This window comes from Strongylocentrotus purpuratus, unplaced genomic scaffold, assembly GCF_000002235.5.
Source record: "Strongylocentrotus purpuratus isolate Spur 01 unplaced genomic scaffold, Spur_5.0 spur5_scaffold_20, whole genome shotgun sequence".
NCBI lineage: Eukaryota > Metazoa > Echinodermata > Echinoidea > Camarodonta > Strongylocentrotidae > Strongylocentrotus > Strongylocentrotus purpuratus.
Genome location: NW_022145606.1, coordinates 45707998 through 45780086, shown reverse-complemented (window position 1 = coordinate 45780086; position 72089 = coordinate 45707998). Strand labels below are relative to the sequence as shown.

The 72089-nt window shown below is 38.3% G+C and overlaps 3 protein-coding genes across 3 annotated transcripts; all 3 read right to left on the bottom strand.

Moving 5' to 3' along the window:
- Nucleotides 1–456: 456 nt before the first annotated feature.
- On the bottom strand, nt 457–8793 carry LOC115927488 (monocarboxylate transporter 13-like). Its single transcript, XM_030993487.1, has 4 exons — nt 7981–8793; nt 3617–3757; nt 1430–2266; nt 457–949 (listed from the first exon to the last, which is right to left on the bottom strand). The coding sequence occupies exons 1-4, from the start codon at nt 8177–8179 to the stop codon at nt 669–671; spliced, it is 1458 nt and encodes a 485-aa protein (XP_030849347.1). The 5' UTR covers nt 8180–8793; the 3' UTR covers nt 457–668.
- A 24173-nt stretch (nt 8794–32966) lies between these two features.
- Nucleotides 32967–48280, bottom strand: LOC115927486 (V-type proton ATPase subunit C-like). The gene is made up of 12 exons (XM_030993486.1): nt 48075–48280; nt 44648–44847; nt 43981–44066; nt 42236–42330; nt 41364–41455; nt 40373–40471; nt 39665–39733; nt 39117–39209; nt 38637–38730; nt 37725–37822; nt 36574–36715; nt 32967–35652 (listed from the first exon to the last, which is right to left on the bottom strand). The coding sequence occupies exons 2-12, from the start codon at nt 44845–44847 to the stop codon at nt 35569–35571; spliced, it is 1152 nt and encodes a 383-aa protein (XP_030849346.1). The 5' UTR covers nt 48075–48280; the 3' UTR covers nt 32967–35568.
- A 1803-nt stretch (nt 48281–50083) lies between these two features.
- LOC593114 (MOB kinase activator 3B) lies at nt 50084–70729 on the bottom strand. Its single transcript, XM_030993484.1, has 7 exons — nt 70570–70729; nt 60594–60744; nt 59701–59794; nt 58262–58395; nt 57734–57849; nt 56715–56801; nt 50084–55923 (listed from the first exon to the last, which is right to left on the bottom strand). The coding sequence occupies exons 1-7, from the start codon at nt 70597–70599 to the stop codon at nt 55894–55896; spliced, it is 642 nt and encodes a 213-aa protein (XP_030849344.1). The 5' UTR covers nt 70600–70729; the 3' UTR covers nt 50084–55893.
- Between the last annotated feature and the right edge of the window lie 1360 nt (nt 70730–72089).

Sequence of the window (72089 nt, the reverse complement as noted above, 5' to 3'; positions counted from 1 at the left end):
TTTGTGTCTGATTTCAGCGACACTCAAATCATCAACATATTTCCATCTCAGAGGAGTAGAGGTTGCAACATCATTTATCATGATTAGGAAAAGAATGGGACCGAGCCTCGTACCTTGCGGTACTCCACATGTAACAGGCAGGGGCCCACTAAAGGTAGATCCTAAACGTACACAGTGAGATCTGTTCTCCAAGTAGCTACACAAGAGAAGGATAGTATTTGGATCAGTACCTAAATCAAACAACTTAATTACACAGAGATCAGTGATATTCATAAACATATGTAATTCTATATAAGTAAAGTTATTATCTGTTTTTGGGTGAATGTTAACTTTTCTGTTGGCAGCGTGATTACAAATTATGAGCAAGACAAGATCAATGTGTGAAACACTTATCATTATTTAAAACCGAGATATTCTGAGTAATTTTTTCCCCAAAATCGATAACAATATTGATGATTACAACACTGCACAATGATCAATTTAATACTGTCAATATTGGTCCTTTAACCAAGTGAAAAGTTATGAAAATATATTTCAGAGAATATATATATATATATATAAATATATTTGCCAGTCTTTCAAAATCATGTAGTCCTGTGTTAGTACATGTATACTGCATTTACATGTACTACAACATACTAAAAGAGCTCCTTTTGATACTATGTGCTCTACACTGCGGATTCCCAATTATCCGATCCTTCCTGTATATCTCCAGGAACTTGATGATAACCTGTACCGGTCGTGGCCTTCGAGGTGTCTTTAGGGATATCATCAAAGTCAGTCTGTGTTGCAGCTACGTCCGGAATGGCTTCGGCTATATCATGCTGATTGCCGTCTTTGAATCGTTTACACTTGGTGATCAACGCCATTGCTATGGCCGACAACCAATAGAAAGAACCACACACGTAAAACGGAACTGCATAAGAACCCGTGGCATCAGACAATTGTCCTGTAATTGTAAGAGAAATGGGGCAAGAACATAATCGTACTATGCTTCGCTAAGAGGATGCTTAACTATTTTTGTACTACACTTTTCATTGATTTGTTTTCTTGTGGGTGGATTCTTTACCTTCTTTAGGCTCAAAAGGAAGATATTTGTTCCAGTAATGTTAATATGGATCCACCCTTTACACTTAAGCATGCTTATTTTCCTTAAGAAACTGTGAAATTGACAATCATGTTACCAATTGGAACACGACGTCATCGATTAGTGATGATGTCTGGTTGGTTCCTTTGGGATAAATCACCAAGTGGGCTGTAGGAAACTTGTTCCTGCGACAAGTGCTCCGTGTCAAGTTATTATCTAAATATCATAATTGAGAGACCAATGGTGACAACAACCAGTTGTATGAAAGGCCTGCCATACTTGAGTCCAACTTAAATTCGACCTTAGTCTTTGTGAAAGACACACTAGGAGCATGATACGTACCCATTAACTGTGTGCCAAGAATATTTCCTACTCCTCCTACTGTAATGAGCAGTCCAATGGCACTGGAAACAATGTTAATCGCAACGTACTTTCTACAGACTAGCATCGTCATGGGTATCATCATTCCGGCACCGATACCGTAGACGACTATCAACGCAAACTGTCCCGCAGTCGAGGTGACCAGAGGGTTGAACAATGGTTGGATTCCTGCTATGAGCAGCGATAGAATGTACAGGTTGGTGGTGCTGATCCATTTAAAATCAAGAAGAAACCCGTGGAGAACTCTCGCAAGAAGACTGGAGATCCCGTATACCGACATCACCAGACTGGCCGTGGTCTTTGAGAGACCAAGGTCCCCGACCAGCTTCGGCGCTGTATAGATTAGCACGGATATATGACTGGCGAAAGATAGGATTGACACCAGACATAAGGTAATGAAATATGCATTCTTGACCAGATGAGAGATGGCAAAGGTCTCGTCGATATTTCGTAAGATCCTTTTGCACAATGACTCGGCCCTTGACAAGTCATTGGCATCCGAGACTTGATGACTGGCTGTTAACGGCTTTGATCTGTATGCAGTCATGATCGTCTGTTCCATGTTAGTCCGTCGTAAGATCATTCCAAGGGCAATGAAATTTGCATTGATAGCAGACTGAATCATCAGTGCACCTTTCCATCCATACTCCGAGCAAAGTGTCTCTAGCAAGGGAGACATCACAAAGAAACCAGCTCCCACACCAGCATATGTTATCCCATTAGCAAATCCAAGCCGTTTCTTGAAATAAAAACGTATCACGATTGCACTGGGAAAGTATGCGGCGCCGTAAAACACACCTATATAAAAGATCCAAGAACAAAATGAAGAAATTATTAAGGCTAATTGTCTTTATCTCAGACGTGATATACAATATAGAGGGAAAAATTCATTCAAATGGATACGTTCAGTAAACAAATTTTTTAACTGACCCCCAAAACGACAACTTTTCTCTAAAAATTGACTTCTGTTTGGCAAGAAATAACGATTCTTGTCAAATTCGCTCCTATATAGAGCTCTACGATAAAGATCCATTTCTCGGGACCTTAATTGCTTCTCGTTGTTTTAGTAAGTTTATTTGATGATCATGGCTTAACTTGCCTTCTCCTCTTGCTGAGACGGTGACATCTCGTCTACTTGTCCCTTCGTCCCGAGACCAATAGCGATATTCCGACCCCCCCCCCTCCCAATAGCGGTTTGTCGCTATAGGTGTTCGCATTGTCCCTACGCTCCACCAGGAAGGTGAGAGAAAGGAGTGTTATCAAGCCGCTTTCCTTTTGAATTGAATTGAATTTATTTATTCACCACCATTGAAAACATTGAAACAAAAGATAAATGTACAATGACAATGTCAATATAACATAAATGCTTGACATGAATTATAAAAAATACATGTTCTACAGCGATATACATGTACATTATCACAAATATAAAGTAAACTTTTCTTCAAGAGTAAAACAATAAATTACTATTTACAATGATTTTGTGATCGATGGTAAAATAGAGTCAAAAATAGCACATGTGCTAGTCGAGTCTGACTCTCGCCCGGCCCCCCCGCCCCCCCCCCCCCCCCCACTCAGTATTATTTAGGGTACGCATATGCGTGTTCCAATCGACCCCCCCCCCCCTTTTCAGCAAAAGTCCGGTGTGTAAAGTCAATACGGGTCGACCTTTTTCTTTTGTTATACGAGCCTTTTTCAGCACCTCCCCCCCCCCCCCCCTTTCAACAAAAGTCCGGTGTGTAAAGTCAATACGGGTCGACCTTTTTCTTTTGTTACGAAAGGACATTTTGGTAACACGCATGCGGTCCGTCCGTTCTCGGAGTGGGGGGGGGGGACTCTCGTTATCTAAAGCCTAAAATAAAGTTAATTTAAAAATACATGATGGGTTTCCAAATCTTATAAATAAGATTTGTGTATAATATTAAAATGAGACTGGTTACTATGTACAACTATATAGTTACGAGGATATGATTCGTGGTTTTCACTTAAGAGTAATTTTGTAAGTTTTTTACGAAAAGAGGTTCTTGATCTCTCAATTCTTAGATCAGTAGGAAGCATATTCCAAAAATTACTTCCAACAAACGAAACCGCAGTGGAAGCGCGGCTCGGAGCATGGAATTCTAAAAACGAAATTTGTAGATTATTTACCTGCGAGTGTGCTATAAATGTGGAGATGCCAGAGTTGTGTTGAGAATGAAGCAAAGAAAGTAGAAATCATACCAATAACACCACCAAAAATCATCACAAGACGGCATCCAAAGCGTTGACATAACGCCCCTGCGAGGAAACCTGGCAAAGAAACAGAATTGTGTATTCATAGTACAAAATGCGATAATGGCAGTTCATCTTTGGGAAACAGTGTGTGATTGTGATGCCCTCTTGTAAATCATTCACTACCACTAAAAGCAGGTATTCCGCTAGTCTTACGATGTAATACCAAGGTTCCGTCTCTTAATTCCCACATCCCACAGGTCTTACGATCTATTGGGTCTGTATCCAATTCTTCTGATGAAAACTAAACCTAATTCTAACCCTAAATTTAACCCCTAACCTAAATCCTAACATTCAAACACACTAACCCTAAACATAAAGGGTCATATTAAGAGTTGGTTTAGCCACAGACTACGAATACACTGTGCAGCCAAAATTTCCTTCTTTTTCTTCACTTCACTCAATTTGTTCTTTCTTTGTCAATTATTGTGTACCTTTACCAGGGCTCAAATTAAATTTTTGTCCACGGGGGCTCTTCCAAAAAAAATAGCCCCCGTGAACCTTCTCACGGGGGCTCTTTTAGTGCTGACGGGGGCTCTTATTTTAATACAAATTTCCTTTGGATTGGTACCCATGAAACTCCTAAATTCCTTGGTATTTTATCATTATCATTTATTTATGTCGGCATTCTCCCTCTTAGAAATTTACTTGTTACATAGCCCTCCCCCCCCCCCCCCCCCTGAGAAAAAAGAAGGGGAAAAAAGGGGGAATTTTCTTCTTTCTTTTTTTTTTGAAAAAAGAAGTGTTCCTTTCCCACTTGTATCACAGAGAAACAACAGTTTAAGTTAAGTCTAACGTTAACGTTAATTTGTTATTAAAATGTGGAGTACAGCCCTTGGCCTTAGGCCTAATTTAGGTCGTAACTGTTACTGTTTGAAAATCTAAAGTAAAATTAGACTGTTTTCATGGTTAGACCAAGTAATTGAGAAAAAAAAGTTTACCCGTCACTGAGACCAGGTCAATCAATCTTCTAGATCCATTATTAGGGTCTAACGTTAGTAGATATAAGGTAGATGCAGGCGCGGATCCAGCGGGGGTGAGCGGGACTTGCCCCCCCCCCCCCCCCCCCCCCGCAAAAGAGAGAGAGAAAGAGAGAGGGAAGGAAAAGAGAGAAAGGAAAAGAGGAGAGAAAGGGAAAGAAAGAAGAGGAAGAAGAAAAGAAAAGGGGAAGGAGATCGGGGGCGAAAGGGCCTTGCCTCCCAGGCTGTTGCCTCCCCCCCCCCCCCAATAAAACAAAATAACAGAGAAGGAAGGAAGGAAATGGAAAGAAAAAAGGAAAAGAGGAGATAAAGGGAAGGAAAAAAGAGGAAGAAGAAAAAAAAAGGTGAAAAGAATTTCGATGCGGTGTTCGAGTAGAATTCTGTGAGATGATGATATACTTTCTCGTAGCTTGATGTGACGAAGTGTCTCTATCCAGATATCTGTTGATAGTATTATAAAATATAGAAGCCTGATATGACCTTCTGCTCGTAACCGACAAGTCACCGCATTAAAATTAAATTGCAAATATTGTTCAACAACACGATGGTGGATAAAACTTTCTAATATTCGAAGATATATGACCCTCAGACCATATTGTTTCATTATTTTTTATTCAATCAATCAACGTCAAAGAATTGATTTATCATCGCTCTTCAATTTATTATTTCACCTTTTAATGTACTTTCATTCTTATGCATCACGAAAGAACACTGAATTGGATTCTTCAATGTTTGTTTTGATTAATTTCCTCCCCTTTCCTTCTCCCTGTTTAATACTGATAAAATTTTCAATTTTTCTTAATCAAGGCAAAATATTATTTTCATATTTTCTTTATGCAAGACAGGGAGAGAGAGAGAGAGAGAATATGTTAAGTGAGAATTATCGAGTACAACTATGAATTGCATCCTTTTCAATATTATTCAATTTGCTGAAAATATTCAGAATATGAATATGATAAATCCACATAATACACCAACGCTGTTCAACGCATCCAACGCTCCAACCATAGCCCATATGCCAATGCACCATATTTATCAAATATGAAAAGATTTTTAAATGAAATTTGAAGAAAAATCAAATTTACAATGCACTGACAGGCATCAGTTGAAATCATGATTTCTCTGTGACTGGATTAGCACTAGTTTCTGAGGGACCAGTCACTGAAGAGGAGATAAAGGGAAGGAAAATTAAGGAAGAAGTAAAGAAAAGAAGGAGGATATCAGTTGCAATTTTCCCGGCCCCCCCCCCCCCCTTGGAAAAAAAGGGGGAAGGGGAAAGATTTATTTTTTTTGGAAAAAAAAGTGTTCCTTTCCCACTTGTATCACAGAGAAACAACAGTTTAAGTTAAGTCTAACGTTAACGTTAATTTGTTATTAAAATGTAGAGTACAGCCCTTGGCCTTAGGCCTAATTTAGGTCGTAACTGTTACTGTTTGAAAATCTAAAGTAAAATTAGACGGTTTTCATGGTTAGACCAAGTAATTGAGAAAAAAAAGTTTACCCGTCACTGAGACCTGCAATCAATCTTCTAGATCCATTATTAGGGTCTAACGTTAGTAGATATAAGGTAGATGCAGGCGCGGATCCAGCGGGGGTGAGCGGGCCTTGCCCCCCCCCCCCCCCCCCCACCCCTCCCTCCCTTCCCCAAAAGAGAGAGAGAGAGAGAAGGAAAAGAGGGAAAGGGAAAGAGGAGAGAAAGGGAAAGAAAGAAGAGGAAGAAGAAAAGAAAAGGGGGAAGAAGGAGATCGGGGGTGGGGCAAAAGGCCTTTGCCTCCCCCCGCCCCCGTTAAAAAAAAAGAGAGAGAGAACGAAGGCAAAGGAAAAAGGAGAGCTAAAAGGGACCAAAAAAGAAGAAGAAAAAAGGGTGAAAATAATTTCGATGCGGTGTTCGAGTAGAATTCTGTCAGATGATGATATACTTTCTCGTAGCTTGATGTGACGAAGTGTCTCTATCCAGATATCTGTTGATAGTATTATAAAATATAGAAGCCTGATATGACCTTCTGCTCGTAACCGACACGTCACCGCATTAAAATTAAATTGCAAATAGTGTTCAACAACACGATGGTGGATGAAACTTTCAAATATTCGAAGATATATGACCCTCAGACCATATTGTTTCATTTTTTTTTATTCAATCAATCAACGTCAAAGAAATGATTCATCATTGCTCTTCAATTTATTATTTCACCTTTCAATGTACTTTCATTCTTATGCATCACGAAAGAACACTGAATTGGATTCTTCAATGTTTGTTTTGATTAATGTATATGGCTCATGAAAGTGAGAGTGATAAAGCGAAGGAGTAGAGAGAGAGAGGATGAGAGAAAAGGGGAGGTACAAAGAGAGAAAGGAAGAGAGAGAGAGAGAGAGAGAGCAGGGAATGAAATGATCATAATTAAATAAACATATTATTCCTAATTTCACATAATACATTAATGAAAATTAAGAGAGTCAGATTTCGGCGAGACAACAATAATCATCATACAAGTACATGCTAGACGAGACAAAAGGGAAGGTTAAAAGAAAAAAAGAAGGAGAGAAGTTTGAAGAGAGAGAAATGGGGGTTGTTTGTTGTGAATGTAGAGTGTACCGAGGACAATCAATGACCCTATGTTGGTTGGTTAAATGTCCATATACAGAAATATTTTGGGCCACATTGTTTTAGAATCGTCTCAAAATTACAGTAAGTTCATTGGCTGCATATAACTCTTTCAAATCCCATTTTCATTCAAATTGTATTTAAAATGTCTTGATTTGGAACTGTCCGTTATTACCCGCATATGAAGGTTATGAGAGACTTTTAATTAATGCTGACGTCATTAATCATTGTTATCTTATTAATCAGTTACATCATGCCCACAATTTTGTTACCAAATAAAGAGAAGTTACTGAAGAGAATACAAAACTTTCTGTATGTGTAACATTTTTCATGTTTAAACAAATTATGTAAATGTGCTTAAGGGTCACTAATTCCCTGTACCTACCCTTTAATATAGTATCTAATTCCAAAAGCCAAACTTCGATTAATTACTAAAATGGTAGAAAGCTAGTGCAAGTCAAATACATTTCTATTGGCACTATCCATTTGTTATCTTAATAATGCAGTTCATAGCGTGGTGAGTTAGTTCTGAAAGAAGCGTTTACGTTAATTCACTAAGATCTTGTTTCAAGTACATGAACACATCTTTAAATAAATAAGTTCCAATTTTTCATGAACATATTAATACTCATTGAGAAAAGAGGACTAATAATAATTACCAATAGCAGGTAAACCCAAGGTAAGTTCAGTGGCAATGAAAGATAAAGACCCTGCTCCAACTCCAAAATATTCCTGCCATTCAACCAAGTATATCCCAACTAAAGGGACAGCCCCAGCATAGAGTAGCTGATTTGTGAAAGTTGCAAGAAGAACACACCAGGCCCAGCCTCCATCCACCGAGTCGGACTTGTTCTTCATTGCTTTTTCATCAGTAACGTCAATGTTAGAGATGCTACAAACTTCTCCACGATGAATTAAAGCTTACAAGTTACATGTATGCTCCTGTAGATAACAAGCCGGTGCGTATTTACTATTAGTATTGTAATAGTAATGTCCATTTTATCTCAATAAAACGTTGCATCATTCCACTCACAATTCTCTGCTGCGACTACTGCATTTCAACTCGAGAATATGACATGTCATTCCTTTCATTACACCCCTATATGCACAGTTTGGGCCGTCAGTTCATAGACCTTTTGGTTTAATATCATGTGATTGTATATGTGCAATCGTGTGAATCGCACAGCGACGTGAAAAACATGCTACACCATCCAGCCTAAGGGTACAATGACTAAGTACATGCTATACACGAAACGTGCATTGATGGCAGAAGCGCGGAGTTGACATCCAATGCTACACGTACATGCAGTACTTTATCACATGTACCTTCCCCGGGTACCTTCTGGCTAGCAGCGAGACGAGGGCACGGCTGACACAAACAATTAAAGGCCAAATATTTTTTTGAACTTTCGCGATTCTCCTAAATATTCGCTCTCCTGTGTGTGAGCTAGACCTGCGTGATCTTGTTGCTTCGATACGCAGCCAAAGAGTAATTATCGTGGTAAAGAAATCAGGGCTATAGTCTTTATCAAGACATTTAATTAGGTGGTCTGTCGATGACAGATCACCTATTGATTTCGTTAGAATTTTCTTTCTTTATTCTTTATTCTTTATTAGGTGGTCTGTCGATGACAGATCACCTATTGAGTTCGTTAGAATTTTCTTTCTTTATTCTTTATTCTTTATTTATTTTTATTTATTCCGTACACTTTTTTTGTGTATACGTTTACTCGAACTCGACCTGGTCAATTTCCTTCAAATTTCTGCTAGTCATCAGGCCCTATGATATGAAGTTCCCGAAACCTTTTTCAAGTTCATGGGGTCATCGTGACGTCATCCAGGCGCCATTTTGTAAAAATCAGGTCAGTATCATATCTCGATAACGAGTCATCAAAAATCAACCATATTTGGTATACATCAACTTCAGGTCAAAGGTCAACGAAAAATGTCAAAAAAATTTGCGCGCGCACCTCGACGCGCACGTACGCGCGCATTAAAATTTTAAAATGGTCAAATTCGTTCCAAATTAATTTTGCATACGTTTCAGGCCATTTTAAGCATTTTGCAAAAAAACGCGCGCACGGACATGCGCGCGCGTTTTCGCGCATAATTGCATCTTCCAACATAGAATCGCCAAATTTTTTCTGTCATCATATTTGGCACATTTTTTCAAGCATTTTGATACCTTGTTCAACTTTTTCTGCCCATTAATAACGGAATGAGCGTCCGTTTAAGATAATTACCGTGCGTGCGAGCTCTTGTAATACATAACATACATGTGCAAAAACATGCCTATACAAAATTCATTGTAACTCTTCAGGATGGATAGATACCCCCCAATTTCTTTCATATTTAAATAGATTATGAGTTGGAGATATGATTTCATGTTTCATTTGACCCTCAATTAACTCATGACGTCATCATAATGGCCTCCGAACTCAAAATTTCAATTTTCATATTATGACGTCAGCAGATTTTTGGAAAATTGATTGTATCTCTGCAAATATTGATCAATTTTCTTTCAAATTTTGATATGTTCTACCTTAGAATATTCTCTACAAATGCAGTCACCACGATATTTCATTTTGACAAAGGCATCATGGCGTATTTTTGCGATTAAAGGAGGCATGTCAATTTTTCACATTTTGCGTGTATTCTCTATGGGACATGACTTTTTCTCAAAACTGGTTTCTACATTCTCGTCTTTCGCGAGCAATATCTCCGTCGTTTTATCTTTGTTTACGCTGAGCTTTGAGTATGTTGTAGCTGAGACAATAAGCTATCACAAGTGTGCCTTTTATTTTTCGATCAGATGCCGGGATCATGCTCATATTTCACTTACAAAGTGGGATTTGAGAATTACATTTTCCGTTTACGTGTAATCTCTATAGGAAATGTTTTGGTATATCGGCAACGCACTTGACTTCCGACCTCGAGGTCCCTGGTTCGAGTCCGGGCGTCTCCAACAATTTTTTTTCTTCACTTTTTTTTCTTTTTGACCTTTCACTGTACCATCTCCTTTGAATATTAAAACACATACAATCGCAAATAATGTAATAAACAACCATATTTACTTTATTATTACCCTATTATCACTTGATCCATTACTTTTTGCGTGTAATCCTTATGGGAGATGACTTTTTCTCAAATCTGGATTCTACATTCTTGTCTTTTGCGAGCAATATCGCCGTTATTTCGGCTTGATTTTTGTTGATTTTTGAGTATGTTGTAGCTGAGACTATATACTATCTCAATGTTCTCTCATTTTTTTCAGTCTGATGTCATCATGGTCTGTTGATGATAATCATCAACATCATCATGATCATCATCATCATCATATTCGTCATCACAATTACTATCAAGATCATCATCATCATGATCATCATGATGATCATCATTGTTTACATGTCTATATAACTTGAAGGCAGACCACCTTATTCGTCCTCGTGACGAATTAAATTCTAGTTTATTTTTATTTCTTCCGTACACTTTTTTTGTGTATACGTTTACTCGAACTCGACCTGGTCAATTTCCTTCAAATTTCTGCTAGTCATCAGGCCCTATGATATGAAGTTCCCGAAACCTTTTTCAAGTTCATGGGGTCATCGTGACGTCATCCAGGCGCCATTTTGTAAAAATCAAGTCATTATCATATCTCGATAACGAGTCTTCAAAAATAAACCATATTTGGTATACATCAACTTCAGGTCAAAGTTCAACTAAAAATGTCAACAAAATTTGCGCGCGCACCTCGACGCGCACGTACGCGCGCATTAAAATTTTAAAATGCTCAAATTCGTTCCAAATTTTTTTTGCACACGTTTCAGGCAATTGTAAGCATTTTCAAGATTTTGCGCGAGAGCACTTTTTTGCGCGCGTTTCCGCGCGTAAGTGCGCGTACTGACATTTTACAACATGGAAACGCCAAATTTTCTCTATCATATCAACCACATTTTTCCAAGCATTTTGATACCTTGTTCACCTTTTTCTGACCAGTGATAACGCAATGAGCGTCCGTCAAAGTTTACAGCACACGCGGATCTGCATTATCCCTATCCACATTACATGTGCAAAAACAAGCCTATACAAAATTCATTTTAACTCTTCAGAATGGATAGATACCCCCAATTTTTTTCATATTTAGATAGATCATGAGTCGGAGATATGATTTCATGTCTCATTTGACCCTCAATTAACTCATGACGTCATCATAATGGCCTCCGAACTTAAAATTTCAATTTGCATATTATGACGTTAGCAGATTTTTGGAAAATTGATTGTATCTCTGTAAATGTTGATCAATTTTCTTTCAAATTTTGATATGTTTTAGCTGAGAATATTTTCTACGAATGTATTTCACACGATATTTCATTTGAACAATGGCATCATGGCGTATTTTTGCGATTAAAGGAGGCATGTCAATTTTTCACATTTTGCGTGTATTCTCTATGGGACATGACTTTTTCTCAAAACTGGTTTCTACATTCTTGTCTTTCGCGAGCAATATCTCCGTCGTTTTATCTTAGTTTACGCTGAGCTTTGAGTATGTTGTAGCTGAGTCAATATGCTATCGTAAGTGTGCCCTTTAATTTTCGATCAGATGCCGGGATCATGCTCATATTTCACTTACAAAGTGGGATTTGATAATTCCATTTTCCGTTTACGTGTAATCTCTATGGGAAATATTTTGGTACATCGGTAACGCACTTGACTTCCGACCTCGAAGTCCCTGGTTCGAGTCCGGGCGTCTCCAACAATTTTTTTCTTCACTTTTTTTTTCTTTTTGACCTTTCACTGTACCTTTTCCTTTGCTTATTAAAACATGTAGAATCACAAATAATGTTATAAACAACCATGTTTACTTTATTATTCCCCTATTATCACTTGATCCATTACTTTTTGAGTGTAGTCCCTATGGGAGATGACTTTTTCTCAAATCTGGATTCTACATTCCTGTCTTTTGCGAGCAATATCGCCGTTATTTCCGTTTGGTTTTTGTTGATTTTGGAGTATGTTGTAGCTGAGACTATATGCTATCTAAATGTTCCCTCATTTTTTTCAATCAGATGTCATCATGGTCTGTTGATGATCATCATCAACATCATCATGATGATCATCATCATCATCAACATCGTCATCACCATTACTATCAGGATCATCATCATCATGATCATCATGATGATCATCATTGTTTACATGTCTATATAACTTCTCCCTTTCTCAATATAGTAAGTATTATAATCTATCATAAGACTTGAAGACAGACCACCTTAATCGTCCTCGTGACGATTTAAATTCTAGTTTTTTTCTTCTTTCTATTCGTTGTTTTGTTACGATGAATAGAATAATCGTGATATATACTTCTTCATAATAATAAACTTGGTCCAAGTTCCAGTACCGGAACAAAATCTGCATCACCACCAAGTTAGCATAATGCAAGGTCGACGGAGCGTCTTCCAAAATAGAGCGGGGGGGGGGGGGAGGTATTGGGTCTTCAAACACTGCCCCCCCCCCCCACCCCCTGGCAAAAAGGGGGTGTTTTTATAGAAGACACACTTTATCTTTGTTTCAGGTGTTTACAAATGGGGGAAAACAGGGGGCTTTGCTCAAGAGGGGGTGCATGGGGGCGAATGTTGGGGGAAAAAAGTTTTCACCCCCCCCCCTCTCCTTTGAGCCAAAAAGTGCTCCTAACCCCACCCCCCCCCCCCCCCCCGCTTATTTGCCGGCTGCTGATTCGCCGCCTAATATTATATCACGAATGGGGCTACAACAATAAAAAAGTGCTCCTTACCCCCCCCCCCCCAAGCCTGCTTATTCACCGCCCGGCTAATTTGCCTTTAAATATTTTCTCACAGTTCGGGGAAAAAACAACCCGCCCCCCCCCCCTAAAAAAAAAACCTGGATACGCCCTTGGTTGTTGAGTTTAGCGTTATATGACAATCAGCCAAATTTAATATTTTGTTTAATTTTTTATGAACTTTAAAGGTAAAGACCAGTATTGGAAACGCCCCAATTTCAAAAAATGAAATGGAAGCTCTCATTACCAATCATGTGAAAGAATATGTTTTGACTAATACATGATGATAAAAAATTTGCCGGGAAACCGCCTACTAATTCATATATTTGGTAAATTTGTTTCTCTCATGGTCTGTGAGAGATATAGGGTAGTCCCATATACATCTTTCTGTGTATAGTGCTTGTAACTTTACGAAGAATGTGCCAAATTTCTTATCATTTTGATGATTCCAGAACCTTGCAGATGCTACAGTAGATGCTAGATGATCAACCTTTTCTGATCGATTTCACAACGTTTCTTTCACAATGCAATCGCATGACCATAACTGGTCTTTACCTTTAATAACCAAGAAAGCTCTATTTTATCATAATTTTTATTGTATCCTTTATTTTTCCAAGGTTTAACAAACATGTAATTATTATTATCCCGTCCTTTCTTATTCGGCACCATCCTGACAAACCCGCTCGTCTAATCACGAGGGTTTCGCTCAGGTGCGGAACAGGGTGGCTCCCTCTGGGATATCAAAAGAAAAGAATTTAGATGTGAACTGAAAGTAGATCCTTCACTGCCATATAGATATTTATCCAAAATTACGAAAATTGCATGTATATCGAGAAATGATAAGCAAAACATAATGGCTTTTAAAGAAGAACTAACCCCAAAGAATAAGTGTAAGTATTTTTTTTTAAAGAGATGAATTCCTGCCTTTTGATATACAGAAAAAAAATCTTCTGTGTGCCATGCCTTGAGCCATAATGCATGGCCGTACAGAGGATTTTTTATATATATTAGAAATATATCATTGTCAAAATAATTCCATCAATTGGGGTAAACAAAAAGAAATTTTAACTTTATGAGCAACAGTGTACAATAAATCTTACGAAAGTGTACAAGAGATTTATAAATGAAGATTTATTGGCATGATGTAATGCCTTTTAGCATGACATGGGCGCAGCCATTTTCTTGAAAATGTGACGTACCAGGCGGAGTTGTACATGTATCATGCCCCAGGCTTAATTGAAAAGACTTTTTTAATTCAATAACAAAACCTTTACTTTTCAATGAGGGGAAATCATAGTCGAGAAGGTAAAAATTACATTTGGTGAAAAATATGTTATGGGGTAAAATTGTAACTCATTTATTAAAAAGTATGTGTATAATGTACTAAAATATAGCGGTTGAAAATCTATTTCATTTACTAGTATGCGAAACCTTCACAGTGGCGGATCCAGGGGGGGCCCCGGGGGCCCGGGCCCCCCCCCCCCCTTGAGAAAAAAATCATGTAAAATCACGTGATTTTTACCTTTTTGGGGGGTTGGGCCCCCCCCCCCCCCTGGCGCTCAAGGGGGGGGGGGGGGGTGCAAATTGAATTTTTTTTGAGGATCAAAAAAAAAAAAATGTGCTCACAACCCCCCCCCCCCCCCCCCCCCCCCCCCCCCCCCCCCCCCCCCCCACTGAGCGAATTTTTGGCCGGCGCGTTTTTCAAATTTTCGGGAGCCAAAAAAAAAAAAAAAAAAAAAAAAAATGTGCTCTGTACCCCCCCCCCCCCCCCCCCCCCCCCCCCCCCCCCCCCCCCCCCCCCCCCCCCACTGAGCGACTTTTCGGCCGGCGCGATTTTAAAATTTTCGGGAGCAAAAAAAAAAAAAAGTTGGGCCCCCTCCCCTAAGAAATCCTGGATCCGCGCCTGCCTTCACACCAGAACAGCACCAACTTATGGGTAGTTTACATTTCCCTCGGGCCCCGTATTATAAATTGGTCTACGATTTGTTGCGCATCGTCGGAGGTTACGGGCTACGATGTTTATGTACAAGCATCGTGCCAGTTCTTGTAAATTTTGAATTTTTGAAAAAACGGACCCATTTTAAAGGGTATTTTTGTTAAAAATGGGACCCATGTTTAGGGATATTTTGTGAAAAAGTTAGCCATTAGGGAGGCCATCTCCGTATGTCTTAATTATGTGAGTACCCCCCCCCCCGGATCTCACTGAGCGGCGAATGCTTACGAACGTTGCGAATTTAGATTCGCCAACTTTTCTGACGAATGTTGGCAAAAATTAGGATTCGCCTTTGCGACACTTAGCGATGTTTAGCGACAATTACCAACATTTGAGGGAATGTTTGCGAAAGTGTTTGCGAAAGGCAGTTGGCAACTATTAGCAACTGTACACACATGTTAGCGGCAGTTTTGCGAAGATTACCACCTATTTGTCAATCCTGTGCCACTATTTGTGAATGTTAGAGACTTGTTGTTAACTCCTGGGGGGTGTTTCACAAAGATCCTAAGTAGAACTTAACTCTAAGTTGGACTTAAAAATTATGGACAGCCATTGGAGTCTTTAAATGAAATAATATTCAAAAGCAGAAATTCAAGTATTTTAGACTTTTTATTAATTCCACATCCAGAACATGAAATCTCCTTGATGATAGAAAATATGAATGATTTCAATAAACAATGAATGCCTTTCAAAATAACTTTTACAAAATATTTTCAAAGATGCTAATGGCTTTCCATATTTTTTAAGTCCAATTTAGAGATAAGTTCAACTTAGGATCTTTGTGAAACACCCCCCTGGTACTCAATGGGACGATTTTATATTGGTGCCATATAGTCACGTTGTCGCTAGCATTGGCGAATCAAAATGGATTTCAGCAACACCAACTTACAACCATTTGCAAACGCTTGCAACTCTTTGCGGAAAAATAAATTCTCAAAGAAATAGTGAACATGTTCAGAATTTCTTTTCGACAAGAGAAACTGTTGGGGACAATGAAAGGGTTTGCGATCTTTCTTGCAACCATTTACGAAACTTTTGCAACCTTTAACAAACCCTGGCGAAACCAAAATTCGCTACGTTCGCAAGCATTCGCCGCTCAGTGAGATACCCCCTTTTAATACTCAAATTATAATATAAATCGGACACTATGACGTAAAGACATAATAATCTGTTTTTCAATTAACCCTATTCAATTGCCTCATAAAATATAAACGTTACTAAGATCGTGCCTCAATATCTGATTGGAACTGTTTCTGCTGCAAAAGTGTCACAAGTTGCGCGATGTATTTGGCTTTCGTTCTATTTTTACTATTTTATCTTTAGCCAATTATAATATGTACGGGATCATCGTCTTTAACCCAAAATCAGCTGCAACAGTATATTGTTGCTGCGGGTCCTCCACTGGGCCAATAAAACACAAGATAAAAAAGGGTACAAAAGATACAAAAATAAATCATTAAAAGTAAACAAATCAACAAAACATATATATAATTATATATAATTTCACATTGCAACTACTACTGCATGAAAAAGAAGAGAAAAAGCCTTCAGGTCAAAAAAAGTAATACAGAAATTTTGTTTAGGTTAGTACCGTATAGTACTGACGAACAGTTATCTTTTAAAAGATGTTTTTCTTTCTCAAAATAACACGATAAAAGTAGTGCCATAGTAGTACTATTTTGACCCAGCCACTCAAAATATACCATAATACTACTAATAATACTACTTCTACTACTACTGATAATAATATTGTTAACCAAGGAAGGCCTCATCAGCTGTAATGTTGTTCTTCCTGAGGGCCATGGAATTATTCATTTCACAACGCCATACAAGTTAGCCTATGGACGTTTTTTTGTTAAATCGTTAAAAGTTCATTTTTTGTCTAAACGAAAAGGACATCCACCCGACGTACGTTATCACTAGCTCTTTCATTGGAGCCCTCATGTCTCATTGACTTTTGAAAGTTCACCCACCGTAATTTTTCAAAATAGGTTGCAAGCTCGCCATTGCCTATAATACACATGTGAAACAAATCGAACTTTGGACTCAGTCTGCCAAGTGATTGTAAGATTATAGGTCAAGCACACGAATGATAAGAAGCATGAACTATCAATTATCACTTCTGCTGTGTTCATTATGTCCATTTCATCAACCCCCCCCCCCCCCCACCGTAATTTTTCCATTTAGTAAAAGCAAACATTTTGCCGAGTTTAGCAAAAACATGAATATTCATGAACGGTCAGACAATACAGCCTTTTAGTACGTAACGTAGTGTGAATTGGAATCGGCGATGATCCGTCCAGGAGGTAGAGGTCAGTGTTTTGTGCTGGCAATGTTCACGCGAGCGAAAATGAGACAATCGGAGCAATATGATTACCCATGTGATTACAAAGTACCCATCTACACCTGGGTGGAGGATGGCAAACGTGGATGAACATCTAGCGAAAGGACGTTAGTGCCGGGCTGTGATTCGAACCCTCAACCCACGGATTGAGAATCAAGTGAATGAACCACGATACCACCAATGGGTTTTAATGTACTTTCAGCGAGCTTGCACATATAAATTTTATTTTATTATAATATGTAATTCGCTCAAGATTTTGATCAAAGTTCGATCATCATTCATCTTGAGGTTTCGTGGTCTAGTGGATATGTCACCGGACTGTGGATCACAATGGTTCGCGGTTCGAGTCTCACCGCGGCCAGAATGTCCTTTGGTGAGACGTTAATCTTTATTTGCCACTCTCCATCCAGGTGAAGTAAATGGGTCCACAGCAGGAAAGGATTCATTGAATGCTTTTGCGCCTTTTCATAGCGGCTCAGCTACAGCCGGAGTAATAATAAGATATTTTGTATGAAAGCCCCATTGCACTACTTAAAGCTACTTGCGCCCTCTATATAGCAAACAATGCCTAATCGGTGACCATTGGTCCCCAATGATCCTCTTTTTCTTATGTTAATTGAGGGTTGATTTGATGAGATAACCACCTGTCAGTGACCTTGCAGGGTGGAATAATCCCTCCTGTAAATTAGTAGAGATTGGCTTAAAGAGCAGTAGAGTATATTCATACAGTAGCGGCGCTAAAAATGGACCTATTATTATTATCATTATTATTATTATTATCTCAGTTTTTGACGGCATTGGCGGATAGCTTTCAAACACATCCCTCTCGCTTCTGGGTTAGTGAGCAGATAGATGATTGGCTGTACCCAGGAGTTGAATCCTACTACCCTATCTATAATAAGCCCCTGCTTCAATGTAACAGGTATCACAAAATATACAACGTAAGGTGTCCATATGATGTAAAAGGAGCCTGTTTGGAGGATCACCGTGACCAATCCTCTCAATCCCTTCCTACGTGGACGATTACGAATAACGCCGTGGTCGCGAACAACATCATTGGCGGGTGGCTCTTCATGACCACGGTCATCAGAGCGATTCGGGCGCCTATCGATGTCGATATGATTGACGTAGACGCGGCGAGGATATCCAGGAACGGCGCCAACGTTTTTCAGTTGGCGCACAATGAAGAGTATGCGCGCAAGGATAGCTGTTGTAACAAGCATAGTTGCGCCAACGGGAAGTAGCGCAAGTGTTGTGTGGACTATGGATAGCCATTGAGAGCTGACGACTAAATTTTGGGAAGTACAACGGTAAGTCAAAAGATTTATGAAGGGCGAAGCTGGGATGGGCAGATATACGCCATAGACCAGCATGATCGTGATGGCACTGGCACGGAGAACGATGCGAAACCGGTTTCGTGTTACAATCGTGTAATATCGTAGAGGGCTCGTGACAAGGACGTAGAGGTTAACGCTGATTCCGTAGAGACAACAGGTTTCGGTCAACAAAGAGCTGTAGAAAACAAATGGAAACGCCATGCTGATGATGGTGCAAATCGTGTTGTCTCCCCTTGCGTTTGTATACATATGTTCCAAAAGCTCCAACTAATACCCAAGACGGCGTTAGTTACAGAAAGAATTTGGTAAAGAACTCGCATCACTTCTTGGAGATCTTTTTGCCGTCGGACTACGAACAAGACGATGGTGTTTGTGATCACACACATGAAAAGTGTCAGAGTGTTCAAAGCATAATGCTCAACGTCCATGCCAGCATTCGTATTTCTGGTTATGTTGATCGTTTCTCCGGTTTCAGCCATTTTCAAGAAATATACTAGTAATTCAAATTCAAACGAACTGCCAGAAATTGTAATAATTCAAGATTGGATGAAAGTCGTATACGTATGTTTTCCGCCGTATATTACAGACAATTCTGGTTCAAATCGATTAATTTACCGCCCGGATCGGCGGTGTGTTCCTTGCATCTTCAACGCGATTGCTAAATAGGATTGTCTGTCAAAAATCTGACAAATTAGCTATTTAGTAATACTAATATTGTAGTCATACAACACAAACATTCCCCGTTCCAGTGGCAGTAATTGACACGATATATATTTTGCTACTCCTCCATCCAGCAGGTCTAAGCCTAAATGTTCATAAAAGGCATCGTGGTAATGTTGACCGACATCATTACTATATGATCCCATCTCTTTACGTCTTGATATACAGGAGCCATCCGGTCCTCGTCGGTAATTGCCAATCAATACGGGGTGTGAGCTGCATGCACTGTGTATACGGTAGTAGTGACTTATTAACAATACCAAGTTTGACAAGAATATTGATGTTGGCATGTTTATTATGTTTATTATCCAAAGAGGGATGAATAGATTTTGATTGACAACCTAACTACTGTAACTTCCATCATCTAGAACGTATCCTGTGCATCGTTTCACAAAACCGTCGTGAGCATAAATTCGCCGATATTGCTGATTTTAATACACGCGTTTGAATTAGATATTGCAGATCGTACTTACGATGGTTTTGTGAAAAGCTGCCCATGACCTCATAACCGAAGGATAATTGCATTATTGCATTATTATAAAGTAAATTTAATGATCTTGATGCGCTAAGGAAGTCGTGGTAATAAATGATGTTTGGTTTGGTTTACTGACTGCTCAAGAAACATGTGTATGATTGTAAGTAAAGCAACCAGGGGACCGACGGCCTCTGTGTGAGCCGATGAATCTGTCATTATACAGTGCGTCCAAGAAAAAACGAAACCGAGAATTATCGATGTTTTATCATAACTTAATCACAATTATAATTGACAAATGACACATATTTGTAAAGGTCAGATCCTCCTCTTTCATTTGAAGCATCTCGTATGATGCATATTTCATGCATGAGGGATTAAAAACAACTTGAAGAGAGGAAACCAAAAAGTCATTTGGCGGGCCGTATCTAAATTTCAAGGGAAAGAATCACATTTCTAAAAAGTCCAATTTCTGCTCTTTCATATGACACCTCAATCAGGAAAAATGAGCCAGGAATAACGAAGTTCTATTTGTTTAAAGTAATGCTTGCATTTCCATAATTTCATTAAACGAGTTCGTTTTCACTAGCTGCCTGCCGTAACAACAAACGGAATTGACAATAGACTTAACTCCGTTTCGTTGACGAACAGCCAAAGACGAAAGACTTCATGCATGGCTGATTGTTAACGAAAATGAGTTAAGTCTTTTGTCAATTCTGCTTGATGCTACGGCAGGCAGCCAGTGAAAACGAACTTTTTAAATCAAATTATGGAAATGCAAGCATCACTTGAAACAAACAGAACTATGTTATTCCTTGCTCATTTTTCCTGATCGAGGTGTCATATGAACGGACAAACACTGAACTTTCTGGAAAAATGATTATCCCTTTGGAATTCAGATACCGCCCGCCAAATGTCTTTTTGGATTCCTCTCTTCAAATTGTTGTTAATCACTCATGCGTGAAATATGCATCATACGAGTTGCATCAAATGAAAGAGGTGGATCTAAGCTTTACAAATATTTGTAATTTATTAATTATAATTGTGATTACATTACGATAAAACATCGATAATTCTTGGTTTCGGTTTTTCTGGGACGCACTGTATTAATCATGCAACTAGTCTTCGCTTTAATAGGAGGGCATGAGCAGCTTTTCACAAAACCATCGTAAGTACAATCTGCAAATTAACATCCAATTGAAACGCGTGCATTAAAATCAGCAATGTCGGCGAACTTATATTTACTACGGTTTTGTGAAACGATGCACATGATACGTTTTATATGATGGCAGTTACATTACCGAATAATTAAGTTGTCACTCAAAATCTATTCATCCCTCTTTGGATAATAAACATTGATGCCAAAATCAATATACTTGTCAAACTTGATATTGTTACGAAGTCACTACTACACCACGTTGCAAGAAAACACCTTAATTAACTGGCAATTACCGACGTGAATATAATGGCTTCTGTATGAGAACTAAAGAGATGATAGACATTAGTAATGTGATGTCTGACCACGGTGCCTGTTAGTAAAATATAAGCTGAGATCTGCTGAATGCACGGAGCAGCAAATATATCTTGTGTCCTGCGATAGAAAACACTCAGTGTGGGAAATTTAGTCAGGAACTGTCGCAGGAGCGGAAAAAGATTGTGTCGTATGACTGCAATTGTATTATTACTCAATAGCTAGTTTGGCAGATTTCTGAGAGGCTATCCTATTTAGCAATCGTGTTGAAGATGCCAGGAACACATCGCCGTTTCGGGTGGTAAATAAATCCCTTTGAAACCAAGATTGCCTGTAATATACGGCGGAAAACATACGTATACGACTTTGATCTAATCTTGATTTATTACGATTTTGGGGAGTTCGTTTCAATTGGAACTACTAGTATATTTCTTGGAAATGGCTGTACCCGGAGAAACGATCAACATAACCAGGAACACGAATGCTGGCATGGACGTTGAGCCTGATGCTCTAAACACTTTGACAATTTTCCTATGTGTGATCACGAACACCGTCGTCCTGTTCGTAGTCCGACGGCAAAACGATCTCCAAGAAGTCATGCGAGTTCTTTACCAGATTCTTTCTGTAGCTAACGCCGTCTTGGGTATTAGTTGGAGCCTTTGGAACATGATCCTAACTAACGCAAGAGGAGACCAAACGATTTGCACCATCATCAGCATGACGTTTCCATTCGTCTACCACACGTCTTTGTTGATTAAAACATGTTGTCTCTGCGGGATCAGCGTTAACCTCTACGTCCTTGTCACGAGTCCTCTACGATATTACACGATTGTAACACGAACCCGGTTTTACATCGTACTTGGATCCAGTGCTATCACGATCATGCTGGTCTATGGTGTATATCTGCCTATCCCAGATTCGCCCTTCATAAGTCTTATCACGCACCATTGTACTTTTCATAATACAGCGGTCTGCTCTCAATGGTTATCTATATTTTACACAACGTTATCGCTACTTCCTGTTGGCGCAACTATGCTAGTAACAACAGCTATCCATGCGCGCATACTCTTCATTGTGCGCCAACTGAAAAACGTTGGCGCCGTTCCTGGATATCCTCGCCGCGTCTACGTCAATCATATCGACATCGTTGGGAGCCCGAATCGCTTTGATGACCGTGATCGGGAAGAGCCACCAGCCAATGCTGTCGTTCGTGACCACGGCGTGATTCGTCATCGTCCACGTAGGAAGGGATTGAGAGGATTGGTCACGGTGATCCTTCAAACAGGCTCCTTTTACATCCTATGGACGCCGTACGTTGTAAATTTTGTGATACCTGTACCATGGAAGCAGATGCTTATTATAGATAGGGTAGTAGGATTCAACTCCTGGGTACAGCCAATCATCTATCTGCTCACTAACCCAGAAGCAAGAGGGCTGTGTTTGAAAGCTATCCGCCAATGCCGTCAAAAACGGATATAATAATAATAATAATAATAATAATAATAACAATAATAATAATAATAACAATGATAATAATGATAATAACAATGGGTCTATTTATAGCGCCGCTACTTTATGAATATACTCCACTGCGCTTAATTCGAAGCATCATTATTACCCCGGCTGTATCTAAGCCGCCATGATGAGGCGCTAAAGCATTCAATAAATCTTTTCCTACCGTTGACCCATTTCCTTCACTTGGATGGAGAGTGGTAAATGTAGATTAATGTCTTCCCAAAGGACATTATTGGCGCGGTGAGACTTGAACCGCGGACCATTGCGATCCTCAGTCCGGTGACATATCCACTAGACCACGAAACCTCAAGATGAATGATAATCGAACCTTGATCAAATCTTGAGCAAATTAAATACAATAATCAAATCAGATTTAGATGTGCAAGCTCACTAATACTACATTAAAACCAATTGGTGGTGTCGTGGTTCATTCACTTGATTCTCAATCCATGGGTTGAGGGTTCGAATCTCAGCCCGGCACTAACGTCCTTTGGCAAGATGTTAATCCACATTTGACACTCTCCACCCAGGTGTAGATGGGTACCTTGCAATCGCATGGGGTAATAATTGCAGGGCTCTCAGGAAGAACAGCATTGAAGCTGATGAGGCTTCCCTGGGTCAACAATATAATTATTAGTAGTAGTAGAAGTGGTATTAGTAGTATTATTATGGTATATTTTGAGTGGCTGGGTCAAAATGCTATTACTATGGTACTGCTTTTAGCGTCGTATTTTGAGAAAGAGAAACATCTCCCAAAAGCTGGCTATTCGTTAGTTATTATACCGGACTATAGCCTAAACAAAATTCACATTATTTGTCAAGTAAATTTGTATTCCTTTTTCGACCTGTAGATTTTTTCTCTTCTATTTCATACAGAAGTACATGTAGGTGTCAATGTGAAATTATATATAATTATATATATGTTTGGTGATTTGTTTATTTCTAATGATTTATTTTGGCATCTTTTGTACCTATGTGAATCTTTTGTTTGTTGCAACAACATACTGCTGCTGCTGATTTCGGGTTACCAGCCGTATTTAAACTCTCTTGTATTTTATTTCGTTTTCTTTTAAATTGCAAATGTTTGTCTTTGTGTTTTGTTTTTAAATATGCAAGAATTCAAACAAACAGAAAAGCAAACATTAGTGCCTCATTAAAATGTCAATCAAAAAAGTATGGTATTTTAATTTAATTTCTTGTTATTTCATTCCTCGCCGCGTCTACGTCAATCATATCGACTTTGTTTGGGGCCCGAATCGCTTTGATGACCGTGGTCGTGAAGAGCCACCAGCCACTGATGTCGTTAGCGACCACGGCGTGATTCATAATCGTCCACGTAAGAAGGGGTCGAGAGGATTGGCCACGGTGATCCTCCAAGCAGGCTCCTTTTACATCATTATGGACGCATTACGTTGTATCTTATGTGATACCATTGAAGCAGATGATTATTCTAGATAGGGTAGCAGGATTCAACTCCTGGGTATAGCCGACTATCTATCTGCTCACAAACCCAGAAGCGAGAGGGCTATGTTTGAAAGCTTTCCGCCAATGCCGTCAAAAACTGACATACCAATGATAATAAGGTTTATGCGGCTAATTTCACACCTTTTTCATTCAAGTTCATATTCTGAGCATTCGTATTTTGCTCAAATCGCACTCGTAGCGTTGATACAGCTTTCAAATCCAAAATCCGTTCAATTTCAATTCACTATCCGTGCAATCAAATGATAAATCGGGTTAAATGTAATACAAAGTTTTGGAAAATTCTGAAAAATGGGTGGATAGTGATTCTTTATAATTTTGATATATTTGGATGCCCCTGTGGATGTATTAAAAGCACTAGAAATTTTAGCCCCTAAAACACTTCTGCTTTCGAGAAAAATTGAATAAAAAGATTTACCGGTGCTCCCGGTAAATTTGAAAAATTTCAAATAGTTCCTACGGCCGTACAATGGTAGCTGCGACCATGAAAATATCAGAATATGTAGTTGTGGTATATAATTTCCGAACGGGAATAGCTAATCGGTCGATTTTAGTTAAGAAACATTGCTTTACAGCTTAATCAATATCTTGAGCTTGAGAGTGAGCTATACAACATAAAGTGTTTATTATTTACAATTTCATAACTTTAGAGTCGATTTCGACCGCGACAACAATTAGTAAATATTGTAGGATCGCATATGCTTCCAATATGTTTATTTGAACCAAATTCACGACCCAATACCAAAACTTTGTATTACCTTTAATCAAATGTTCACTGAGAGCGTACGTTTCGTGCAAAGAGCCTTTAAATTATGGCGGCTACGGTACTCGCTCAAATTCGTGAACGAGCAAGCACGTTTGAAATAAGTGCATTAATTTCTTTTTTTTTTAATATTGCGTTTAGTTTCTCTGGGGTCTTTGAGAAGATTTTTTGCTCAGTTTGTGACTAATGTAGGCTTCATTATCATGACATTTGCATTATCTTTGTTCATTCTCATTTGTAAACCCTCTCGGCTAAAATGGCAGCCCAGCTAGCGCGTACGCTACACACTCATTTCAAACGAAGATAGGGGTAGGTTGATTGACACCTTCGAGAACGAAAAGTTTGACTACGTACATCGAAATGGTGGTTACCCAAGGGCGTCGCTAAAGGGGGGGGGGGGGTGGGTGTGGGGAAGGATAATAGGGACATTTAGATTTGCACAACGGAGAACATGGAATGCCCTTTTTAGGCAATGTGACGTCCTTTTAAGGCACTGGCAGTGACATCACATTGCCTTAAAAGGGCAGTCCACGTTCTCCGTCGTGCAAATCTAAAAGTCCCTATTGTCGTTAAAATTGCGCTGCCGTCGGGAAAATGAGAAAAGGGGGAGGGAAAAAATAAGAGGGAAAGGAACAAAAAGGAAAAAGAAAGGAAATAGAAGAAAAGAAAGAAAGAGAAAAAAGAATAAAAGGAAGGTGAGGAAAGAAAATAAAACAAAGAAAAGGAAAAAAGGGAGAAAAAAGAACAAAGAGAAAAAGGAAACACAAGAAACGGGGGTGAATAAGAGGAGAGAGAGGGGGTAAGAGCCTGAAAGAGGAGGGGTGGGAGTAAAAGAGAGAGGGGTGTTATTGGGTGGAGTAGTCTCGTCGAGGGAGCAATAAAGATACGAATATATAGATCATGTTGCTGTGTCGGGTCAGCTTTTATCTGTATCGTTGCTCGATCCTCGTGTATACTATTATTCGGTGGTAAGCGTTTCTAAAAGCACCGTTTTTATTATTATATCATTGTCATAATGATTACGAAAAAAGTGATGAAGGGACACCATTGAAAGCATGGATAGCTGTTCGCCATCTCACTCATCATTATGTATGCAGTGACAGAAATTCTCATGTTTTTTCATGAAGCCCATTTTAACCTGAGAAATTCCCAGCTATGGTACCAGCAGAAATGTGCGACGAAACCACAAGATAATTTTAATTCTCTAATCACACGATGCAAAAAAGCAATATGCACATCACATGGGACTTTGTATAAAATTATAATCAAACCTGCCTATTAAGGTCTCCCAAGGGAAACATATAAACATATAGTCACTGTAGACAGGTGGCCTTTCTAGCCAGGCACGCACTTCCCTCTCGAGAAAGACAGCGTGCATTTCCACTATATACATGATGGCCTTTATAGGAAGGTGGCCACTAAGACACTAAGACAATACTCATCTAAAGTGAGGCCAGGTAGCTATGCAAGAGTTTGTAATAGGCCTAAATATGTTTGTTTACTGCCAAGATGACATTAATCTAGATATTTCCCTCTCGACCCTGGTGTATAGCAAGTGGTTTCCTGGTATAGCTAGGATTCGTTCCTCGAAATGAAAATGAAGAGAGTACAACACAACAACAAACAATGGCGGTTTAGGTACGATAATGATTGCATGATGAAAGAGATATGAAGTCGTCTACGCGGAGAATAAAGCAGATAGAACATTATTTTCTTCCTCCAACCGCCCATCTGTTCGAATATCAAAAGCAATCAATATTTTATTCTAAAGAAAACAAAGAACGTGTTGTCGAGCTATACATATCTAGCAGAGCCTATATTTACACGTACTGTATAAATTACAGGGACGCCATATGGTTGGAGAAAACTGGGTTTTTTTTCTTTCCAATCTGAATATTTGTAGAGCGTGGAAACCTTGATCCTTGGATGATAGCATTGCGTGGTGACGAGAAATGCAGTACTACAAGGATGCGAATCTGAGAATTTGTAGAGGGTGTTGTTGGATACATGCTGAGATTAATAAATACTACATGCAGTTTAATATTCTGCTGGAGCTGAAGCCGAAGTAATATCCGAATTGTGATCAATCTATTATTTCATAATGCTGGATGCACTATATACATGGACGTAATACCATGCGCTTAGCTAGAGTCGTATTTCTTGCTGGGACATTACTCTTCATTTCATCAGTAATTTTCTTAAGCTACTCATCTGAACATGGCGGTTCAACTAGGAACCCTCAAACAGATCATCGGCACAATCAGAAGGGTCTTCCCACACTGCAAAGTCGCAGGGAGAAAAGGGGGCGAAGCCGATCTGGGAAACTCACTTTTGCAGATCTGCGCATCGACCAGAAAAAACTCGCAATTGACGATTTGCCCAACGCCTGGAAGGCTCTTGCAATTGGAGATCTGCACAGTGTCCCGAAGAAACCCACACTTGGAGATCTAGGCAACGCCTGGAAGAAACTCGCAATTGGAGATCTTCACAATGCCCAGAAGAAACCCACAATTGTAGATTTGCCCCACGCCCAGAAGACTCCTGCAATTGGAGATCTGCACAAACTTCCAAAGAAACTCACAATTGCTCAGCTGCGCAACGCTGACAACGTCGCAACCAATATCAGTTACTCGGCACCGTGGCCGCTATTCAATAAACTTTCGGGACGTTTACCCGATGTCATTGAGGAGGCGGTCTCTCATTCTGAAATACCTCATGACCTCTTTGACCTCGCTGATGATGACGCAGAAACAAGATTCGATACCGGCTCCGTCGAGGAGGACGACAGTGCCATCAAAACCCGTTATTGATTAATAAGTAGAATAAATAGAATTTGTAGACCAAGGATTCGATGTACCGTCAAAAATGAAAATGTTACCAGTGGACACTATTTTGCTAATGTATGAATATTTGGAATTTAACTATAAACTGCAAGAAAACGAAAAGGGTTCCTCAAAATTTAATTCCTTCAAATTGTTTTTGTCTTTCACATATTGTATTGTTCCCTTCAGCTTTTATCTGATCCTGGATTAGATAAGAGTGTAATCTATTAAAGGAATGGACTATTTCTTTGAATTCCACGTTGCCATATTATAGTATTAATGACTGCTTTGAGAGAAATAGTTGTTTTATTACGCTCAAGGGAAGGTTAGAATTGTGCTATTCCCCGAGGCTTGCCGAGGGGAATAGCCCAATTGTAACCTTCCCGAGAGCGTATAAAAACAACTATTTCTCGAATATTAAAGCAGTCATTAATACTTTTATATGCCGAAAAAAAATAGACTAAAAAATAAAAAATAAAAAATACTTTTTTTTTTTTGTCGAAGGTGAGAGTCGAACTCTTGCGTACAATGAGTGATGAATCTTTTACCAACGCCTTACACCACTCGGCCATCGCGCGCTGTTCACATGCTTGGCAGTTTTATACAATATATACATTAAAATGGATTGAAACCGGCTTCGGCGTGATGAATGCTTCGCAAAAGCACCCTTCTTTTACTTTTGCAATGCATATTGGCACGAACTTAGATCAAGATCTATCGGCAGATGTTGTTTTTTTGTTTTTGAGAGTTTATTTTATGTCAACAATGCAAGATAAAATTGTCGGTAAGATCGATCGAGATTCAATTGTATTGAAATTGCCGACCAATTTTTCGCACACATATGTGTGCGAAAAACGGTATACGGTATACGGTATACGGTATACGGTATCCTCCATCGCTCAAACCATTTTTTAACATGTAAACCTATGGGGTAACCATGGAGACTGACCTATTTTTTTAATAACCATGGTTATTAAAAATATTGAAATGTTTTATGCATGGTTACCGGGAATTTTACAGGAACAGTTGAAGTTTATGAATGCAATTCGACCAATCAGATGGCTGGATTTCTTAAGTGAGGTATAGACTCTATAATTATGTTTATTTGGAGTATAACATTTTAATCACTTTTTTTTTACCAAATGACTTGATCTTTGACAATAGACCGGTTTACTTAAAGGTAAAGACCAGTATTGGAAACGCCCCAATTTCAAAAAATGAAATGGAAGCTCTTATTACCAATCATGTGAAATAATATGTTTTGAATAATAAATGATGATAAAAATGTTGACGGGAAACCGCCTACTAATTGATATATTTGGTAAATTAGTGTATCTCTCGCCTGTTGAGAGATACAAATGCACGTGTCGCGCACGTGTGTGGAGTCCCATATACCAGTGGCGGATCCAGGGGGGGGGGGGGGGCCTGGGGGGCCCGGCCCCCCCCCTTGAGAAAAAATCATGCAAAATCACGCGTTTTTTTACCTTTTTGGGGGGTTGGGCCCCCCCCCCCCTGGCGCTCAAGGGGGGGGGGGGTGCGAATTTTAAAATTTTCGAGGACAAAAAAAAAATTGTGCTTGTGGCTTGTGGGCGTTTACCGCTGCAAATCCGAACAGACCTGTTAAGATTTACACATTTAAGAGTGGATTTCACTATTTGAAGATACCCATTCAAATATTGCTTTTTCTGATTCTGTTCCCATGATTACTCTAAATGATTGAGTTGTCACAAATGTGGATGTATTATGTTCCTATGTGTATTTCTCTTTGATAGTCTGATTTTGATTTTGATTTTATGTTCATTCATTTTGTTTAGTTTGTATGTTTCAATTTCTGTGATTGTATTGTTAGGTTATGTTAAATTGTAACATAATTTGATGCCATTTAAGACACACTTCTGCAAAGATCCCCCCCCCCCCCCCCAAAAAAAAAAAAAAAAAAAAAAAAAAAAAACATAATTTGGGTTTTCTGTTGTACGCAGAAAACCTGAATTTTGTATTCTTTCATCAAAATTCGACTTCACACATTTTGTTTTAAAAAAATCTTTGCAGAAATGTGTCTTTCACATTATGATAAATAGCCTATTAAGTGATATTTTGCCATCAAAGTTTTGGGGCTCCCAACACTTTAGAGGGGCTTTAATGTGAGTGAACCCCTTATAAAAAACAGCTCTCGTGCTGATCAGGGTGGTCCACCCTACAAGTGATACATACATAAATAGATAAATAAATGAATAAATAAAATAAATGTTGTATTGAACGGGGCTAAACCAGTCTACCTCTTGCAATTCATTGGTTCCACTTACTAAATGTGTAATTGCATTATGCTGAAATACAATGTAACTTGAATTTTTGATAATAAATCAATGAAATTAAAAGGAAGTGATTCAGAAGAGACTCTTTAAAGAATGGATGTTTATTCCTATACGTACTAGAGTAAATTTGTCTCGATTGAATTGATTATAATGTATTCTATGTAATTAGTAACGTATTTGAGGTCAGTTGGCCTATTTTAGAGACAAAACCTGACAATCTGTGATTCGATCTATAGTTGCGTGTATTGAAAGGCTCGAGCTACATATGAAACCGTGAATGCAAAAGCATTGTTATGACATAATCATCGCTAAGTTTAGTACCCGGTTTAGTATCCTTAGGAAGTGTGTTTATTCTTCTTTATACGTGTAATTCCACTCCAATTGTTATGATTTTCAGTCATGAAGTTTGCATTACATCAAAAAAGGGGCAAGATTAATGGTCAAAAGTGAAAAGTTGCTAAACATGCTGCTCTTGCTTGGCTGTACATTCTTCTTCTTCATTGAAGAGTGTTGGGCTGCTGTGGAGTGCATTGCATAATGATTAATACCAGTGCTTACCAGCACATTTTGCAAATTTTCACCTTTGACCCTTCCCCTTATTCAGATGTCCTGCTCATTCCATGGCTACAACATCAGACCAAATATGGTATCATTATAAAGAGGAATAAACGTACTTTTTAATGTTACAAAACTGAGCGATAATTATCCCATGAAAAGAAAGATATGATCGATCAAACTTGAGTTTCAGAACTTTTTTTGAGGGGTATAATGACGTGCTGTTACACGCCTTTTTTATACAGATTATTGTATAGGACATGTTTAGGTGTATGTTACATAATTATGTAGTGCGACATTATACTATCCTCCTCTTTGTAATTAAATAAACTGATTGCAATAAATAAACCCCTCATAAAGCCCCGAATTTACAAAGGAGTTTTGTAGACAAACCTAGGTTTAAAGATAAACTTGAGTTCTGGTAAAAAAAAGAGAAAATTAATTCTCACAGAATCACCCGAAACTTACACTGAATGTTCAAGATTACAAATAAATGACATGTGCCAAACAATTTTGGAAGAAAATGTATACTGGCTGAGTAATGAGCATAGAAAGACAAGGAAATCAAGGTATAGTACCAGCCCCGACACCATGTGTGTTGTCCCATATATAGCTTTCTGTGTTCAGAGCTTGTTACTTTACCAAGACTCGGTCAAATTTATTATGATTTTGATGACTCCAGAACCTAATTGCAGTGCACACCAATACTTACATGCTACATGATCAACTGTTTCTGATCCTTTCCACACCTTTTCTTTCACAATGCAATCGCATTACCAGTACTAAAGTTTATCTTTAAGTGCGTCATATGACGCGTTTTGACTAGTTTCTAACCAAGGTTTGTCTGACCTTGGTCTAAAACGCATCGAAACGCGTCATATGACGCACTTTAACCTAGGTTTGTCGACAAACCTCCTTTGTAAATTCAGGCCAAAAAGTTTGGAAACTCAAGCAAGTGGATCAATGTCTAGCCAAAAACACGATTGCTAAGGCGAGGATTCGAACCCTCGACCCTTGGATGGAGAGTCAAGTGAATGAACCACTATGCTACGACACCTCGAAACATATGCACTATAAAAGCTAGACTCCACTACTATTATTATTATTTTTTGTGATTTGATGACGCGATTTGGGTGTGTGTTTGCAGCAGGAATTAGGTACCAGCAAAAATTTGTCCGCGAGAATCATGCGGTCTCTAATAAAATTATCAGCTTTCTAGCTTTCAACCTCGTATTTCCAAACTTACTATTATGCGAATTGCTACCCTCACATTGATTTTATTTTCTTACCTTCAACCGTATACAAATAATTCATGTTTGCGTCAGTGCATCAAGTGCACTAGTGACTATGCAATGCACGCTGGTTAAGTCACAGTAGGATAATGAACAAGACTAGTCGAGTTACTTGTTCGTCTCATTAGGGACTTTTAGATTTGCGTGGACTGATACGTGTGACGTCCATTCAAGGCAGTGCATTAAAAAGGACGTCGATCGTAGCAATCCACGTTGTCGTTGTGCAAATCTAAAAGTCCCTATTGTGACTTAACCAAGTGCAGCGCATCATTATCACTAACAAGCTAAAAACATGTATTATTTGGTTCATAAGATGGGTCTACAATATGAGTATAAAGCCAAGAAAATGATGGTTGTCATCACCAAAATGCACTCCTCGTGCATATGGTAAAAATTAATACACGCACACGTGATCCATTTCGACGCATCTCAATGGCCACCTTCTTGAACCCATTTTATAAAATACAATACACCAAGGAACAGGACGCATATTCACTTTTATAACCATATATATTTTAATAACAATACCATAACATTATAATCATATTTCATATATATAGAACTCTTTGAGGAATAGTAATACAAATAAGTTGACTTTAATTACCCAACCATACGAACATGATCAACAAGGAGGGATCAAAATATCTACCTTATGAACGTCTATCTCTATCTCTGAATTTTCCTACGCCAACACAACCATTCTCGAAAAAATAAACTCAAGGGTAATTTCAATGCCACATTGTATACTACTACCCCTAGAAATCATGTTGGGATTATGTAATACGTCATCGTTATGTTCACACATTCCAATAGGTGACGCACAAGGCTACTGAACTTGCCTTAGCTTGAATTTTTCGAAAGTACTTGCTATCGTGTTTGTCCACTTTTTCATCATTTATTCATGAAAAAAATTACAGAAATTTAAAAAGGAAGGGTTCTGTTAGACAGATTCTGGCGACAGTTGCTCCGCTAAATGAATTCCCAAATCCAACCCTGACCTAACACTAGACCTAATTCTAACCCTAATGGTAAACCTAACCTAAACCCCAATTGCAACCCTAACCGTAAACCTATATCTTTGACAAAATCGAGCCCTTAGCAATTGTCGACAAAGCATATATCATATTACTAAGATAAATCCAGGGATCTGTTTCACAAAGCCTTTTTTAAATGACAAATGACAAAATTCAGTGACAAATCTGCTGATAACCAATCAGAAGCAAGGATTTCAGTAGCTTATAACAAAAACTGTCATTTGTCACCGATGACAAGTTTTGTGAAATGGAGCCCAGGTTACTTCTTCATATGGAGAATGTACTATCAGTATAAGTGATAAATACACAATTCCCAATTATGCATAATGAATCCTTTTTCCCTTGATTAATGCATATCAAACCTTCAATCCTTTCTCCCCTCCACCTCTTCCTCCATTTCCCTTTTCCCGACTTATTCTCAATATTCAATTGCTTTGTCAAGTCACAATCAAATTTAAACTGAACTTCTTATTTTTGAGACACTGGAATGTAATATTCTACACATAAAATTGCATAACATCAGGATCAATACAGGCAGTTCCTATTGGATAGTATACACAGATACAGAGGAGGCCAAAATACCTATACACCCTAAAATATGTGTACCGGTATGCAATAGCTATAAATTATAACGTGCATATATGTATATGTAATCTTAAAGCAATACAGAACTGGTGAATTTTTCTGCCCTAGGTTACCTTTTATTGCACAGCGCCATCTCATGGTCAAATTGCCAACAGTGCGTAACCCAATACTTAATTTCCACTTGCAGACGAAGGACTCGATGTGAGAACAAACAGCGCAGCTAGGGAAGCGGGGAGTAACAGGACCATACTGCAACAGCTGACCTGAGATGGCGCTAGAGAGGACTTGCAATCTAGTACTTCTAGTACAGTATGACTTTAACCCTTTGTGTGTCATGGGTGCCATAGAAAGTTGAGCAAAGAGTATGCGTGCACATTCTTTAATTTAAAAAATGCTTAATCTGCCACTGATTGCTATCAGCTTAGCCTTTCTCGCTCTCTTGAATACCTGACCAGTATCATGCTGGCCTCGTCAGTTTTTTTATAATGGTAATGATTCCAAATTTCAAAAGATTTTGGGTCATGTTCTACTCAAATTTAAACCAGAGGCTGACGTGAGACCCTGAATTAGTGGAATACAGACCCTTTGTCTGCACCCATTAATACAATAATAGAGTTACAGCACTTATTGCAAAATGCAAACATTTTGAAAAGCTAAACATACTGTACTAGGAGAAAGAGACATTGCATGTACATTATGAATGAATATAAATGGAAACAGAAAATCATCAGAGATTTTGTTCATGAAGCACCTCTAGCACATAAAAAACTAAAACAAAATTGTAACAATACATATCTTTAAAGATTTTTTTTGGGGGGTGGGGTCCTACTTATTCTGTCCCTGTATTCATCACTGATATTTAAATAAATTCTCATCAATGTTAAGAAAAGTGATCATTTAAATAATCTAGCTTATACCCCTATTGACAAAGGATTTGCAAGACACACATGAACGACATAAACAGGAAAGAAAAAAAAAGCCTTTTGAGATTCAAACTATTCCTCTCAAAATCTGATTATCATATTCTTCAAGTACTGATCCTATCTTACAGACTTCAATGTCCTTTTAGAATTCAACAAAATGATATTTTATTTTTATAATACAGATATCTAATATCTATCTATACACGAAACTGACAGATGTTCAACTATATATGGAAATATAAAGAACATGTACTATTATTGCCCCAATTTGTACAATACATATTTTTCACAGTTTAAACAAACAGCATTGTCTCATTATAATTAATATATTGGTTATTTTGTACAAGTGAATCTGTTATTGGCAGAACTGCCAACATCAAAAATTAGACCACCACATATATTACAGGACTGAACTTTTCATGGAGTTTTCCGACTTTAATTCTCAATGAGAAGCCTTCATCAAGAAGACAAAAAAGTGGTCTTTCTATACAGATGGTCACAAAGTTGGTTTCAGTATATTCACTGATAAATGAGTCAATACTATCAAGAAAACCAAGCAAATAGTTCCAGGTGTCGCAACAAAATATCTTCTTTTCTTAAGTCCATGCTTGTTCATTGGTCTGTGACATCAGCAACGTAAATAGGGTGTATTCAAATTTGCTAGGCAATGAAACAGAATTTGACATAACAAGCAATGCTATTATAAACCTTTCAATTCCTTTTTGGTTCTTTATGCAATGATGTAGATTTACAGACTTGATTAATGAGATGTACTGTGTTTTTATTTAGCTGAAGTTAAAATGTCCACGATGACGACGAAGAGGTCTTGCTCAGTCGCAGAAGTTGATTTGGATAGGATAGAAGACATAGGGGAAGTACTCTGTGTTTGACATTAGACCTGGCATGTCAAAAGCCTGCAGGAAATAAAAATGAGATAATTTTGAGATAAATTTTGAAGTTAAAGAGAAAGCTGAGTTCTGGGAAAAGGGTGAAAAACAATTTGTGAGCGTTATCATTGCTATTATGCAAGTGTGGAAGAACATCAGATAAAACATGCTCCTTGAAAAGCATGGCTCTTCAAATGCCTGGATATTCTAAATATCGCATGTAACATCATAAAAATCTGGACAAATTTTTACAGCACTTGTTCGAGTAGTCCCATATACATCTTTCTGTGTACAGTGAATTTAACTTCACCAAGACTGGGCCAAGTTTCTTATCATTTTGATGATTCCAGAACCTTGCAGTACACACCAATACTTATATGCTAGATGATCAACCTTTTCTGATCGTTTCCACAACGTTTCTTTCACAATGCAATCGCATGACCAGAACTCAACTTTATCTTTAAAGGGACATTTGAGCTCTTTTTTTAAGACCGCAAATGCCTTCAAAGTACATGGTTATTGCTCTTATTCTTATTTGCCACTCAGTTTTTCATTATTTCATTAAAACAATTATTTTGTGTAGCGCCCTCTACACCAAAACTCAACTATCCCTTTAAATGTTGTGAACATTATCATCATAAGAAGTAAGAAAAAATTAAGTAAACATAAACATGTAATGTATTTAAGCCATTCCTTCAATAAAATAACTTAATTCCAAGAAAACAAGACATTACAGAACAGAGGTACAGTCAAACCTGTCTATAGCGACCACCCAAGGGAAACACAAAAAGTGGTCTTTGTAGACAGGTTCCTTTAGTACATGTTTCAATGAGAAACCATTTTCAAGGGAAACAAAAAGTGTGGTCTTTGTAGACAAGTGGTCACTGAAGCAGGTTTGACTGTACAATGTAGAAAACACATTGGATCGAGGAATAACTTTTTACTTACCGGTACACCTTTAGCATCCTTAGTATTTATATTGCTTCCATCTAGATGGCCGTAGAGGGTGTTTAGAACTTCTTTGAGTTTCTTCTGTGTTTTCTTGTATGGCTGCAGTATCATGGGTTGAAAGTTAACTGGCAGACCATACCTAGAAGAGGAAACAAAGAGATGAATTTGATCTAATCTGATAAAAGTCACCTAAATTGGTTTGATCATTCTACGTACTCCCTCAATGCTTTAACATAAACCACTTCTATTGACATCCCAGTCACACAAACAATCCCAAACCACACCAACCACAGACTGAACAACCAAGTTACATTACCTGGGGGTGTTTCACAAAGATCCTAAGTTGAACTCATCTCTAAGTTGGACTTAACAATTATGGAAAGCCGTTAGCATCTATGAAAAATATTTTGTAAAAGTTATTTTAAAAGGCATGAAATGTTGATTCAAATCGTTCATATTTTCTTTTATCAAGGAGATTTCATGTCCTTGATGTGGAATTTATAAAAAGTCCAAAAAAGCTGTGTTTTTGCTTTTTAATTTATTTTATTTTAAAGCTAGAAATGGCTCTCAATAATTTTTAAGTCCAACTTAGAGATAAGTTCAATTAACTTAGGATCGTTGTGAAACACCCCCTGGATTGGCCAAGAATCAATCGGTTTGAAGTCTGTTTGACAATGTGACTGAGGTATAATAGTAATCTGAGCCTGGGGAGTGTTTCACAAAGACTAAGATCAACTTTGAGCTGAACTTAACTATGGCAGGCCGTTCATGCCATAGTTCCTCTAACCATGGTTTCTCAAGGGACGTACAAATCATGTTCACAAACATACAGAATAGAAATTTTTTGATAGTTCATTATTGTAGAAAAATATATTATCTAAAGCTCATAATTGAGAGACCAATGGTGAGAGCAGCTAGTGGCGTGAATGGCCTGCTATAGTTAAGTCCAGCTTAAAGTCGATCTTAGTCTTTGTGAAACACCCCCTGGAGGGCGTTTCACAAAGCCTTTTTTCAATGACAAATATCAGTGACAAATATGTTGATAGCCAATCACAAGCAAGGATTTCAGTAGCTTATAATAAAACTGTCATTTGTCACTGATGACAAGTTTTGTGAAACGCCCTCCTGATGTTTGTAATTGAACCTACCTTAAGACTGATTCTACGAACACCCTCAGTGCCTTGACATGTACCCACGCCTGGAATGCTTCACTGAAGTTGATCTTTAGCCATCGCACGAGTGGGCCCTGCAACACAAGAATGAAATAATGAATGAAGACACATGTAAAACGCAATAACAGAAGTTTCTAAGCTCATGCAAAAAATGAAATAAATAAGTTAATTTTCCTAAATATAGAACAGTTGATGAAATAATTATAATAAATTTATATAGCGCAGCTTTTATACAAAATATATTCAGCTGCGAATACAGATCAAGCCAACCCCACCCATCAGGTCCTGACCTATCACCAAAACTTTGAGGTTTGGGAGCTCTAGATTGTACTTGGTGACATTAACAGAGATCAATATCTATGTGGGGTTTTTTACACTCTTGAAAGAGTGGTTAAATCTAAAACATATGGGTCACTCCATAAAGTTGGGGCAAAAAATATGACGATGTCCATGTAACGTTGGTCTTCTATCACACATGGAAGATGAAATTATCAGTTGAAGATTTTTATGCAATGAATATAATTATAGTACTGAATGCCAGAATCGTTCCAGTTTCAGTTGCTTTTCTCAGTTCAAAATTTTTACTTGATACTCATTTATCTTTTTACCAGCTTTACATGGACACCATATTCATATAACATTACATATACCTTAGGTCTATAATATCGATTCACCATATAGCTTGAGTACTTCTGAAGATAGTTGGCCAAGGTTTTCATGCAAAACTCAATTTGAGCTATAATTGTTACAGTTGATAGGAGACATAGTTTCTCACTTCTGGTATGTCAACAAAGTGCCCCAACTTTCTGGACAGACTCATATCACTCAAGAGTTATTCAATACATTGCATAAGGCATGACAGAATGAGTAGTATGGAAGCTTTCTTACATATTGCCTTTTCTTGTCAGCTGCAAGCTTGTTCAGCTCGCTCTTTCCGGCGTTCAACTCCTCCTCATTGTATGTGAACTCTCTCACCATGAACCTGTGTGGGAGGTCAAAGTTCAAAGGTCAAAGGTTATATTTAGTTAATTCACACTCTTTCATAATCAAGGACCTAGAATAAGAACTATAAATTACCGGGTACAACAAACATCTTTTACCAATTTCTAGACACAAATCCACAAATTATTAAGAATTTAATAGCAACTTTCTTGCACCTATTTTTTTGTTTTAACTTCTGTTTTCCCTGGCGTGTAGTTTGTACTCATCCACGACTTTCTTGAATAATGACAAAACAATTTGACTGCCCCCCCCCCCCCTTTTCACCCTGTCCCATCGCACTTAACCCACTGCATACTAGAATCAGCTGGGCCATGTATAAAGCCTATGGGAAAGACAAAATTCAGTAGTAAATGGGTTCATCCTTACTTGTTTTCCCTGGCGTGTAGCTTGTACTCATCCACGACCTTCTTGAATAACGTGACGCTGTATAAGCCGTGATCATTGTCTTCATAGATCATCCTGCAATGAATAAAAGTGGAGCCGATTATCCATTTGAAGCACTATAGCACATTGTGTAGCATACATTTAAAACCCCAAATGGGAATTAATCCTTCAAAATAGGAATTGGTGGCAGCTATGCACTACACAAATGTGACTATTACTGTTATTATTATACTTGATGAGTTCCAATCCCATTATGGGGGTCATGCATGTTGCACCAGTCCTCTGGAACGAGCTGCCAAGTGACATTCGAAACATTCAATGCCTAGAAACCTTTCAGAAACATGTTAAAACGGTTTTATTTACTCAGAGTTACAAATGATATTATGTTGTTAAAATTCTGGAGAGAGATTTGTGTATTTTGTTTTGTACAGCACATTGAGTAAGTTATTACATAAGTGCGCTTTTTAAGTGTTTATTATCATTATTATTATGATTATCCCATCAAAAGCAAGGATGCATGTTTTACTCACCTTGTAGACCTGGGCACAACCATGTCAGAGAGCTTCTCATATTTGAAACCCCAATCAGAGTACAGATTCCTGCCAAAGAGAAGCAAGGCAAGACAATTAGATAAAGACTTATACAGTGAAACCTGCCTATAATGACCATCCAAAGGAGACTTGTAAGAGAAGTGGTCTTTATAGGCAGGTGCTTTTTATGTACAGGTTCCTTCCTCTCATATTTCATTTCTCTCTCTTTCTCCCCCTTTCCTTTTTTTGTCTCTCTCTCTCTCTCTCTCTCTCTCTCTCTCTCTCTCTTACTCCCCTCTCTCTCTCTCTTTTTTTCTCCCCCTCTCTTTCTCCCCCTCTCTCTTTCTCTCTTTCTCTCTGTCTCTTTCTTTCTCCCCCCCCCCTCTCTCTCTCTCTCTCTCTCTCCTTCTCGGTGTGACCGAAGTAAAAACAAGTACAAATGCACAAGGAAAGGATATGAAAGATGGATTTCAACCTACTTTTAGACCACGACGAGTAGCGTGGTGAGATACTACGACTCGTTGATGAAGTCCTCCTTCTCTCTCTCTCTCTCTCTCTTTCTTTCTCTCCTCTCTTTCTTTCTCTCCCTCTTCCTTTCTCCCCTCTCTCTCTCTCCCTTTTCTCTCTTTCATTCTCCCCCTCTTTCTTTCTTTCGCAGCGTGTCAGTATAAGATAAGGATAAGAAAGATGGATTTAAATTAAACCTACTTTTGGACGACGACGAGCAGCGTGGTGAGATACTCCGACTCGTTGATAAAGTCCTCCTTCTTGACGATGTCTCCAAGATTGCGTGATAATAAGCTCCCTCTGTGCAAAGAAAGGGAATGGCATTCTGTTATCCCATTGGCTACTGATTTATTCCCTTAAAGCTTATCAGTACTAGTTTACAAAAGAGATTAGACTGCCCCGCAAGGTCAATGGACAGGTGGTTATCTCATCAACTCAGCTCTCAGTTAACATAAGAAAAAGAGGATCATTGGGGACCAATGGTCACCAATTAGGCATTGTTTAATATAGAGAGGGCGCAAGTAGCTACAAGTAGTGCAGTGGGCCTTTAAGCTTGAATACAATAGATTACTATCTATATAAGGCTTACTAGTAGAATAATAAATCAGTGTATTCAATATCTGTAGCGCAGTACCCGGATGTCTGACCAATATTGTTTTTGTATTGCTCAGTCATCCAGGAACTTCAACTATCAATATTATTATCGATATCACATCACATTATCACATGAAAACAATGCCATATGTACCGAGGTGAGTCAAATTTGTTATTTCGCTAGTCAGCCTAATATAGATAATAATAATATTACTTTGCTCGTCCAATAGTGTCATGGCTCGAGCAACATATTCTTGTATCACACTCACAGCCATCCAGTATTATATAAATACCGAAGCTGTGACATCATAATTTTTTTGAAGAATTTCTCAATTTGAACTTCATTTTCCGGAGGAGCATCAAAAATAATGTCCAAATGTTGAAAACCAATTGAATATGCTAAATATTGGCTGAGAAATGACCATCTGAATAAATAGAGTTCAATAGGAAATCACTGTTATTTTGCTCTGGTTCATAACATTATGGGATAAGGGAGGCACGTTAATACAAAGTGCAGGCTTCGGTCTTCTCCTTGGACTTGACTCAAACCAATAATTTTTGGGTGAACAAGCTACACCAGCTGAGCCTGTAAACTTACGTGGCTTTCCTTTCCAGTGTTTGCAGGTTTCCCTTGATACTGTTGTACGAGTGAGATTTGGTCTTGAGGTCTCCGTCCATCTGTGATACTTGCTGTACATAGAAAGATCATGTGACAACAAGAAAGGTCACGTGACAACAAGAAAGGTATTGTGACAACAAGAAAGGTCATGTGACAACAAGAAAGATCATGTGACAACAAGAAAGGTCATGTGACAACAAGAAAGGTCTTGTGACAACAAGAAAAATAAAATAAGATTTGATGAAAACGTTTCTTTTTATAAACGTTTTCTATATTTTAGGGGTGAGTAGATGGTCTCCTAACCCGGAGGTCAAACCAAATCAAAACGCTAGTGCCCTTTGGAAAGGCATTGATCCTCATTACAAAGTCCCTCAGAGAGGACTTAAAGCCATCAGTCCTCTGGTTGTTTACTTACAAGCATACACATGCTCTGTTAGCAGTCAGGTAAAACAAACAAACAAACCAATGTGCAAATAGAAATAACCCGACAGTTCCTCTGGCAACACTTGTTCCAAACTTTGTTTGTCACAGAGAAAAGGGCTATGGTTACGGTTGCAATTGGGTCGTAAGTTTGGTTAGGGTTAGGGTTAGGGTTAGGATTAGGATTGCTGTTCAAGGCATGATAGAGAAAAAATAGCGAGATTCACTGAGAAACTTTATAAGTAATTTTCTGTCGATCTGTGATACTTGCTGTACAGAGAAAGATGATATCACAACAAGAGAGAAGCAAAATAAAATTGAATGATAAAGTATTATTTTACTTCAAATTTGTTGATACATTTAAATTAATTTAACAAATAAATGAATTGGAAAATGAAACGTATGAAAGAATGAATGAATGTTACACATACCTTGCTAATGATCTCAGCGATGCTCTTTAGAGGCAGTTTGATAGGATATTTAGCAACATCCCACTGGAATCTGGTTACATACGTGCTCAAGTCCACTAGAAAATGAAATCAAATAAACACAGAATTAAAGATAAAGTTGAGTTCTGGTCATGTGATTGCATTGTGAAAGAAAAGGTGTGGAATGGATCAGAACAAGTTGATCATGTAGCATGTAAGTATTGATGTGCACTGCAAGGTTCTGGAGTCATCAAAATCATAATAAATTTGGCCCAGTCTTGGTAAAGTAACAAGCTTTGTACACAGAAAGATGTATATGGGACTACACAAATGGTGTCGGGGGCTAGTACTACCTGATTTTCTTATCTTTCTATGCTCATTACTCAGCCAATATACATTTTCTTCCAAAATTGTTTGGCACATGACATTTATTTGTAATCTTGAACATTCAGTGTAAGTTTCGTTTGATTCTGTGAGAATTAAATTTCTTATTTTTACCAGAACTCACCTTTATCTGAACACTAATACATGTGTATAATTATACATAGTAATCATAATAATAATAGGCATTTCTATAGCGCCGTCTATCTAGAAATTCTATTCCGAGGCGCATTTATTATTACCCGGCTTTAGCCTAGCTGACATTATAGCGCTCCAGCATTTCAAGGAATTAATTCCTGCCAGGTACCCATTTACATCATATATCCTGAATATGTCATTTGATATTGCACCTATTCCAAGTAGAACTATAAATAAACCAAAAGATATCAGTTGAAGGTAAGGACATAGGAAAAAAGGAATACACTCTCCTGAATATTATTTTAAATTATGCACAATATGCAATTTATAACTGTTACGTTAAAAAGATTGTCACTGGTTCTGTTATTTACCCAAAATTACCTGCATGCTTTGTTTTTTCAATTCAAGTCGTTGCTAAGATTATTTAAGGTATGAATGTGTTTGCAAAGAAAATGATACTAAGCTGGAAGAACTGTTAAAAATATGCTTTAATTTTTAGCCAACATTAATTTCCATTCAATCATTGAGTAATCTATGTAATTATGTATTGAAATTATGGAAATAAAAACCTCGCTTGAGGAAAAGAGAAAAACATGATATATATTAACCACTGATGGTACGACGCCAACTCACATCTCCATATAATTGCTACAAGAGAGTATATTTTAAAGAACCCTCTCACCCTCACCCCCCCCCCCCCCCCCCCCCCCAGGGATGCCAGTCAGTTTTACTCACTGGGCCTGAAAAGAAGCCAGAACACGTTTAATCCCCATATGTGGTGTACAATAAAAAGCCTGAAATAGGAAGTTGTCAGGGCCTGAAATCAGGCAAAAGCCTGAAGACTGGCATCTCTGCCCCCCCCCCCCTCTCTCTCTCTCTCTCTCTCTCTCTCTATCTCTTCCTCTTCCTCTCTCTCTCTCTCTCTCTCTCTCTTCCTCTCTCCCTCTTTCTCTCCCCCTCTCTCTCTCGCTCTCTCTTCTTCTCACTCTCTCTTCCCCTCTCACTCTCACTCTCTCTTCCTCTCTCACTCTCTCTATCTTACTCTCTTTCTATATCTCTCTCTCCCTCTCACTTCAACTCTCTCTCCATTGATATATCCTTGCTATTATAAAAGAGTACATTTTAACCCCTTGCCTACTGGAACCGGGCGGCTCCTGTATTAAGCCTATGTGAATGTGAGAACTCAGTAGTCAAGGGGTTAAAGCACCACAATGATGATGATGACTTACTTCTGTTAGCCATGAGATTCTCTGCCAGTCTGTCCTTCTGATCTTCCAGAACTTCTCCAAGATAGTGAGCAAGCTTGTGGGTGATACTGTGAGAGGGGGAGGGGGGGGGGGGGAGAGGGGGAGAGAGAGAGAGAAAGAGAGGGAGAAGAGTGGAAGGGGAGAGAGAAAGGGAGAAACAGAAAGAAAGAGTGAGGGGAGGGAGAGAGTGAGAAATAGAAACAGAGAAATGACACAAGAGTGACAAATGAAGATAAAGGAATAGAAACACAAAGAAATTTAAAGGAAGAAATGGATGAAGAGATTTCAGATATATTCAGTACTGAAACATTGTTTTTCATATCACTTTCTGAATAAAAATCAAGTTTCTCTTCGCAATTGTTATGTATTCTTGTGTGTTTGTTTTGCTTAGTATAATTTGGTGTTGCTTCTTATCCAGAGCTAAATTGCATTGATGCCTATCTCCAGTGTTTTTGCATTCAGGAAATAAACCATTTTAACTTAATTCTCGCTAGATGTTTATAATAACTTCTTATTCCCTCTAGAGGACACACCACTGCTTCCATTTACATGTAACTCCTAGTCACTAGTACTAATGTGCAATGTCCTTGAAGTTTTGAAGACCACATACATGTACAGTACATGTACAAGTAGATGACACTGTGCTTACTTATCTACATAGGAATCCAGTTTCCCCAATTCATCTGAGAGTCCAACCAACGTGTCCAACGTTCCGACTTTCAGGTCAGGGATCGGGAACTTGAAGTTCAGCGACAGATCGAACCTCACGGTGGCGCCATTCAGTCTCTCCCATGTCTGCTGACACGTCTTCTCGCCCGGCGCCGAGATCAACCAAAACTCACCGCTCATCTGAAATAAGAACATTGAAAGTTGATAAATTAGCTTTGAAGGAGTGTTAAAGCGGGACTGCACTACTTGCAGCTACTTGCGCCCCTATATAGCAAACAATAGCTAAGCGGTACTCATTGATCATGTCTACTGACACGTCTTCTCGCCCGGCGCCGAGATCAACCAAAACTCACCGCTCATCTGCAATAAGAACATCGAAAGTTGAACAATTCGCTTTGAAGAGATGTTAAAAGAAAAGGTTGAATTCTGGTAAAGGTTAAAGAGTATCCAGAACTGAAAACAAGATTTGCTCTTGAATCTGATGTACAGTAAGGGGTCCCATGAGGCTATACTGTATTAAGCTTACTATACTGTATTCAAAATATGAGCTTCAAATACTACAAGATTTTGCACTTACATGTACTGTAAATACATTCTAGTGAACTGTAAGAAGTCTTGTTGAGTCCAGTTAACACATGTACGCACTTGCATAGAATAGGGCTCGCACAGAACCCAAGCCAGAACTGGGTTCTGTCACTTCTGTGCGTGACCTATACGCAGGGTTTTGATGTTATCTTTATTTCTTCATACTCTGTAACCATTTATCTGTATAATGCCCAATTAAGTTTTGTTAAGTTGAAGAAATAAATTCTAGCTGTATACACACGAAATATTGCAGTTGCAATGCAAAACTTTCAAACTTTGCTAATCTACAGTGCATCTGCCTGGCCTGAAGTTCTACCGTAAATTGGTCTGGTAAAAGACTAGCTAGCTTGCATGGTTGAGATTAAAACTACCGTACTCTAACTTTAGAAATGTAAGTTAGGTGGCATCGATAGATTCGATACACAATGCACATTTTTCACAAAATTGCTAAGCTACTTTCCGGTAGATTTAGAATTAGATCTTGTAAATTACTATTGAGCTTGTACATGTATGATTACTTCTTTTAAAGCACACTGCAGTTACATGTATATTAAAAGTTATGAGTTGGCCAGTTGGCCTGCAAGTACATGTGTATTCAGTCCAATGCCACGCTTTTGAAGCATTGCCAACTTGCTTTCGTCTGTAGAACATAATTAGGTCTGGTAAGAGACTAGCTTGCTTACAGTATGATTGAGACCAAGAGTACAGTTAGAGCAATGAGATTTCCTCTCTCTTTCTGTCACTTCCTCTCTATCCATGTCATTATGACAGTCACAGCAAAACACCTAACATTGAAAATCGTTTTAAAGGGATCGTTAAACAATGTTAAATCTGAGATACATGGCCCTACGTGTTATCAGCGTCTGTGATATGATGTAATATTGAAGCCCTAAAAAAATTGCGCTTGAAAATGATCAGGAAGTGCCTCTAAAAAGTAAAAATCTTTAAGTGACGGACCGGTTTTACCATACTCGTTTCCCCAGTGGACTGTACATGTAGTGTTATGAAAACTGTTTGGCAAACGGTTTTCAAAATTTATAATTCCAATCATAAATATCTTGATAATCAGACAGACTGATTATCTTGATAATCAGATCGGCTTGTACAAGTCATGGGGTTCCTGACTGACCTAAAGGTTTATAATTATCATTACAGCATGAGCTAAATCCAGAATTTTTATTCAGAATCTGAGACAAAGTTACTGATCCCTTTAAACCTGAAACGTACAGTATAAAAAAAACAGCAATAAAATCATTGAAGCAATTCCTTCCACGATATGAAATTATGAATGACCATTTTCATTTGATTTCATTTCCAGGAACATACATGTAAGGAGATAACAATAATAAAGAATACAAGAAAACGAATTACAATAATAAAGACATGGGAAATTGATTTTCAAAAGGTTAAAGTTAATAAATTCTGCTTCCTGCAATATATATGTATAGTGTTGATTATATTTTCTTCTCATTCTTCACTTTACAAGATAAAAGTAACATAATAATAATAATATTAAATTTTTATATAGTGCATAATACAAATGTCTCTTAGCGCTTTTAACATTAATTAAACCTTAATAGTGTAATTGAGTACATGTTTGTAAATGGAAGTCTACACCTGTGATAAAATGCTGAATATAAATTTCCTTCTAATTTTGTTCCGCTTGGTTTTCATCCAGAACTCATATTTTTTATCTTCAACATTTTCATCTCCACTTCCATGTTCCTATTTCTTTTGAAAACTTCCCGTTTCATTCCTCATCCACTCATTCTCTTTAACATGCTTAACTTTTATTACAATGTAGATCTTTATTCTCCTATTCCCTCTCCTCATAGTCATAGTTCAAATGTACTTTTGTATCTCTTCTTCTTCTCTTCTTCTTCTTCTTCTTCTTCTTCTTCTTCTTCTTCTTCTTCTTCTTCTTCTCCTCCTCCTCCTCCTCCTCCTCCTCCTCCTCCTCCTCCTCCTCCTTCTTCTTCTTCTTCTTCTTCTTCTTCTTCTTCTTCTTCTTCTTCTTCTTCTTCTTCTTCTTCTTCTTCTTCTTCTTCTCCTTCAACTTCTTCTTCTTCTTCAACTTCTTCTTCTTCTCTTCATCAAACTTCAGTATCACGACGACCAAGTGATGCATGATAAAGTGCAACACAAACAGGTAGATCTCATATGAAAAGTTGGAGTAACAGAACAAAATGAATTTTAGATCTAAAAAAAGAAGTGAAATAGATCTAAGTTAGATCTAAGTGAAGAAGTGAAAAAATTAAATAAAATTCTAGAGTCTAGAGTGCTCTAGATCTAGAGTCTAATTTATATTTCTAGACTCTTTTACTAACAAGCATAAAATGACGAGTAAATGTTCGCCACCTGGAAATTTCATTGCAAACAAATTTTATTCAAATAATTCAACCTCAAAATAAGGCAAAATGGATCTTCGACCTGTCACTTCACTTATAATCACAGAGGCTGTTCACACCGGCAGAGATAGCGCGGTCTAGCGCGCGCTATCTCTGCGGTGTGGAAGGTACAACGTCGTTTCGGTCCGCCCAACAGCGAGCCACGGCGAGCCAAAACGGCGTGCCAGTACTGGAGCACCTCTTGGGGGTGGTCCACGAGAGATAGCGCGGCCTAGCGCGCGATAGAGCGCGCGCTAGACCGCGCTATCTCTGCCGGTGTGAACAGCCTCTAAGTCACGAGCACAGGCTCGCGCTCGCTCCACCGGCAATCCAATTCACTTCGCTGGGGCCGCACCCCGACAACTTCACACGGCATGACACTACTGAAGCCCCACTGGCCACTCACGTCAACATGTCAACGAGTCGCATACTTACGGTCAATAATAAAGGTCAAATAATTAGAGATATCCCTTTATAACAGCAAAATTGTGTAAAGCAACTTCTTCCGTCTCTTTAACCCACTTTACACGTGAATCATCCAGCTCAATCCTGTAACATTCGAGTTTTCCAGCCTATATTTATTCTCGAATGATGTTAGATCGCAAGTCCCATGACCTGTAAGAAGTGACACGAAAATATTTCATTTCATGATGTGCGCACGTCAGAGTGCAATTGACAAATGCAAAGAAAACACTGCTGTGCAAACAAATGCAGCGCCGATGCATGGGGCCACAGCAAAATAAAATTGAATTCCTAGATGTTTGTCCCCTCCGCAGGGGCGTAGACAACGGGGGGGGGGGGGGGGGGGGGGATGAGGGGGATGCATCCCCCACCTCACAAGGTGGGGGGGGGATGGCATGTACAATCATCCCCCCCCCCCAGGTTTTGGGAATGATATTTGCTTACTTAATGAGTCATAATGATGATAATAATAGTATTAATAATAATGATAACAATTATAATATTAATAATAATAATAATTATGATGATGATAATAATAATCCTCATCATTATTGTAATTGTGTTAATTGTTATTAGCCGCATTCACACGGTGAAAGCCAATTCAGACGGTAAAAAAAAGAAAATCTTACAAGTATTTTGTGGTTATCTTGTGGTTTGGAAACCACAAGATTAATCAGGCGCGGATCTACGGGGGGGGGGGGGGTTAGGGGGTTTAACCCCCCCCCCCTTGGGCAGCCCAAAAAACGAACAAAACAAAATATAAGAAAAAAAAAAGAAAAAAAAAAAGAAAAAAGAACGCACGCTGGAGAGAAACCCTTTCAAGTGCAAATATTGTGAGAAGATATTCAACTCATCTGGTAACTTAACCAAACACATGATAACTCTGGATATAACTGTGTATTTAACTGTTACTTGATTTAAAAAGACGTTATCATGCACTGCTTTTTATGGTCTCCATTGTGTTAATAGATGCCAGGAAAACATCACTTACGGGGTTCAAATAAACACCCAAAAAAAAAATCGGTTCGCCGCTTCGCGGCTCGTGGACGATGCTCCGCATCGTCATTATTTTGGTCAACCCCCCCCCCCTTAGCAAAAAGCTAGATCTGCCCCTGAGTCATCCCCCCAGGTGTACGAACCTGTCTACGCCACTGCCCCTCCGCAACGTATGGGGGGGGGGGAGGGGGAGCACTTGCCATATTCCAATCGAGCAGCGAAAAACAAAAGTGAAATGGAGCTACAAGATAAAAGGAGGATAGGGGGGGGGGGGGGAGGGGGAATTGAAATCTCTGCACAACCCATCGGCTTATCTCATTTCATCCACACCCTATGATCAGCCCCCTCCCCCCCCCCCCCCCCCCACCATGGCTAAAACCATGCTACATCATTTTCTCCTGTTTCCTCTTCTTTCTCTGCCTCTCCCTTCTTAGCACTATAGTTTGTCTTTCCCCCTCTATGAGTCCCAACCCCCCCCCCCTTTCCCCCTCCTTCTCTCCCTCTCTCTCTCTCTCTCTCTCGTTTTCATCTCTCCCTTTTTTGTTTCCCTCTCCCCCCTCTCTCTCTCTCCCTCTTTTGTTTCCCTCTCAAAACTCTCTCTCTCTCTCCCTCTCTACATGACAATACAACAAACAAAAACAAAAGATTACTTCTTACAAATGATACTCTTGCCATTTTCTCTGCCTTCCCATTCTTAGCACTTGTTTGTCTGCCCCCCCCCCCTCTCTCTCTCTCTCTCTCTGTTATTTCCCTCTCTCCCTCTCCCTCGTTTTCCTCTCTCCCCCTTTCTCCCTCTCTCTCCCTCTTTTGTTTCCCTCCCCCTCTTTTGTTTCCCTCTCAAAACTCTCTTTCTCCCTCTCGTTTTCCTCTCTCCCTCTTTTGTTTCCCTCCTCCCCCCCCCTCTCTCTCTCTCTCTCTCTCTCTCTCTCCCTCTCTACATGACAACACAACAAACAAAAACAAAAGATTACTACATACAAATAATATTCTTGTATAAATTGCAAATACAATGTTATTCAAAAAAATGTTCAGTACAAGATGACACAATGTGGTATTTACATTTTTTTCTCCACATTTCTTTCTGTACGTAAAATTTAAGCTACCAAAGTGACAAAGAACGCATCAGAAACCAACAAATAATCTTGGTTTTTATCGACGCAAAATATAAAATCTTTAAAGATACATGTCACCTACAGTATTTCACTAAAATGAACCATTTCCAGTCTGGGGTAAAACCATATATCTACTTTTTTTCATTTTCCAATTTGCAACTCGTATATTTCAATTTTATTGCTACATTTCTATACCGGTACTTAAGTCATACATCAACAAATTAAAAGTGCATGTCAAATTTGACTTCTGATTTTTGTTCTTCAAATTGTTGTGAAGCAGACGATCTTGATACCTACCTATTTAAACACAATGTGATGATATTAAAATTTCCTTGAGTAAATAACAAAGTTGACAATTTAAAAAGTAACCAAATGTTAGGGGTTTGTGTACTTCAAACTGGTGGGGGTAGCACAGGTCAGATGTATCCACCCCCTCCCCCCATCCCCCTTCTATCATTACATATCAGCTTACACACAAATTTAGTTTTCACTTTTACTTTGCTTAATGTTCACTCTGTAACAAATTTTACATAAAAAGGTAGACGATTTGAAAATAAATGTAGATTAATAAAAATTTGCTCTCTCCTTTTCTATATAGCCAAGCTAAGATGCTTGTTTATCAATTTGTGATCTAAATTCAGCTTTTATGGTGCAACATGTCTTAATATGGCCTTTAAAAAAAGATGGTTTTCATTACAACTACTTTACAAGTTACAACTTAAGGGCTTACCAGTATTTAATTTTCATCAAAATGTATATAACATGAAAGATATGTTACAAAATGCAACCAAAAATCCCCTGCCAATTTGTACAAGAAAATAGAGATTATCAATTGATTCCACATTGCATCGTCAATTTTTATGAACATTATACTGCAACAGAAACGGTGTTTTAAAAAAAAGTCTGTGATTTTAGCTTTTTTCTGGTCATATATTATGTCAAATTCATTGCATTTTGCATCAAAATATTACACACAAACAGCATTAAAAGGTGACTCTAAGATGCTTTGGATTAAAGTGCAAAGAAAAGTGAAAAAGAATATTAAAAATAACATAAATAACGTGAGTCTAGAGCACACGGGATACACAATTCAATGACATTTTCCCTTTACAATACCAATACATGTACACGTTACAGCGCCATAAATAATTCCACTTACATTTGCATGAATTTTGCAGGGAGCACATATGCACTACTGAGGGGGTGTTTCACAAAACTGATCATCAGTGACATGTGACAGTTTTTGTTACAAGCTACTTAAGTCCTAGCTTCTGATTGGTTATTGGTTTTTGTCATTAGACATTGAAAAAAAGGCTTTGTGAAACAGGTCCCAGATTTTGGTTTACACAGGAAATGTGTGCAAATTTCAACAGTTGTTCAGATTTGCAAAAACTTTCAAACAAGACTATTGCTGTCGGTTACAAATAGCAAAGTTTCACATCACAAAAACCTCTGGTTTCATAGTATATTGTACTAATCACAAACAAATCTGTGACTGACATGACATAAACTGTTCATATCATATTCACTACCGGGTATTTAAAAGATTATTTGTTCATATAATTTTTTTTGCAATGTAAATACGTGCAGTGGGTGCATTATTATACTATGGAATCAAAATTATGTGAACTACACACAAATTAATCTCATCATAATTCAAATTATTTGTAGAACGTCTCCAGAAATTTCCAGAACAAAAGGAATAAATAAATATTATTTTCTTTGATAAATGCAGGAAATGTACATGAAGATATTTGCAAATACATGAACCAGTAAAACAGGTACATGTACATGTATAGCGATATAGACGTACGTACAACTGAAGAAAAAGATGAAATTTCAGAGGCAAATTTGAGGAAGTTTCTGACAAGCACATTTCCGGAAAAGCGTAAGACTTTGCCACATACAAATATAATACATCACAATACATTGAAACACAGACTATACCATACATTAAGAATTGCAAATTAGTCTTGATCAATGTTATCATTTTTTTTCTGTACATAAAAATCAGAATTATGAAAATACTTTTATCTCTAGTTGAAAAATACACAAAAATGATGCAATACAGTCTAATCCTCCTCCCACAAAAACGGTTCATACACATTTGATAATATTTCAATGATTAAAACAATTTTTTTTTTTTTTAAAGTGAGGCATACTAATACCATAATAGAATGAAGTCACTTTACATAAGCCTTGTGTGGTTTCCATGATGCAAAATAAGTATCCTTAAATGGTCCATGATATATGTCCCCCAAAACATATGATTTGATCCATTTCGTTCATCCAAAAAATTTTATCAATCTCTTGACCAATAATGAAAAAACGGTTCTTTCTGGTATCAGCAACATTATTAAAAGGGCAAGTGGATAGATTTCTCATTTTTGGTTGAAAGAAATGGGAAAGGACATGCCACATTCCACAGAATTGCCAGATTTAAAGAGGAATTACATGTTTTCTGAAAATGGATTGAACCGAGTCTGGTTTTTTTCAGACTACCTCTATTCAACTTTCATGCTCATTACATACCAGTTTTAATATTTTCCTCTTGAAGTTTGTTTTTTACAAATAAATATCAGAGTCCCTTACAAAAAAAATTATCTAACAAAGTGGGGAGATTGTAATCACTCTATACGAACCCTAACACCACACAAGTACATGTACAAACCTTCACTGTGACATCACAATGCCACAGCAAACCTTTACTGTGACATCACAATGCCACAAACGTATACTGTGACATCACAATGCCACAAACCTTCACCGTGACATCACAATGCCACAAACCTTCACTGTGACATCACAATGCCACAAACCTTCACTGTGACATCACAATGCCACAAACATATACTGTGACATCACAATGCCTCAAACCTATACTGTGACATCACAATGTAACAAACCTGCACTGTGACATCATACTGCCACAAACCTATACTGTGACATCATACTGCCACAAACCTTTACTGTGACATCACAATGCCACAGCAAAAACAAGTCATCAAGATGGTGTCAATTTACAACTGAGATTGCAACAATATCTTTCAAATGATTATTTTCAAAAAAAGTATCTACCATTCTCTGTCTAAAAATAGGTAAGAAACAATATACGATTGTGTGAAGAAAAAGAAATCATTAAAAATCGAACATCGATAAAAAAAACATAACAGAGAATAGATCATTGAAAGAAAGGCAAAATATACAAAATATAAGTTCATAAGTGATGGAAAAAAATGGTTTACAAGGTTTCTTCTCCTCAAGATATATTTTCTAATATGATGGCAAGTTATGACTACATGGGGGTTGTATGTACATTAGGGATATCATGATTGGTGTTTGTGTCAAGTCTTTGGTGTATTATCATACACTTTATGTTCAGGCTTGTATAAAATGGGTGTTGTGTATTATCACCACTCACATGGCTTCTAGCATGGCTTCAGATAAATGCTACATCAAAGCACCAAACACCAATCAATGTAGGTGTCTGTGATTCAGTGTATCATGATAGGTGTTAGGTATTGAAGGTGATAAGACTATACTTCATGTGTAGAGTCAACACATCACACCAGCACTGGACCATTAGCTTTGGTGTATAATTATACACTTTAGTAGGTGTTGTGTAACATCACACATATGTTTTTGAGCATGGTGTCAGATAACATGGCTCCAAACATTAACACCGAACACAAACACCAATCATAACACCACCCAGTCTGTCCAAAGGATAGAAACCATAAGTATTTCTTGTCCCAAAGTAACTCCTTAAATACACCTTACACTTTAGGAAAAACAATACAAGGTCGTTGCCTCTAAACGCATGATGAACACCTGGATTTAGAATCTTAAAAGATACAGTGGAACCTCGTTATAAAGAGCACTGATATAACAAGATGATTTTGCTGGCCCCAGCTCTTTATATTCTTATGTTTTATAACCTGATATAAGATTCCTGATATAACAAGGTTACAACAAAGTTCCACTGTATCTGGATGCACCTTTGAAATTTGACAGTAGATGTGTTCACAGAAAGTCGACTTGTTTAGAACAGATTTACACCAAACAACAAGTCAAGTCACAATCTGTCGATGAAAGGTAGACATTCAAACTGGACTTCAAACATGTTTCCTTTCCTGAAGTTTTTACTCTTTCCTGTTTAGTACAAATCATTCTGTTTGAAGCCAGAAGGCCATTAACTCATATACTTTAATACAGAGTTAATGCCCTTCTCGCTCTGAACAGACAAGTCTGTGATATTCTGTCTTTACAGAACAATACATAGGGGTGATATTTTCATATCATGGAGTATTACTTCAGTAATTCTCAAACTTTACAGATGACTGCCATAATTGCAATAACATTAGTCTTGATATAATGGACTTACATTACAATAAGAAAAACTTTTGTTTACAAGGATATCACAGCCACAGGGTGTTTGTGATTATGCATAACCTTTTGAGTATACATTGACCTTTGACCTATACAATGTTAAAGGTTATGGCCTGAAGAACTTCATGATGAAAAGCGATAAATAATGGCTGAATGTGAATGTCTCAAAACCTTAACTAAAATTTCGGCTACATCAATAAATACCAAGGCATGGTCTGTATAGCATATCATGAGTATTTATTTTCACATACTGAATCTTAACTACATGTATCAAAAGCATGAAAAATAGAGCTATAGTTTGAAAAGGAACTAAAAAACTGTGATGATATTTTTTCATAATTTAAGATAGTTCTGCAAAAGGAAATAGCAAATTAGACATTCGCAGAAGCTATTTCTAGATCGTGTTGAAGACCCTTTACACAAATAGGGACAATATCTAGGTTACGAAAAAAACAGAAACTCCTGAGTGCATGACGTTCTTTGCGATATTTTGCCAGTGGTTCAGATTATAAGCAGAAAAGTATCATGCCGAAATATCATTGCAAAAATTGATACAACACTAGATTTATGCCATTCTAGAAAGATTCTTCTGTGAAAATGGGCAGTTTCATGTCCCAAGAATTTATGGTTTTGCAGTGGCTTTCTGGATTAGATTTCACCTTTCCATTACTGTTGAAAAAGTTGCAGGAACACTCACATGCACATTTCACGGGAGACTTTCTAAACAGTGACATAAAGGGTCAAAGTTCAGAGGTCGTGTTCATCTTAGCAGATGTCAAGTCAAAGTTCAAAGGTGGGATCATGGAGAGCTATGGTTTCTAGGAAGAAGGGTTGTTGATGAGAGGACATTCAAATGTACATCCAAACAGGAGCCCTCACATATAGTGACATGTGAGGTCAAAGTTCGAAGTTCAAAGGTGAGATGCGATCATGGATAGCTATGGCTGTTATTTCTTGTTGTTGGTTCTAGGAAGAAGGGTTATTTGATGACAGGGCACTCAAATGTACATGCAAACAGGAGCCCTCACATATAGTGACATGTGAGGTCAAAGTTCGAAGTTCAAAGGTGAGATGCGATCATGGATAGCTATGGCTGTTATTTCTTGTTGTTGGTTCTAGGAAGAAGGGTTATTTGATGAGAGGGCACTCAAATGTACATCCAGAAGGGAACCATCACATATAGACAATAGTGACATGAGAGGTCAAAGTTCAAAGGTCAGATGCTATCTCAATGAGCTGTTGTTGCTATTCCTAGTTGCTGGATCAGGAGGAAGGGTCATGGGTCATAAGGGCGCTCATATGCAGATTTTGTGGATCATATCTCTCTGTAACAGAAAACATAAGCAGATGGAAATAAAAAATGAGATAATAATAATAATAGTGAACATTTATAATGCGCCATGTCTGTCAAAAAGGACACTCCTTTAGTACATGTTTAAATGAGAAACCATATTCAAGGGAAACAAAAATGTGGTCTTTGAAGACAGGTGGTTGTTAAGCGGGTTTGACTTTACTATGCCAGTACCAAAATGTCACTTATTGATTCATAGAGAATTAATCCCATAAATGGGCAGCATACTCAGAAAAAAGATGTGATAAATGTCATGAAATCTGGAGCAACCAAATTTGTACATAGCAACTACCTTGTTCCTGAGTCATACATATTTTTTATATTGAAATTTTAGTCATTTTGTGTATTGGAACAAATGGGAAAGTTGTACTGATTCAGTCAATTTGCAGAGCATGTACCTATACTGATTACAACATGTTTTTGTCTGATTTCATTCAAACTTCCACCAGTCTACTTCTCTGATTTGTATGCTTTTATCTATAGGGTAGTTTGTTATCAAGGTTGGATTTCTCTTTTACAAAGGATCCTCAACACAATTTCATATGCCGTATTTAATAGTTTTAGATAAAATAGCAAAAAATCACCCTCATTACAGGGACCCGTTTAACAAAGCCTTTTTTCAATGACAAATTACAAAAATCAGTGACAAATCTGCTGATAACCAATCAGAAGCAAGGATTTCACTAGCTTATAACAAAAACTGTCATTTATCACTGATGACAAGTTTAGTGGAATGGGGCTCAGATGTGTGTAGTTCTAACTTACCAACGGTTCTAGCTCCTTTGAATCCACAAGGTTGAACTCGTGTACGAAGAAGTAGAAGTGTTTGTAGCATGTGTTTATGTGTGCTTCCTGTAAACATAAGAAAAGAAAACGGAGAGGACTTTCAAGAAAACGGAGAGGACTTTCAAGTAATCTGATTTTTAAATATGGTCATGTCGTTTTTTCATATGCACTGTCGGTATCTTCTTACATCTTTCACCTCATGAAATAGTTTTACTATCTTAATGTCACTCACATCTATGAAATCGTTTTATACTATTTATTTTATTTAAACAATCTCAACAAGTCAATCAAAGTGATTGATGTAGACATGAATGAAAACTATATCAAATCTGGTCAGCATCTTCATGCATTTTTCACCTCGAGAAATAGTTAACTATCTCACTCATAATCATGAAATAGTATAGAGATATTGACTGCTTTGAGAGGCCTGGCTGTATTATATGCTTAAGGGAACGCGCGCACCTCCTGCCATGACCCTGAGGCATACCTGGGTGGGCGGCGCGCCGAGGGGTCATGGCAGGATCTACTAGTTCCCAAGAGCATATAAAGCAGCCAGACCTCGAATACTGAAGCAGTCAATATCTTTTATATGCCGAATTGAAACAAAAATCTATAAAGAATTCTTACCTTATCCTTTTATTGAGTAAAGATTGGTTAAAACATCACAGAAAATTTTAGACACTGTCTGTAATTTTTGCTTGAAAAATGACTGAAACTTTTAATCATTTTGGGAATTGCAGACAAAAAGCGCTGTATGGTGTCCCCGCTCGCACAAAGAACATTTTAACATGAAAACCGATGGGTATCGCACCAAAATTTTACTATTTACATGGTAACCGGAATTTTGAGGGATCTCACTCTTGGACTATTCACCGGTATTGCCATTTTACGTTTCTTTACAGGAATGGCTAAAATTACGACTCCAATTTCGACCAATCAAATGGCTAGATTTCTTAAGTGAGGTACATAATTTCTACTACTACTTCTTGTGCACTCACCGCTCCGATCTCGACAAGTTTATCAAAGTGATGGATGTAGACATGGATGAAAACTCTGTGTAATCTTGTTAGTATCTTCTTGCATGTGGAGACAAACGATTTAGGGAAACTCACATCTGTAGAATGTAAACAAAAACATGTATTCATATAATCTAGTTATAAATAATCTATGATTCTAGTAGGAAAAGAGTTAATGGTATTAATAATCATAATAATAATAGGTCAATTTATATAGCACAGCTCCTATATGAATATACTGCACTGAATACAAGGTATCATATTATAACCTTGGCTGTAACTGAGCTACCATAATAAAGCGCTAAAGCATTCAAGAAATTTCTTCCTACTGGGTACCCATTTACTTCACCTGGGTGGAGAGTGACAAAAGTAGATCAATGTCTTGACAAAGGACATTAGAGCCACGCGAGACTTGAACCCTGAACTATGTGACCCACAGTCCGGTGTCATATCCACTAGACCACGCCACCTCTAGCTCTACTAACAACCATCTCTTTCAATAGTTCATACCTGTGTTGATAGGGAAGATGTTCTCATTGTTGATGAGTTGTTCTACCCAGTCCATAAGCTTGTTGATGTAATCTGTGGCTGGTAGAGCAGTCGGTTTCTTGTACTTCTCCCCATCCATCCACATGTATTCATACCTACCAATGAAAGGTTAATTGAAACGTTAAATGATGTTAAAATTCATAGCTAAAGCTGTAACATGAAGTGAAACGCTAATTCTCTACTCATTTGAACGTATCCATCACTTTAACCCTTACTGTACTGGGGGGGGGGGGGCCTGGGAGGCCCCCCCCTCGACATTTTCGGAGATCGCGCCGCAACCGCTTGGAATTTTAAATTGTCGTTTCATGACTTTTTTCCCTCAAGTCTTGCGCACATTTTGATACCATTTTCGTCAAAATCGGATATACTTGTAAGGTGTTACATAACAATTAGTATGCGCATGTCAATAAAAAAAGCGCTATAATTGCATATATTCATGTACAAGCAGAAATGTGAAGATATGAATTGATATAAAATTGCTTTTATATGTTTCTCAGAGTAACTTGATGTATTCCAGAACAAAAGAATACATTAGAAATAAAACAATAGATATAATAAGAAATAAAAAACAATAAAATACATAAGAAAATAAATAGTAGAAAATCGCATCAAATTTGCATAAATTATCATTATTAATTACATCAAATAACTATTTTGTGTTAGAAAAGAAGTTTCATATGAATAATGAGTTTCAACATTCAAAAAGTGGAGTCTGACAATTTTTGTAATGATTCTAGTTCCCTAAATATAGTTCCTGATTTGATATTCATGAATGCGTAATTTGCATATTCATAATTTATGCAAATTAACCTATGCATTTTCAAATATCATAAAAATAATGAAACCTCATGAATTTGAGATGAAGGAAACATTAATTCAATACATTTTCAAGATTCTTCACAAGTCTACGGACAAATATGTAGCATTTTCTGTAAAATGCATAAAATTAGCATTTTGCATAATTAATTAGGCTATAACGACAAAAATTTGCATATTAGGAAAAAACTAATTATACCATCTTGTTCCTTACGTAAATATCTACAAATATGCAAATTTTCGTGTTCATCAGACATTCGACGGCCGAGATCATGGGGGGGGGGGGGGGGGGGGGGGTCAGAGGGTGCTCTGTCAGAGGGTGCTCAAAATAGCCCAGTACAGTAAGGGCCGTACACTTACTGCCGGACAAGTTTCTAAAATGCAGAACTCGGAAGAAGAAACATGAATCTAATCGCTAATTCTCTGTACTTGTTTGAACAAAGCCATACCCTTGATTTGGCAAAACATTTTATACTAGACGTGCTTCCGAATTGCAGAACTCCTACACTTACATGTAAGCTCAAGAATAAAACGTCAGTCTAAACACCAGTCCTACAATTATCTGAACACATTTATAGTCTTACCTGGGACCCCCACTCATAATAGGACATGTATCCGCACTGCAGTACTCGCAAACTGTCCCGTAAATGAGGTTAATTCTGTTGAAAAAGTCCACCACTAGAATCAATGGGAAAAATGAAGAAAAAGGGGGAAAAATGATAATAATATTAATAATAATACCGGTACTCAGTTTTTATATAGCGCTTATTACAATCACTGAGCACTTCCGAACTTGGAGATTATTACCCCGGCTTTAGCTGTGCTACCATTACGGCGCTCTAACATTTCAACGAATTAATTCCTGCCAGGTACATGTACCCATTTACATCACCTGGGTTGCCAAACAACGTTAGTGCCGCGGCAGGTCTCGAACCGCGGACCTTGTGATCAACAGTCTGGCTACTTAACCACTCGACCATGGCACCTCTACACAGGTTATTAATATGTCATTGTGTAATTAATAAGCTTGACCACTACTTCAAGATCAAGACCGGAGTTAATGCTGCGGTCACAAATGTTCGTACGAACGATAATTTTGTACGAATCTCCGTTTTTCCATTGTCTTCCGAATTTCCATTGTCTGAAAATCGTTCATACGGCGTTCGTAGCAATTTGTAATGGCATTTGTGACCGAGGTCTTAGTAAGGTCTTGGACTCTTCATCTCACCAACACTCAATTCTCTCCTATCTCCTATCTCCCTTCCCCCTTCCCCTCCTCTTTGACTCAAATTCACAAAGGAGGTTTGTCAACAAACCTTGGTTTTTGTGCATCATATGATGCGTTTTGATGCGTTTTTACAAACCAGGTTGGAAAAAAACGTGTCAAAATGCATCATATGATGTACATGTACTTAAACCTCGGTTTATCGACAAACCTCCTTTGTGAATTTGGGCCAACGTGTCTGTTATATCTTACCATGCACTGCAAGCCAATCATTGAAGTCTTCTTCTGCGGGTAGCTTGACCACGACTTTAAGATCAAGGCCAGAGTTTAGCGATGCTTGTGCCTTCTTGTGCAGGTTGAATCGCATCGTGCCGGACTCAAATTTCTTCTTCGGACGAAAAGTCTAGAAAAATACAAGATGAAAATTATAATTATACCGATAATATTTTCTTTCACATAATAAACAAAATAATAATTTTTTTCCCGATTTATTTCTCAAGAAGTTAATATAATGTACATGTACTTTGTCATTTGATTTTGAATGCAATTTGTAATGGTACATGTACAATGCAATGTCAAATGATATTGAGAAATTGTTGTGTACATGTGCAATTCAGCCATTTGCCGCAAAGCATTGTCAAATAAAACCATTATTGAAGTGAGCTGAATTGAATTGATTTGAACAAACTTTCATAGAGAAACATATCAGCAATTATATTATCTGTGCATCTACAATGTGTACCATAACATGTATTAAAGATAAAGACCAGTTATGGTCATGCGATTGCATTGTGAAAGAAACGTTGTGAAATCGATCAGAAAAGGTTGATCATCTAGCATAGATGTACTGCAAGGTTCTGGAATCATCAAAATGATAAGAAATTTGGCCCAGTCTTCATGAAGTTTTAAGCACTGTACACAGAAAGATATACATGTATATGGGACTACTCACACGTGCGTGACACGTGCGTTTTTATCTCTCACATGCCAATAGATAAACTAATTTACCAAATCTATCAATTAGTAGGCTGTTTCCCGGCAAAATTGTTATCATCATGTATTATTCAAAACATATTCTTTCACATGACTGGTAATAAGAGCTTCCATTTCATTTTTTGAAATTGGGGCGTTTCCAATACTGGTCTTTACCTTTAATGCATGTACATACATGTACATGTATGTATACATTGGGTATATTTACTCCAGGAGTTTCCTGGATCATAATTCTGATTTCCTTCCTTTATCACCAACACAAATACAGTATCATGAAGGAAAAAGAGTCTCCTCTTGGCTACTTTCCAAAGTGATGATTATTGTGTCAGTCCATTCTCAGATCTTTACAAAAACATGGTTGTACTATGTATGTACAGAGTTTCACACCAGCCATGTTTGGGGTCATTGAAAGGGATAGCTCTGTTCTAGAGGGTACGTGCTACACAAAATAATTTCTTTGTGAGATGATGAAAAAACTGAGTGTCAAATTTGAAAGAACATACAATTATTTTAAATGACAAATTCATCTTTGTTAGATCAAAAATCGGTTCAGAGATGGCTGAAATATCTATAAATATAGCCATTTCTAATATTTGTGTGCCACCACAAATATTGGATATCTTAATCCAGCCACTGAAAAAACGAAATAGCGCCTTATACGTTTTATTCCAGCCAATGCCGATGTTAGCTTTTGTTGGCTTTTTTGTGTTGGTTATAATACGCACAACCGGTTATAATTTACGCACAACCAGCTGGCCCATGTACCTGTATTCTTATTATTAATTAATTAATTAATTAACGGTTATTCTATTTACCGGTATTTATTTTTAAGTAGAGCTAAATTGGTATGATCGTATTGGCTAAATGTCACACATTTGGGGGTCTAAAATTACCTTCATAACAATTTCAGGTTGGGTTTTCCTTTGAATTGTATGTTGATGGTGAACTTGGGTTTTTGTCACATCTCCTGTTTTGTAAGACTACACATTCTGGCAAAATACACAACTCTACAATGTAGCCCAATTGCCCATGTTGATGATAAACTTGTCAAGAACTCCTGTCGTGCCAGTCTAGACACGGACTGGTAAAGTGTTTTGTATACAAGTGATTGGGTGATTAGAAAAACATCACTGCATCATGAGGAATAGGGGGATAGCGATTGACAAAGAGATCTTTGTTATGGAGATCATGACGGAAGACCTATCAAATTTCATGTACAAGTACAACCATGCCCCTCCCCCCCCAAAAGAGGGAAATTGCAGATAACATTTCACATAACATGATCACTTTTGTTTTTGAAGCATATCTTCTTCCTCTTTCGCAGCTGTACAAACATGGAAACATACACACAGTACATTTATAGTGTATAATACAAATTGCAAGGTGAACTTCCAAATGATGATTCTCCAAGTTGCATATTTGCCATACTTGTAAAAAATATACATGTTTAGCTTCCTTTTTGGGGGCCGCCTCCTATTTTTTTTTTTTTTTTTTTGAAATTTTTTAATCTCTTTTTCTTTTTTTCTTTTTTTTTGACAAATTTTTTTTGAAGAAAAAAAACATGAAAAACACTGCTAAAAAAAAAAAAAAAATCTTGGCGGCCATCTTGAAAAATTGCCTGACTTGTCAGGGAAAACGTACCGAGCGGCCATTTTGAGCGGCCATTTTGAAGGAAAAAAAAGGGCCTCCTCCTTCCTATTTTTCAAAAAAACAGGACGCTAAACATGTTTTTTTTTTTAAATTTGGCCTTACATGTACAGTATGTGTCATTGTTGTACAGTACATTAGAAATGTTGAATATACCTTGATACATTTTATAGGACACTGTTTAAGCTTCTTCAGATGCTTGTTCAAAAAGTCAGATTTTCTTTTACGTGTGACTGGCATTGTGGCAACTGCGTGGCGTGTGCGCAATAAAGGACTTGTGAGAGCCTACAAGTCGCATATAATATGCACTAAAAACAAAACTGTACATAATACTGTGCATAAATGTGGTTATTTCAGATGCCAATGTAGACGAAGGGCTGTAGTAATGTACATGTACTATATACATGTACATGTACATGTACAGGTACATCAATCAGTACATTAGTCATGAGCCAGCATAACAATAGTAAATGACTGAGAGTAAACACGGATACACATAAATGTATATCGCTATTATCCTTGGTGTAATAAATTGATGTGTGCATACACATTGTACAGGTGTACATAATACAGACAAAATGTAAAAAGAAAGTGTACTTTGTTGTAATGAGCAAACTTGTAGACGATTCTCTAGTTTGGTCTGGAAAATAGGGGTTGTTACTCGAAACTGTCATAACTCTAACTTCTTGAACATCCCACTGAAAGGTGTGTTATAGACTAATTATCAGTAACACATGTTTCTGGGAAACCAGGGCCTGGAGTCTACATGTATGTGGACACTACATATTTTAATGTGCATGCATGTACCAGCATTTTCAACATGGCAGAGATCTGATGTCTCCTCGGACATTTAAGCCCTTAGATCTCACTAACAAATCAATCAATGGTTAATCTGCGAATGTAAAAATAGTTTTGTTTTAACTTTTGATGCCTTTTGAAGTTTTGATCCAGAATTCTATGACTTAAAACGTACAGGAATATGTCGAGGAAGGATTTCCATATTGAACTGTTTACAGTCTGTATGCATTTGGTCGTTAGTCGAAACGATAGGATACTTCACCGGCCGCATCTCAGATTTCAGTACGTGTGCTATCTGATTACTGTATCAAGCTGATAGTCTTAATTAAGAGCTTCAAGCTAATATCTCTAGCATGCACAGAACTTGAAACTATACCCTAGTTCATAAAGCCTTGAGCAGAGCCTAAACATGTCAGTCTCTGTCTGTCTAACTGTAACTAGTGTGAGTGGCTAATGTACTAGGCTTGGGAGCGAGAGCCGAGTACCCGACTCTAACCGATTCTGAAATCCAGAACCGAGGAGTCGACTCCAATCTCTAGAGAGTCGATTACTCGAGCACGTCGGTTCCGAGAAAAGGAGACTCGGTTCCAAGATAAGAACCGAGTCTTTGGCGCTGGAGTCGACTCCACAGCACCAAAATTCAAAGAGATACTTTGCAAAAGTGAACGAAGGAACATTGCCCGAACGAACTGGTGTCGATTCCACAGCACAGAGAATGAACAAAATCAGCTCTGTCAAAGCAGAATGCATGGGAGCGATGGGCGCACTAGCAGCATGCTGTTTTGATACACACATTTGTGTGTGTACCTCCTTCGTAGTACCAGGGCTTGTTAGTACTGTGCATCAGAGTGAGATGTGTGTGCTATATGTGTATAGCACTGCTGCATGTTGTCTGTAACTGCCCCCCCCCCCCCCAGCTGAACGTTTGACCTTTGGTGAATTGCGCAAGAGTCTTGGAACAATGGCCCCATTTTCTCTCCTCTTGGAGCGTGTGATCAAGGAGTTGATTCATGTTTTCTCTCGTGCGCAAACTGATTTATGTGACTTTGTGTTTGCTCTCTCTCACTCTCTCTCTATCCCTAGTCTCCCCTTCCCCTAGACATCAAACGTTTAGTTTTCTTCCTCAAATAAACTAAATCACACAACTCACAATTTCCTCCTCCTTTCTCTCCCTTGAATTCTCCTCATCAAGTTTTATTCTTCTTAAAAATAAGTTTGACAGGTCTACAATTTACATGTACATTCCCCCACCCCTATATCTTGTTTCCTTCAGTTATTTTGTTTTCCTTACAAGAATAAATGTGGCAGGTCAACATCTCCCCTTCTCCCTTTCTCTCTCCCTCTAGCATCCCCTTCTGTTATTATTTTTGTCTCAAGAATAAGTTTTGCAGATCTACATCTCTCTGTCTTGTGTTCTTTTGGGGGATATTTAAACAAATATGAATAAGTCAGGCAAGTCAAGTGTCCCCTCTCGCTGTGGCATTAGCGCAATCTCTAATAGTGGCTGAAAATGCAGACTAGTTATTCTGAAACCAAGATCTAGCGCTGTTATCTGTTGTTTAGAAAGCACGTGGTTAGTAGTAACCATGGGAATGGAGTGCCACGAGCTGGGGCTGGGGTCATTAAAGTTTTTGGGTGGCATTGGGCGGGCGAGCGGCCATGTGAGCATGAGTTATTTACACTTAGCTCTCAGATAAAGGTTGGTCCCTGGGAGGAGAGCCAGCGGACCAGGCATGTTTCGGATACATTCCATTTATTTTAGGCAGGGAATCAGAATCTTTAGTTTTACATAATGGATTGTTTACCGTAATATTGGAAATAATTGTTCTGCATTTCTTACATTTTAGCAGTGTAAGTACGAGTTGATTATTCCATCATTCTATGTTGAAGTTTAGAATTTAAATTAGACCTAACATGTTTTTGTTTGTTTACATTGTTGCCAAGTTGCCATGAGTTATTAAATAATTAATTACTTTATTAGCAGTGGTCATGTTTTTTTCTCGATTTGATCGAAAGTAGTAAAATAAATCATTTCATAACTGTTTATGAAGGTCTGCACTTTGATCTTCTTTATATATTGTTTGCATGTAATTGTAGAGATATCATGAGACGAAACAGATATAAACAAAACATCAATTTACACACACAAGTCACACATACATTCATACTTTTGATACTCATTTTTAAAAGTAAAGTTTTCCAAAAAAATATCTCAGAAAATCATCTGTTGCTATCGGTGCCACTGCTGAGTGGAGCCGACATGCACAGTACATAACATACAGTGTGTAAACACCTCCCTGGTGTGTGTGTGTGTGTGTAGCCTTTACAGCATTGTGGCTTCAATTACATGTACAGTATATGGCAGCCAGCGGGAGTCGATTCCACTTGGAACCGAGGCCGAGAGTGGGAACCGGAGTCGGTTCTCATCAACAAGGGAACCGCCCAAGCCTATAATGTACAGTCTAGAGCCTAATGTACATTTAGTCTTTTTTAAAGTATGGAATGCCAAGTGTCTATATGAATATATTTTTGAATAATTTAATCTGTCACTTAATTAAAATAAGTGTAATAACATAATCAGTAAATTATGTTATCATGGTAATTTAGGGGCATTAACTTATTCAAAAATATATTCATATGGACACTTGGCATTCCATACTTAGTCGGTGGATTATAAAACCATGGACTAAAGTTAGTCAGCTTTTGAGAATACCACCCATAGTGCAGACTAGGAGTAAGAGGCTTGCCCAGTGCCAACCACATGGATCAAAAACACTTGTGTCTTGGCGAGCAGAACACCATACAAACAAACCATATATATGATCCGTATCTATAGACGTACATGTACATGTAGTACTGGTCAGGAAATGCGAAGAGGAAATGGACAAGACTATAGATCCTTCCTTGGCTAACCGCCTCAATCAATATTAAAGGCACTAAAGAGAAAAAACATGAGTGCTATACAATATAAAACTAATTATTTGTTTATATAGTTTTATTATTATTACCACTTTAATAACTAGTTTCACTTTTTTAACAACATTACATATTTGATTATGCTATTTGAGTTACAATGTAAACTAAATTTAAAAAAACATTGTCATGGTTGATAATGATCTAGGAGACATGGATTTTTACTTCTGGCATGTTTTAAAAAATTGTAACATTTCTTTTAGTTCCAAATTTTCATGTTTATCAGATGTTGAGCATTCTTTGTCATTGGTAGTTTCCAGACATCATTTCAACCAATCACCTTATTTTTTGTGTGATAAACATTTCTTAGCCAATAAGATGTCATCATTAGCTTTTTGTCACCATGGTGGAACTTGAGAAGTACATGTACATGAAAATGAAAGTTCATATGAGGTTTCGTGTGTGATGTAGTGTTTGAGTTTCATTTTACTCAGAGGAAAATCCTTTTGGAAAGGAAATTCTATATTCTAGGAAAGAGAGAGTGACAAAAAAGACAATATAAAATGTATCAGGCCCTTAGCCGGACATGATAGAAACGACCAACAGGAAATACACATGTACACAGTTCAGCAGAAAGGAAAACTCCACCCTATACATGTAGATAAAAGTGTTGATTTCAATTCTCATTACTTTCTATACTATAATCAATTTAATCATCACCATTTTTGGAAATATGATAGAGTCTTACCAAATGGAAAAATATGGAATTGCAAAGCAAAACTATAGTACAATTTGTAAATAATAATATAAAATGTACCCAAAATCCTTTAGACTAAAGAGGGATTGTGTGGCAATCCAACCCTTGTAATAAGTTCATATGAATGAAAACAGACAAAAAAGAGTAACAGATGTATAAGTTAGAAATAAAGCAAGATATATTGTGTATTATTATTATTTGTGTTAAAAGTGGAATTCTAATGAGGCAAAAGCAAGTGTGTACAGGTACACCAGTAATTTAGTTGGAATCTCAGAGCCTGGGGTACTTAGAGACTTCGGTGGTAAGCGCTTTATAAGCACCGTTTTTATTAGTATTATTTAAATCTTCTTCTCCTTCTCCTTCTCCTTCTCCTTCTCCTTCTCCTTCTCCTCCTCCTCCTCCTCCGCCTTCTTCTTCTTCTTCTCCTTCTCCTTCTCCTTCTCCTTCTCCTCCTCCTCCTTCTCCTCCTCCTCCTCCTCCTCCTCCTCCTCCTCCTCCTCCTCCTCCTCCTCCTCCTCCTCCTCCTCCGCCTTCTTCTTCTTCTTCTTCTTCTTCAGCTAAATTAGTAAAAATGAGGAATAGGGGACCTGCCAAAAATGTTGTCAAAATGATATATCCAAAGATGTTTATATCAGACAACCTTCTTCTTCTTCAGTACGTGTCGACAGACTTGTTAGCTCATGTCAAGACACGGAAACGTTAGGAGGTGAGTTGGCTCAGTCGGTAAAGCACCTGCCTGTCGAACCAAAGATCTCGGATTCGAATCCCACCCAGGCGGATGACTGAAGCCTGCGTTGTGTGTTAACGTGCCCCTCCCCTTGTTTCATAGTTGCAGGCTATGTTAAGTGGAAAACACAGTAGGGGGAAACCCCTGTGTAACTATGGTCCACCTGCCCACCCCAATCAGGCCAAGTATACAGCATCTGCAAGAATCTTCAGTATTGAAGGAGGCAGATTATCTTACAGAAGAAGAAGAAGTTCTTACACACTATTACACAATCCGCTCTGATCTTTGCTGCCCGATTATTTGATTCAAATGATGTCAAGTTGGCCAAGAAATGTCATCACTGACTTAATAATTACAGAGCTTTTGGCTTCGCAACTCGTTGCTGGCGCTGATGAAGTTGCAGACAAAACTATGTGCAAATGAGTATCAGCACTTTATTATTGTCATTCTATAACAGAAGAAGACTAACTTACACTTAAAGTTTCTAGGAATCCCATCTCTATTCTTCCTCCTTGGATTGGAGGCTGGGTGTGCAGGTGGTCCACTGTCTATAGTCCACTACAACCATGACAACGGGCTAGGTTTTCCCTTACTCTTATGCGGATAGTGCCAGGGGTTCTTAACTTGCAAAGGTGGTGACTGTCCTCTACACAGGGCTTCTATTCAACATCCTATCCTAGGGACGGAGTGTTTTCCACTTAAAGACACTCATACTGTTTTCACACTGGCAATATTTTGCTTAACCCCGTACTATAGGTGGGGTTAAGGTGGGGTTAAGGGGGGGTCTTAGCCCCACCTATAGTACGGGGTTAAGCCTATTCCACTTTCTGTTCAGACTGGTTTTTACCAAAGTGGGCTAAAGTTGGCTAACCCCACCTATAGTACGGGGTTAACTAACCCTGCAAAATAGCAGGGCTAACTCCGCAATTGTGGTGCTAACTTCTGCTAACCCCGCAATTGCGGTGCTAAGCAAATGAATGAGAACAGAAACGAAAAATAGTCCGGTACTACGCAATGGAGCGTATCGCAGCTGGCCAGATGCGAAGTATGTCCAATCATAACATACACGATATCCGGGGTTAACGAAATGCAGTGAGAACAGCGGGAATTTTCTTATTCCGGAATAGGCGCTAGTATGGGACTAAAAACAGCGAGTGTGAAAAGCCAAAAAAATAGTCCGGGGTTAAGGATAGTACGGGGCTAAGCAAAGTATGGGGTTAAGCAAAACCAGTGTGAAAAGAGTATCAGTAGTTAGCTCTCATGGGGAATTCAACACCGTTCGGGTGTTCACCCAATAAGAGGTGCTGTCAATCACCAGAATTGGCCTTCAGTTTTATGACCACCAGGCCTTATGTAACGTACTGCGTTTTCCACCTATTCCCCCATATGGTAAAGTCATTATCTCACTTTTCCGACACCCAAAGATTCTCGATAGATGAGGGGGTATTTCTTGATTGGGGTTTGCTGTGTGCAGACCTAATACCTATACACACGGTAATGATTTTTATTATCCACCAAGTCTGGTGTCAGCGAATTATGGCCTTCTACACATGGAAACTGATGACGAGTGACTCCCTTTAAAGACCGTCAACCCTACTGGGCCATAAGGGATTAGACCACACAGCGAGGTCACTGACAGGTGGCTTTCTCATTAACTCAGCTCTCAACTAACATAAGAAATAGAGGATCATGGGGGACCAACAGGCACCGATTGGAGAAGTTAGAGGGAGCAAGTACAAGTAGCTACATACAAGTAGAACAGTGGGGCTTTAATATACTGTAGCATGCGTTTATGAAACAGGGGCACCGGCATGTTAACCATGTTATTGTTAACACACAAGTGACACAACGCAGGCTTCAGTCATCCGCCAGGGTTGGATTTGAATCGAACCAACGGTCTTTGGTTCGACAGGCAGACGCTTTTACTGTTTGAGCCAACTCGCGTACTCACCTCCTCTTCCTTTTCTAGGCTAATTCTATATTTGCTATATGTTGATGATTGTTGATTGATACTAATTTTTGTATAGGTCTAGTCTTTTCCCCATAGACATGATAGACTATCCCAGCATAAACATTTCTTGAATCCCAATTCCAACCAGTCGTAAAAACAAAAAGTTTGATTTGAAAAATTCTGAATTTTCATAAACATGACAGCTATACAAATCATATTGATATTGTTGTTGCCAGTTATGTGGTTAGTAATGGACAATCAACACTCACACAGACATTAAAGTTGAACAACATTCACAACAATTTCATTGAAAGAAAGCAAGAATCATGATATTGTCTAACTGTTAGACTTAGAGTTTGATCCGTATTAAAAAGGGTTATTTCCTCAACAACAGTCAACAGACAGAGCATATCATTCACACATTCTTAGTCTTAACTCTTACTTTGTTTTTGGCAAAGAAGGGAAAATCCATGATGATCGTTGCTAGCTTTCACAAGAGGTGGAGTTTCAACTTTTACAGCAGTAGATCCACCAGATGTACAGTACACGGGAACGGGTCTATTTCCTCGATCGGAAGTCAAATCACTTCTTTTTTCTTAAGTATTGACTATTGTGTGTTGTTGTATGGTGCATATACTGTACGTGCTTTTCCTGATCGTAGTACAGCTGATATGAGCAGCGCATGCATGCGATGCAGGCTTTTCCATTTTGCATTTTGGATTAGCGCCATCTCTTGCCAAATACAAGACAGTGAATTTCCTCCTTTTGTATATTTCTGTTTTTATTTCATTCCCCTTTTTCCTCCCCAAGATTAAGAGCTAGAGAGAGAGAGAGAGAGAGAGAGAGAGGGGGGGGGGGGGGGGGAGGGGGAGGTGAAAGCTAGGCAGACTATGGTGGCGGATCTAGGGGCGGGCCCCCTCCCCTAGCACCAAAACAGGAAAATTTAACATTTTTTTAAATAAAAAGAAGACGCCCCCCTCCTCCCTGGCGTGAGGGGGGTGGGGTGGTTGGGTGGGTGTTGATTGAAAAAAGTGCTCACTACCCCCCTCCCACCCCTCCCCGTCGAGCAAAAAAAAGTGCCCCCCTCCCCTCCCCCCCCCCCCCCCCCCCCCGTTTATTTGCCGGCTGGCTAATTCGCCACTAAATATTTTCTCACGAATTGGGCCCCCTATTTGGCCCCCTCCCTTGCCGCCGGCTGGATCCACCCCTGCCAACTCATGCGTACAATAATATTACCCCGATGTGTTTTCCATCATCATCATCGGATGTCTTTCCTAAAAGGTAATTTCTTCATTTTTTTCTTCAATGGCAGCCCCATAAAGCTCCCTAAAAGGAACAAAATCTTTGGACGTTTTTAACATTTTTTTTTTTTAATTTTAATTCTTTTCCCCTTTGTTCTGCAATACGAAGGGGTGTGGCTGTCTTCTCACCGGCCCGGGGGCATCTTACCCACTCATGATCAATGATTACCCATCCTGCACTAATATAATAGTCACCTTCTTCCCTAGTCATATTCAAAGGCTCCGGAGGAGGGAGGGGGGGGGGTTACCATTCCCACAATTGTATGTCTGATCCCGTGTTTGGATTAATATTATGATATCCCACATCCAAAATTTTGCAACACAACTATTGATCGAGATTATACAAAAAGGGAGAGATGGAAGGAGAAATAGAAGAGAATATACCTGGAGAAAAGAGAGACGTGCAGATGTGAGAAGGGAAAGAAGAGCGGGAAGCCGCAATCGTTTAGAGAATCGGGGAGAACAAAACGGGACAGGATAAAGGAGGAGAGAAAAAGGAAGGAGAGGAATTTGGAATCCGTAAGCCAATTACGGATACACTTGAGTGACTAGCCTCATCATGATTATTGTTCATAGAGGATACGTGCGAAAATTATAGTGCTACATAATAGAGTTAATAGAGTGTAATAAATTAATTGTGTTTTGGAAAATTGTAACTCGT

Bases quoted from the DNA above. Each gene is read 5' to 3' on its own strand.
- LOC115927488 (XM_030993487.1), bottom strand. From the start codon at position 8,179: ATGAAGAACAAGTCCGACTCGGTGGATGGAGGCTGGGCCTGGTGTGTT. The intron at 2,267-3,616 runs GTAAATAATCTA...TCTTTTATATAG, and splicing joins CATTTATAGCACACTCGCAG to GTGTGTTTTACGGCGCCGCA. The intron at 950-1,429 runs GTACGTATCATG...TTACAATTACAG, and splicing joins TCTTGGCACACAGTTAATGG to GACAATTGTCTGATGCCACG.
- LOC115927486 (XM_030993486.1), bottom strand. From the start codon at position 44,847: ATGAGCGGTGAGTTTTGGTTGATCTCGGCGCCGGGCGAGAAGACGTGT. The intron at 42,331-43,980 runs GTAAGTCATCAT...TTCATTTTCTAG, and splicing joins GAATCTCATGGCTAACAGAA to TGGACTTGAGCACGTATGTA. The intron at 40,472-41,363 runs GTAAGTTTACAG...TTCTTTGCACAG, and splicing joins ACACTGGAAAGGAAAGCCAC to AGGGAGCTTATTATCACGCA.
- LOC593114 (XM_030993484.1), bottom strand. From the start codon at position 70,599: ATGGATTTTCCCTTCTTTGCCAAAAACAAA. The intron at 60,745-70,569 runs GTAAGAGTTAAG...GTATTTTTCTAG, and splicing joins CCTTCTTTGCCAAAAACAAA to ACTTTTCGTCCGAAGAAGAA. The intron at 58,396-59,700 runs GTAAGACTATAA...TTTCATTGGTAG, and splicing joins ATTATGAGTGGGGGTCCCAG to GTATGAATACATGTGGATGG.